General features: G+C 39.4%; 6 protein-coding genes, 1 non-coding gene and 1 pseudogene across 11 annotated transcripts; 2 read left to right on the top strand and 6 right to left on the bottom strand.

Moving 5' to 3' along the window:
- Nucleotides 1-2,336: 2,336 nt before the first annotated feature.
- LOC130953580 (small nucleolar RNA R71) lies at nt 2,337-2,444 on the bottom strand. Its single transcript, XR_009075750.1, has one exon. It is a non-coding gene; the product is annotated as a small nucleolar RNA R71 (small nucleolar RNA).
- A 6,332-nt stretch (nt 2,445-8,776) lies between these two features.
- Nucleotides 8,777-9,727, top strand: LOC130950187 (uncharacterized). Its single transcript, XM_057878720.1, has one exon. The coding sequence runs from the start codon at nt 8,777-8,779 to the stop codon at nt 9,725-9,727; it is 951 nt and encodes a 316-aa protein (XP_057734703.1).
- Nucleotides 9,728-27,939: 18,212 nt separating this feature from the next.
- On the bottom strand, nt 27,940-30,057 carry LOC130950186 (uncharacterized). Its single transcript, XM_057878719.1, has one exon. It carries the CDS (start codon nt 30,055-30,057, stop codon nt 27,940-27,942), a length of 2,118 nt encoding a protein of 705 aa, XP_057734702.1.
- Nucleotides 30,058-32,328: 2,271 nt separating this feature from the next.
- On the bottom strand, nt 32,329-36,331 carry LOC130947568 (cysteine-rich receptor-like protein kinase 10). 3 transcript variants are annotated; one of them, XM_057876269.1, is made up of 9 exons: nt 35,646-36,331; nt 35,190-35,566; nt 34,905-35,057; nt 34,688-34,809; nt 34,380-34,590; nt 34,024-34,261; nt 33,536-33,686; nt 33,174-33,441; nt 32,329-32,735 (listed from the first exon to the last, which is right to left on the bottom strand). In XM_057876269.1, exons 1-9 carry the CDS (start codon nt 36,083-36,085, stop codon nt 32,689-32,691), a joined length of 2,007 nt encoding a protein of 668 aa, XP_057732252.1. In that variant the 5' UTR covers nt 36,086-36,331; the 3' UTR covers nt 32,329-32,688. The 3 variants fall into 3 exon arrangements, with proteins under 3 accessions (XP_057732252.1, XP_057732250.1, XP_057732251.1); XM_057876267.1 differs by having other exon boundaries at nt 33,087-33,441; nt 35,646-36,329; XM_057876268.1 differs by having other exon boundaries at nt 33,087-33,441; nt 34,914-35,057; nt 35,646-36,329.
- Nucleotides 36,332-37,010: 679 nt separating this feature from the next.
- On the bottom strand, nt 37,011-39,233 carry LOC130947574 (cysteine-rich receptor-like protein kinase 10; annotated as a pseudogene).
- A 411-nt stretch (nt 39,234-39,644) lies between these two features.
- Nucleotides 39,645-46,555, bottom strand: LOC130950185 (putative cysteine-rich receptor-like protein kinase 23). The gene is made up of 4 exons (XM_057878718.1): nt 46,300-46,555; nt 41,781-42,507; nt 39,752-40,632; nt 39,645-39,655 (listed from the first exon to the last, which is right to left on the bottom strand). Exons 1-4 carry the CDS (start codon nt 46,553-46,555, stop codon nt 39,645-39,647), a joined length of 1,875 nt encoding a protein of 624 aa, XP_057734701.1.
- A 5,640-nt stretch (nt 46,556-52,195) lies between these two features.
- Nucleotides 52,196-54,157, top strand: LOC130947572 (pentatricopeptide repeat-containing protein At1g62670, mitochondrial-like). 3 transcript variants are annotated; one of them, XM_057876275.1, is made up of 2 exons: nt 52,196-52,915; nt 53,189-54,157. In XM_057876275.1, exons 1-2 carry the CDS (start codon nt 52,256-52,258, stop codon nt 53,873-53,875), a joined length of 1,347 nt encoding a protein of 448 aa, XP_057732258.1. In that variant the 5' UTR covers nt 52,196-52,255; the 3' UTR covers nt 53,876-54,157. The 3 variants fall into 3 exon arrangements, with proteins under 3 accessions (XP_057732258.1, XP_057732257.1, XP_057732256.1); XM_057876274.1 differs by having other exon boundaries at nt 53,075-54,157; XM_057876273.1 differs by having other exon boundaries at nt 52,196-54,157.
- Nucleotides 54,158-54,810: 653 nt separating this feature from the next.
- LOC130947576 (cysteine-rich receptor-like protein kinase 44) lies at nt 54,811-58,835 on the bottom strand. Its single transcript, XM_057876277.1, has 7 exons — nt 57,583-58,835; nt 56,518-56,652; nt 56,285-56,404; nt 55,991-56,203; nt 55,672-55,909; nt 55,424-55,577; nt 54,811-55,289 (listed from the first exon to the last, which is right to left on the bottom strand). Exons 1-7 carry the CDS (start codon nt 58,391-58,393, stop codon nt 54,951-54,953), a joined length of 2,010 nt encoding a protein of 669 aa, XP_057732260.1. The 5' UTR covers nt 58,394-58,835; the 3' UTR covers nt 54,811-54,950.
- Between the last annotated feature and the right edge of the window lie 3,479 nt (nt 58,836-62,314).

Below are 62,314 nucleotides of genomic sequence, written 5' to 3'. Positions count from 1 at the left end.
AACTACAGTTTCGCATTTGTTCCCTGCAATAACAGTGCCATATTTTGCTCCGGCAACAACACCAAGTTTTTGGCGCCGTTGCCGGGGATTGTTCATGTTTTGAGCAAGCTTGTGGTAACATCAGATGCCAAGATCCGGCAACAACATCAAGTTCTTGGTGTTATTGCCCGGGATTGTTTAGGCTGGACAACTGACGGTTCATCTTGTTGCTTAGATTAGGTATTTTTTTCGAAATTCTTGAAGGTGAATTCTAGAGTTTCATGATGATTTGTTGAAATCTGGCTGGCTGAGAAGCCATGTCTAATCTGATTGGACCGAGGTTTCAACTTATCACCACAAGAGCTTGTTGATTTCGTATCAATCTTGCTCTTGGAGCAGTGATTTGCTAAGATTTGGCTGACCTTTGGTCATGTCTAGTGTTTTGGACCGAAGCTTTCCTTGGAAGCTTGGCTGGCTGTGAAGCCATGTCTAATTCCTGGACCGGAGTCTTAGACTAGCATTGCACTGATTCCTGGAATTCTCATTAAGAATTTTGATGCCTTTTTTCCACTTAATTTTCGAAAAACACAAAAAAATTTATAAAACCATAAAAAGACCAAAAAGATTTTATGTTTCTTGTTTGAGTCTAGAGTCTCATCTTAAGTTTAGTGTCAAATGCATGTTTTTGTTATAATTTTCGAATTCATGCATATATTTCTTGTTTTGATCTTTGAATTCTATTGACTTGAAGTATTTTGTGTGTCTCATATGCATTCTCATATTGTTAGTGTCAGTAGTGCACAAACTGCTAAGTTTGGTGTCTTGCATGCATTGTTATTTGATTCTTGTTGCATTTTGATTAATAGAAAAATCCAAAATATTTTTAATTTGAGTCTTTTCAAGTCAATGATACAAGGAATTGAAGATTCAGAACCAACTGCAGAGGAATTATACAGAAAAAGCTGAGCATTCAAAAATGCCCAGTGAAGAAGGCAGACTGGCGTTTAAACGCCAGCCAGGGCACCTGGTTGGGCGTTTAACGCCCAAAAGGGGTGCATTTTGGGCGTTAAACGCCAGAATGTATACCATTCTGGGCGTTTAACGCCAGGATGGTGCCAGGGGGAAGATTTTGTTTTCAAAATCAATTTTTCTTAGTTTTTCAAATCAAATCTTTTTCAAATCAAATCTTTTCAATCAAATGTTTTCAAATTCAATTTCTTTCCTTTTAAAAAGATACTTACCAACAATTAATGATTTGATTGAACATCACAAGATTGTTGCCTTTTCTGTTGAGAGAGGTTTAAATGTTTCAATCATATCTTTTCTTGTTAGGCAAGTCATCAATTTTCAAAATCATATCTTTTCAAATTGTTTTCAAATCATATCTTTTAAAAATGTTTTCAAATCATATCTTCTCAATCACATCTTTTTAAACCCATAACTTTTCAATTAAATCTTTTTAACCACATCTTTTTCAAAATAGTTCTCAATCAAATCTTTTTAATTTCTAATTTCAAAATCTTTTTCAAAAATCACTTTATCTCTTTTCCACTTTGATTTTCGAAAATCAATTAACATTTTTCAAAATGTTTTCAAATTTTTTTAATTGAATTTTCGAAAATTCTCTTCCCTCCTTCCCACATCCTTCTATTTATGGAGTACTACTCCTTCTAAATGCACAATTCGAATTTTATCTATTAAAATTCGAATTCTCCTTCTCCTTCTTCTTACTATTTCTCTTTTCCTCTGACATTTCAAGGAATCTCTATACTGTGACATAGAGGATTCCACATTCTCTTCTTCTTTTTCTATTTCTTATGAGCAGAAGCAGAGACAAAGGCATTCTTGTTGAAGCTGATCCTGAACCTGAAAGGACCTTGAAGAGAAAGCTAAGAGAAGCCAAAGCACAAATCTCTTTAGAGGGCTTGACCGAATTCTTCAAGGGAGAAGACATGGCAGCCGAAAACAACAACAATGCCAACAATGCAAGGAAGGTGCTTGGTGACTTTACTGCACCTACTCCTGATTTCTATGGGAGAAGCATCTCAATCCCTGCCATTGGAGCAAACAACTTTGAGCTTAAGCCTCAATTAGTTTCTCTAATGCAACAGAATTGCAAGTTCCATGGACTTCCAATGGAAGATCCTCATCAGTTTTTAGCTGAGTTCTTGCAAATCTGTGACACAGTCAAGACTAATGGGGTTAACCCTGAGGTCTATAGGCTGATGCTATTCCCTTTTGCTGTAAGAGACAGGGCTAGAATATGGTTGGATTCTCAACCTAAAGAAAGCCTGGACTCTTGGGAAAAGCTAGTCAATGCCTTCTTGGCAAAATTCTTTCCACCACAAAGATGGAGTAAGCTTAGAGTGGAAGTCCAAACCTTTAGACAAAAGGATGGAGAATCCCTCTATGAAGCTTGGGAAAGATACAAACAATTAATCAGGAGATGTCCTTCAGACATGCTTTCTGAATGGAGCATCATAGGTATTTTCTATGATGGTCTCTCTGAACTATCCAAGATGTCTTTGGATAGCTCTGCAGGAGGATCTCTTCACTTGAAGAAGACGCCTGCAGAAGCTCAAGAACTGATTGAAATGGTTGCAAATAACCAATTCATGTACACTTCTGAGAGGAATCCTGTGAACAATGGGACTGGTCAGAAGAAAGGAGTTCTTGAGATTGATGCTCTGAATGCCATATTGGCTCAGAACAAAATATTGACTCAACAAGTCAATTTGATTTCTCAAAGTCTGTCTGGAATGCAAAATGCACCAAACAGTACTAAGGATGCTTCATCTGAGGAAGAAGCCTATGATCCTGAGAACCCTTCCATGGAAGAGGTGAATTACCTAGGAGAACCCTATGGTAATACCTATAATTCTTCATGGAGAAATCACCCAAACCTCTCATGGAAGAATCAAGAGAGACCTCAACAAGGTTTCAATAATAATGGTGGAAGAAACAGGCTTAGCAATAGCAAGCCTTTTCCATCATCTTCTCAGCAACAGACAGAGAGTCCTAAGCAGAATAATTCTGACTTAGCAACCATGGTCTCTGATCTAATAAAGACCACTCAAAGTTTCATGAATGAAACAAGATCCTCCATTAGAAACTTGGAAGGACAAGTGGGTCAGCTGAGCAAGAAAATTACCGAACTTCCTCCAAGCACTCTCCCAAGTAACACTGAAGAAAATCCAAAAGGAGAGTGCAAAGCCATCAATATGGCCGAATTCTGGGAGGAAGAAGAGGCAGTGAACGCCACTAAGGAAGACCTCAATGGGCGTGCACTGGCCTCCAGTGAGTTCCCCAATGAGGAACCTTGGGAATCTGAGGCTCAAACTGAGACCATAGAGATTCCCTTGGACTTACTACTGCCTTTCATGAGCTCTGATGAGTATTCTTCCTCTGAAGAGGATGAGTATGTCACTGAAGAGCAAGTTGCTAAATACCTTGGAGCAATCATGGAGCTAAATGACAAGTTATTTGGAAATGAGACTTGGGAAGATGAACCTCCCTTGCTCACCAAAGAACTGGATAACTTGTCTAGGCAGAAACTGCCTCAAAAGAGGCAGGATCCTGGGAAGTTTTCTATACCTTGTACCATAGGCACCATGACCTTCAAGAAGGCCTTGTGTGACTTAGGGTCAAGTGTGAACCTCATGCCCCTCTCTGTAATGGAGAAATTAGGGATCTTTGAGGTGCAAGCTGCAAAAATCTCACTAGAGATGGCAGACAACTCAAGAAAACAAGCCTATGGACTTGTAGAGGATGTTCTGGTTAAGGTTGAAGACCATTACATCCCTACTGATTTCATAGTCCTAGAGACTGGGAAGTGCATGGATGAATCCATCATCCTTGGCAGACCATTCCTAGCCACAGCAAAGGCTGTGATTGATGTTGATGGAGGAGAGTTGATCATTCAAGTGAATGAAGAATCCATGGTGTTTAAGGCCCAAGGATATCCCTCTATCATCATGGAGAAGAAGCATGAAGAGCTTCTCTCAAAACAGAGCCAAGCAGAGCCCCCACAGTCAAACTCTAAGTTTGGTGTTGGGAGGCCACAATCAAACTCTAAGTTTGGTGTTGAAACCCACATTCAAACTCTAAGTTTGGTGTTGGGAGGTTTCAACAAGGTTCTGAGCATTTCTGAGGCTCCATGAGAGACCTCTGTCAAGCTAGTGACAGTAAAGAAGCGCTTGTTGGGAGGCAACCCAATGTTTTATAATTAATTATTTTCTTTTGTTATTTTATCTTTTTTGTAGGTTGATGATCATAAGAAGTCATAAAAATAATGAAAAAAGCAAAAACAGAATGAAAAACAGGAAGAAAAACAGCACACCCTGGAGGAAGAAGCTGCTGGCGTTCAAACGCCAGTCAGCCTAGCAGATGGGCGTTTAACGCCCAGTCTGGCACCTTTCTGGGCGTTTAACGCCAGAAAGGGGCACCAAACTGGCGTTAAACGCCAGTAAAGGTATAAAACCTGGCGTTAAACGCCAGGAATGGGCATCAGCCCGGCGTTTAACGCCAGAATTGGCCCAAAACGTGGATTTTGGTGCCAATTGGTGCAGGGATGCCTTTTCCTTGACACTACAGGATCTGTGGACCCCACAGGACCCTACTACAGGATCTGTGGACCCCACAGGACCCTACAATCACTCTCTCTTCTTCCCCCATTCACCAATCACCTCAACACCTCTTCCCCAAAAACCCCTCACCTATCAAATCCCATCTTTCTCTTCACCACTCACATCCATCCTTCATAAAACCCCACCAACCTCACACTTCAAATTCAAACCACTTTCCCTCCCAAACCCACCCTCAAATGACCGAACTTTCATCCCCCTCTCTCCTATATAAACCCCTCTTTACACCCTTCATTTCCACACAACCTAAACACCACTTTTTCCCCCTTTGGCCGAATACACCTCCATCTCCCTCTTACTCATTTCTTCTTCTTCTACCCCCTTCTTTCTTCTTTTGCTCGAGGACGAGCAAACATTTTAAGTTTGGTGTGGTAAAAGCGTTGCTTTTTCGTTTTTCCATAACCATTATGGCACCAAAGGCCGGAGAAACCTCTAAAAAGAGGAAAGGGAAGGCAAAGGCTTCCACCTCCGAGTCATGGGAGATGGATAGATTCCTCTCAAAGGTGCATCAAGACCACTTCTATGAAGTTGTGGCCTTGAAGAAGGTGATCCCCGAAGTCCCTTTTTCACTCAAAAAGGGTGAATATCCGGAGATCCGCCATGAGATCCGAAGAAGAGGTTGGGAAGTACTTACCAACCCCATTCAACAAGTCGGAATCTTGATGGTTCAAGAGTTCTATGCCAATGCATGGATCACCAAGAACCATGACCAAAGTGTGAACCCGAATCCAAAAGAATTATCTTACTATGGTTCGGGGGAAATACTTGGATTTTAGTCCGGAGAGTGTGAGGATGGCGTTCAACTTGCCCATGATGCAAGGAGATGAGCATCCTTACACTAGAAGGGTCAACTTTGATCAAAGGTTGGACCAAGTCCTCACAGTCATATGTGAAGAGGGCGCACAATGGAGGCAAGACTCAAGAGGAAAGCCGGTTCAATTAAGAAGGCATGACCTCAAGCCCGTAGCTAGAGGATGGTTAGAGTTCATACAACGCTCAATCATTCCCACTGGCAACCGGTCCGAAGTGACCATAGACCGGGCCATCATGATCCATAGTATCATGATTAGAGAAGAAATAGAAGTTCATGAGGTTATAGCTCAAGAACTCTATAAAGTGGCGGACAAGACCTCCACTTTGGCAAGATTAGCCTTTTCTCACCTCATTTGTCACCTCTGTTATTCAGTTGGAGTTGACATAGAGGGAGACACCCCCATTGATGAGGACAAGCCCATCACTAAACAAAGGATGGAGTACACAAGAGAGCCTTCTCACCATGAGATCCCTGAGATACCTCAAGGGATGCACTTTCCTCCACACCACTATTGGGAGCAACTAAACACCTCCCTAGGAGAGTTGAGTTCCAACATGGGACAACTAAGGGTGGAGCATCAAGAACACTCCATCATCCTTCATGAGATTAGAGAAGATCAAAGAATCATGAGGGAGGAGCAACAAAGACAAGGAAGAGACATTGAGGAGCTCAAACACTCCATAGGACCTTCAAAAGCAAGGAAGAGCCGCCATCACTAAGGTGGACCCACTCCTTGATTTCCTTGTTCTTTATTCCCTTGTTTTTCGATTTTTATTGCTTTATGCTATCCATGCTTGTGTCTTATGATCATTAGTGTCTTAGTGTCTATGCCTTAAAGTTATGAATGTCCTATGAATCCATCACCTTTCTTGAATAAAAATGTGCTTAATTGAAAAAGGAAGAATTGCATGAATTTTGAATTTTATAATAGTTTAATTATGATGATGTGGTGGCAATATTTTTGTTCTTTGAGTGTATGCTTAAACAGTGCATATGTATCTTGAATTTGTGGTTCATGAATGTTGGCTCTTGAAAGAATGATGAAAAAGGAGACATGTTACTGAGGATCTGAAAAATCAATAAAATGATTCTTGAAGCAAGAAAAAGCTATTCAAAAAAAAAAAAAAAAAAAATCGAAAAAAAAAAAAAAAAAGAAAAAGAAAGAATAAGAGTTGTGATCCAAGGTAAATAAGAGTGTGCTTAAGAACCCTGGACACCTCTAATTGGGGACTTTAGCAAAGCTGAGTCACAATCTGAAAAGGTTCACCCAATTATGTGTCTGTGGCATGTATGTATCCGGTGGTAATACTGGAAGACAGAGTGCTTTGGGCCACAGCCAAGACTCAATAAATAGCTATGTTCAAGAATCATCATACTTCACTAGGAGAATCATTAACACTATCTGGACTCTGAGTTCCTAAAGAAGCCAACCATTCTGGATTTCAAAGGAGAGATTGAGATGCCAAAACTGTTCAGAAGCAAAAAGTTAAAAGCCCCGCTCATCTAATTAATACTGATCTTCACAGATGTTTTTGGAATTCATTGCATATTCTCTTCTTTTTATCTTATTTGATTTTCAGTTGCTTGAGGACAAGCAACAATTTAAGTTTGGTGTTGTGATGAGCGGATAATTTGTATACTTTTTGGCATTGTTTTTAGTATGTTTTTGATATCTTTTAGTTAGATTTTAGTATATTTTTATTAGTTTTTATTTAAAATTCACTTTTCTGGACTTTACTATGAGTTTGTGTGTTTTTCTGTGATTTCAGGTATTTTCTGGCTGAAATTGAGGGACTTGAGCAAAAATCTGATTCAGAGACCAAAAAGGACTGCAGATGCTGTTGGATTCTGACCTCCCTGCACTCGAAGTGGATTTTCTGGAGCTACAGAAGCCCAATTGGCGCGCTCTCAACGGCGTTGGAAAGTAGACATCCAGGGCTTTCCAGCAATATATAATAGTCCATACTTTATCCAAGATTTGATGGCCCAAACCCGCGAAGCAATCCGGCCTCAGAAATTCCAGCGTTAAACGCCGGAACAGGATTAAAAGTTGGAGTTAAACGCCCAAACTGGCATGGGAGCTGGCGTTTAACTCCAGAAAACGTCTCTACACGAATTTCCTTGATTGCTCAGCCCAAGCACACACCAAGTGGGCCCGGAAGTGGATTTTTATGTCATTTACTCATCTATGTAATAGTTTTCTATAAATAGGACCTTTTACTATTGTATGAGAGAGTCTAGGGACGACATCTGAGTAGCTATCTTTGTTTTATGCTATCTTAGACCTTTGGGAGGCTGGCCATTCGGCCATGCCTAACCTTTGTTCTTATGTATTTTCAACGGTGGAGTTTCTACACACCATAGATTAAGGGTGTGGAGCTCTGCTGTACCTCGAGTATTAATGCAATTACTATTGTTCTTCCATTCAACTCCGCTTGTTCTTTATCTAAGATATCACTTGTTCTTCAACCTATGAACAAGATGACTGACAACCATTCTTGTTCTACAAGCATTCAAGGCTTTAGTGAATATCTCTTGGATTTCTGATTGCATGATGCATGGTTGATCGCCTGACAACCGAGTGCTCGTCTGACAAACGAGCCAGCCATTCCATGAGATCAGAGTCTTCGTGGTATAGGCAAGAACTGATGGCGGCATTCAAGAGAATCCGGAAGGTCTAACCTTGTCTGTGGTGTTCTGAGTAGGATTCAATGACTGAATGACTGTGACGTGCTTCAAACCTGTAACCTACTGGGCGTTAGTGACAGACGCAAAAGAGTGATTCTATTCCGGTAGGGGAGGGAACCAAACCGGTGATTGGCGGCACTGTGACAGAGTGCTCTGCATTAGCTTTCACTGCGCGGATGGGAGGTAGCTGCTGACAACAGTGAGACCCTACACAAGTTTGCCATGGAAAGGAGTAAGATGGATTGGATGAAGACTGTAGGAAAGCAGAGAGACGGAAGGGAAGGCATCTTCATACACTTGTCTGAAGCTCATACACCAATGATATACATAAGTATCTCTATCTTTACCTTTTCTGTTATTTTCGTTTATCATCATCATATACATTTGAGTCTGCCTGACTAAGATTTACAAGATGACCATAGCTTGCTTCAATACTAACAATCTCCGTGGGATCGACCCTTACTCACGTAAGGTTTTATTACTTGGACGACCCAGTACACTTGCTGGTTAGTTGTGCGAAGTTGTGTAATGCCATGGTATTAGGCGCACCAAGTTCTTGGAGCCATTACCGGGGATTATTTGAGTTGTGAAAAAGTATTGTTCACAATTTCGCGCACCAAGGAGCTCATGGAAAAGCACGGGTTGTACACTGATGGCAGATGGGTGGACTGATCAAAGGCAACGAACTTTAATTAACTTTCTAGTTTATTGTCCTGCTGGTATGTCATTTGTTAAGACTGTTGATGCTTCTGATGTGATAAAAACTACCAATGCATTTTTTAATTTGTTTGCTGATGTTATTGAGTGGGTTGGGCCTAGTAACATTGTGCATGTGGTCACTGATAATGCTGCTAATTATGTATCTGCTGAAAAACTTATTCATGAAAAATACCCAAATATATTTTGGTCTCCCTGTGCTGCCCATTGTATCAATCTTATATTGAAAGATATTGCAAGTATTCCTCGGATATCTGACCTTGCTTCCCGTGCTTCAAAAGTGACTGTGTTTGTCTACAATCATATGATCTTATTGTCTTGGCTTAGAAAAAGAAAAAGTTGGACAGAAATTGTTCGACCAGGAGTCACACGTTTTGCCACTGTTTTCATTACTTTGAAAAGTATATATGATCACAAGGTAGATTTGCAGACATTGATGGTAGACCAATATTTTACTTCTCATAAGTTATCCAAAAGTGCTAATGGAAAGATGGTTAGCTCAATTGTCTTGGAGAGTAAGTTTTGGCAAGACTGTCTTACCACTGTGAAAATTGTTGGTCCTCTTATTAAGTTGTTGAGGCTTGTTGATGCTGATGAAAAACCCTCTTTGGGAATCGTGTATGAAGGCATGCAAAGAGCAAAAAAGGCTATCAAGACCATGTTCAGAAATCGAAAAGCTGCTTATACGCCATACACAAGTATCTTGAAAATGAGGTGGGATAAACATTTGAAGCGTGATCTCCATGCGGCAGCGTACTTTTTAAATCCGGGCATTTTCTACAGTGAGGGTTTTGTTGAGAAGGCAAATGTTTTGAGATCTTTACTTGATTTGCTTGATGTTGAAACACTTTGTGATGACTCAGTTACTGCAACGCAAGAGATATAGCTGTATCGAGATTGTAAAGAAAGTTTTGGGAGGGAAAGTGCTAAGAGAGCGGCATCAAGACTCGAACCTGGTAAGTTATTTGACTTATTTTATTTCATATCCAAGTTCAGTTTAGTTTCAAAGTTTATTATGTTGGGTGATAATTGGTAAACATTAAAAAGTATTTGATTTTTATATCTACGTAGGTGAATGGTGGAGGCTACATGGTGGGAGTGCTCCTAATTTGCCAAAAATGGCAGTTCGTCTTCTTCATCAAACCTCTTCTTCATCTGGATGTGAGAGGAACTGGAGCCTTTTTGAACAAATCCATTCAAAGAGGAGGAACCGATTAGAGCATCAAAGGTTAAGTGACATTGTTTATGTCACTTATAACCTACGCCTTCAATCTAGGTTGCATCAAAAGAAGAGGAATTATGACCCAATTGACATTCAAAGCATTGACACAGTAGATTTTTGGGTAATGGCAGATGAGGATGATCCTGAATTTACTAATGGAGATGTTGAAGGCATTGAAAATTTAATATACACTGATAATGCTATGCCTTCATATCCTAATGGTGAGTGACATAGCAAACTTTGTTTCCTTCCATAAAGATAAATGTCGTTAACATTGATTTCTTATTGAGTTTTCTTTCTATTTTATTAGATGGTGGAGACATGGAAGTTGAAGTGGATATGCCTGATGTTGTAATTGAATCCTCAAATACTTCTTTTGATGGTATTTCTGAAGATGCTGGCTTTGGATTACCTGTTTATGATGGAGACATCGGAACACTTAATGATGATTATGACTTCTGATGAGTAGTGTCTTTGTTTAGTTGAAGTATTGTTTGTTGAGCATTGCTTCTTTTGGTTGCAAAACATTGTATTTGTCATTTGTCATTTATGTGCGTTTTGAATATTGTCATTTGAAGTTGTTTATGGCCTTTTAATGATAAATTATGTATTGTTCATTTTGTGAAATTGTTAAATTTTGAATCTTATTAGTTTAAAATTATTGAATTTAACTTTTTTAAATTATGTATTCAATTTTTTATAATTTCACGCTATATTTAATTAAACCGGTTTAACCACGGTTCAACCACAGTTGAACCATTAAACCATTGAACCAGTTACTTAACCGATTCGATGACCGGTTTGGTTCTTGCAACCTTGCTATTTAGTACTCTGCCCATTTGCAAATTAGACTTGGCAATTATCTAATCTCAACGCGGCATCAACAGCTAACAACAATCAAGAACCATGACGATGGTGGCTGAAATTGAGCGAGCTTGCACGACGACAATCGTAAGGAAGGAAGAAATTGACATTGGCGGCTATGCTAACTTGGGTAATCTAGAAAGGAAGAAACGCTAAAGTCTTTGAAGGAAAAGACATTCCTCCTCAATAAATGTATGCTCAACAGTTCAAGCTAATGAATTCCACTCTGAATATCAAACACACAAACTCCACTAATTTCTTTCACCAGCTTTCTTTAATTCGACATGCAATCTAATTCCTACCTTTTTATTTTTTTCATTAGCTTTCTTTACATAATGTAATTTTATATTGACTTTTCCTTTTCCCTGTTAGGTTATTATAGCATTTTAAAAAATTCTTCTCTTATTAATTGTTGTCCAAATAACCATAACAATATACTCATCATTTTAAATGATGAAATGAATATTGTCTATTTGAGGGGAAAAAAAACCTCCTATTAAAAGAAAAAAAATCCAACTCGCAATAATTGATCACTGAAAAGAGAAAAGAAATTCGAAATTCTATTATATTTTCCTTTTAAAACTTTTACAAAGTTTCAAAAAAAATTACTAATCTTGCATCAAAATATAAAATGTATGCTTTCTCTTTTTCCTTCCACCTCCAGTCCTCCACGGCTCCACCGACCATCATCATTGTCACTTGGCCCTTCTTTCCGGTTCTGCTCTCCCAGCATGCAAGGTGTTCGTGATGAGGGCTTCCGGATGGTTCGGGTGGTTCGTTGGAGGAGATGAGGACGCTTCGATCGGGATCACGCTGGGTATGGGAGTGCCGGGAAGCCGTGCTCTCGTCGTGTGAGGGGAGAGGGGGTGCCACCTGCAAAGACACTCCGACGCTCTAGTCAGCTAGTGTGCAGGCGGGAAAATGGTTAGGTGGGAAAGTGTGACGTACCTTGGGGGAAGGGCTGTCCTTCCCCTTATATATTGTGTCAGACGTGGGCCCTGTGAGGACAGGCCCACTTTCTCCAAGGCGTTTCCTCACAGCTGCGGATGAGCTGTGCATGACGCGTGTCAGAGTCGGTTTGAGAGCGCTTCGCCCAACCGTCTGGGTCGGGTAGCGCTCGAGTCGGGTCGACCCGCAGGAGTTTGGGCCAGGCCGTTACAGTGCCCCTACGCGCCGACAATCGACCGTACAGGCCGTTGGTGGCGAGTTCTTCCTATCTCTGCTGTCGTGAGGTCGATCGTTCGTGTGGGAGACGCGCTACCCGTATGCGTACTCGTTCGCGATTCGGGGCGTTCTCTTGTCGCCTTGTTTCTCGCGATGGGCATTAAATGCCCATTAAGGATTGAAAAAACCCATGTGCGTAAAGACTGTTCTGCCCCCAGGCCTTTCGCGCTTCCACTAAATCAGTTTTAAACAGTTTCACGTTTTGTTCTTCTTCTACTTGCTTTTCTGATCATATTGCTTCTTCCTTCTTCCTGCGCTCCCATCATCTAGAAGTTCTTCTCATCGCTCCAGCGCGCTTCGTTCTTGTCTGAATTTTCTCGATCATCCAGGTAACCACTTTTTTCCTTCTGCTTCAATGGTTGTTTGCATGTTTGTTATAAGCATTTTTCCTGTGCTTGCTCTTTCTTGTTGTTCATGGACGCATTTTCATAGACGCATTTTCTTTTTATCGACTATGGTGTGCCATGGGGGGTTTGTGTTATTGTTCCGGTCTCGGTTTTATTTGGTCCCCCTTGTGATTATGGCACGTGGGGTTTCTTTGGGTTTTTCCTGGCTTCCGACCTCACGGACTAACCGCGCGGTTCCCCCACTGTAGGTATGCCTCGTGTCGTTAGCCGAGCTTCTAGCTCCGCCGCGGGTTATGACCCGTATGCGTGGGTGGTTTCCGACCTCAGGAACTCTCCCAATCAGATGGGTGAGGAGGAGCTCACGGAATTTCGCCAGGCTGAGTATCTTTGTGGGGGTACCGACGAGGAGGCTAACTATGACGTTTATGTCCCCGCCCCTCACGAGCGGCTATATGAGATTAATTTTAATGCCCCCCGGGTTGCCGATTGGATCTGGTTTTACAAGGCCATGTTCACCCAGGTTGGGGTTCGCATCCCCTTTTCCCCCTTTCAGATGAGCCTCCTAAATCGAATTTCGGTGGCACCCTCTCAATTACATCCGAACAGCTGGGCTTCCATCCGCTGCTTCGAGATGGTATGCGAGTACTTGGAGCTGTCGGTCTCTGTCGACGTCTTCCTCTTTTTCTTTAATCTAACGAACCCTTCGAAGGAGGGGAAACACAAGAAAGGGTTCATGTCCTTTCGGTCTGCCCAAGGCCGGAGGATCTTCGGTTTGTTCGAGGACTCCTACCATGGGTTCAAGGACAAGTATTTTAAGGTCCGCCCGGTTAAGGGTCGTCACCCTTTTTGGTTGTCTTTGGAAAAGAAGCGCCTCATCCCGACGTATTGGAGCTTCGGGGCGGGGTCTAATCCTTTTATCAAGGTTACTTATAAAGGGATGTCGGCCGTGGATCGGCGGATAGCCGACATATTGTGGGCGGTTCTTGGGAAAAACAATGTGAATCCTCATCTCCTTATGGGTAATCGGGAGGCCGCCCGAGATTATATCCGTGAGTTTCTCTTGTCGTGTAGTCGCTTGCTTAAATGTTTCACTGTTGCTTCCACTAACTTGTTCATTTTTCAATTTGTTGTTTGTAGTGGGACTTTCTGCCGAAGTGACCGGCATGGATAACCTGTATCAAACCTTCCTTCAGGATGACGAGGGTGAGGAGACTGGAGGACAGCAGGCGACGGTCCCTCCAGAAATGCCTCCTGCCGATGTCGACGTGTCCACGAAAGCCGACACCCCGACTTCCGCACCCCCAATTCCTCCAGAAGTTGCTATTCCTGGGCACTCGTCCTCCTCACGTCGGGAGGAGGAGGAAGAGTTGTCCGTCATCCCTACTCCCAAGAGACAGAGGTCACAGTCTAGTCCCGAGGGGGTTCTGACTGTCATGGAAAGGAATTTTGACGCTGGGACGTTCATAGATGCCCAGCTGCTTCCGGGCACAGAGGATCATTTCCATGGCACTGACCTCTCAGAGCAGGCTCGGTGGATGTACCGCACCCTCCTTCGCGGCGCGACCATAGCCCGAAAGGCCGAGTTTGAGCTTTCTGGTATGGCCTCGCTTCGTCGGAAGCTTGAATCTGCGGTTGATGCCAATAACAAGTACAAAACCCAAGTTAAAACGCTTCAAGATCAGTTGGTTGAAGCGGGGAATAAGCTTGACGCTGCCGAGAAAAAGACTGCTTCGGCAGAGGAGAAATTGAAAACTGCCGACGCCTCTGTATCTCATTTAACGGAGCAGGAGATGACCTTGAGGAGCCAACTGAGTGCCGCGAAAGGTCGGGTGTCCGCCCTGGAGAAAGAGCGGGACGAAGCGATGGCGGCCGCCAAGGCTGCTCGGGAGGAGGCCGAGTTGTTCAAGCGGAAGCATAAGGAGGTTAAGGAGCAGGGTAAGAATGCAATTTTCATGACTGAAGATGCCCTCAAAGCTCAAGTGAAGATTGTTTCTCCGGACTTCGACGTGTCGGCAATTGGTGTTTTCAAGACCATCAAGGATGGGAAGATTGTTGATATGCCGAAGAAATAATGTTTGTGCTATCGAATTCTTCTTTTTGTTGAACCGTTGTACTGTGACTTTTGGTGCCCGTTAATGGGTTTATGGGATCGTTTGCCCGCACGTTTAATTTCTTGTTTTACTTGCTGTTGGTTTACTCGCGTTTTCCGTTTACTCGCGTTTGCCGTTTATGGCGTTCTTTCTTGTTATGGTCGTTTATTGTGTTTTTGACCTGAGGGGCTCCCGGGGTGATCAGTCCCGGGGCCGCGTATCCTTGTTCGCATAGTGGTTGCTCAAAGGTTAGAAATAATGAGATAACATAGGCAAATATAGCATGTGGCAATTGGACAGGTTTAATCATTGTAACAAAGACATTGAAGTGCTATTACAAAGTAAATGGCTTAGGAATAAAACCTTCTTAAGTTATCTGCGTTCCATGTCCTCGGGACCTCTTTGTCGTTGAGTCTTTCTAGCTTGTATGCTCCCCTACCGATTACCTCTTTGATTCGGTATGGTCCTTCCCAGTTCGCTGCTAGTTTGCCTTCTCCCGGGGTAGATGGGCCGATGTCGTTACGCCTCAGGACGAGGTCATTTTCTTCGAATCTTCTTTTGAGCACTTTGGTATTGTAACGTAAGGCCATTCTTTGTTTTAGCGCCGCTTCAGCCAGATGGGCCATTTCCCTGGTTTCGTCTATCAGGTCCTTCTCGACAGTTTCCTCTACTCCCTTTAGGAGTAATCGTGGGCTCGGCTCCCCGATCTCTACGGGTATCACTGCATCTGACCCGTACGTTAGTCGAACGGGGGGTCTCTTTAGTGGAAGATTGCTCGGTTGTTCGGTAGGACCAGAGAACCGAGGCGAGCTCGTCGGCCCAAGCGCCCTTCTTATTATCCAGCCGCTTCTTGAGACCTAGCAGGATGATCTTATTTGCGGACTCGACCTGCCCGTTTGTTTGTGGATGTTCCACCGAGGAGAATCTCTGCTTTATGCCCAGGCCGGCGAGGAATTCTGTGAATTTCTTGTCGGTGAACTGTGTCACATTGTCCGAGATGACGACTTCCGGGATACCAAATCGTGTTATGACTTGTCTCCACATGAATTTCCTGCAATTGGTCGAGGATATGCTGGCCAGTGGTTCGGCCTCTATCCATTTTGTGTAGTAGTCAATAGCGACTATAAGGTATTTGACTTGCCCCGGGCCGACGGGAAAAGGTCCTAAGAGGTCGACTCCCCATTGCGAGAACGGCCGAGAGGACGTTAGCAAGCTGAGCTCAGAGGCTGGCGCGCGATGGAAGTTGGCGTTTTCTTGGCACTTGACACACTTCCTAACAAATTCCTTGGAGTCAGCCATCATCGATGGCCAGTAATATCCAGCTCGGATTAACTTCCTCGCTAAGGCTTTGCCTCCTATATGGTGGCCGCAACATCCTTCGTGGACTTCCCTGAGGACGTAATCCGTCTGGTCGGGGTGCAAACACTTCAGTAGGGGATGATTGAATCCTTTCCTAAACAGCTGACCCTGGATGATGGCATATCTGGCGGCTTCCCTTCTTAGCTTTTTGGCATCTTTTTCGTTGTTAGGGAGCTTGCCGTTTTCTAAGAGGTCGATAATGGGATCCATCCAGGAGGGGTTTAGCTTCGAGAGGTGTAGTGTGACTGCCGGCTCCTTCATCTTTCCTTGGATTAGAGATCGGTTGCCCTCTCCCGGTTTGGTACTAGCTAATTTTGACAAGAGGTCTGATGAGCGGATAATTTGTACACTTTTTGGCATTGTTTTTAGTATGTTTTTGGTAGTTTTAGTTGAGTTTTTATTATATTTTTATTAGTTTTTAATTAAAATTCACTTTTCTGGACTTTACTATGAGTTTGTGTGTTTTTCTGTGATTTCAGGTATTTTCTGGCTGAAATTGAGGGATCTGAGCAAAAATCTGATTCAGAGACTCAAAAGGACTGCAGATGCTGTTGGATTCTAACCTCCCTACACTCGAAGTGGATTTTCTGGAGCTACAGAAGCCCAATTGGCGCGCTCTCAACGGCGTTGGAAAGTAGACATCCTGGGCTTTCCAGCAATATATGATAGTCCATACTTTGCCCAAGATTTGATGGCCCAAACCGGCGTTCAAAGTCACCTACAGAATTCCAGCGTTAAACGCCGGAACTGGCACCTAATTGGGAGTTAAACGCCCAAACTGGCACTAAAGCTGGCGTTTAACTCCAAGGAGAGTCTCTACACGAAAATGCTTCATTGCTCAGCCCAAGCACACACCAAGTGGGCCCGGAAGTAGATTTTTATGTCATTTACTCATCTCTGTACACCCTAGGCTACTAGTTTCCTATAAATAGGACCTTTTACTATTGTATTTTCATCTTTTAAATCTTTTGATCATGTTTTGATGATTGAACCCTCTTTGGGAGGCTGGCCATTCGGCCATGCCTAGACCTTGTTCTTATGTATTTTCAACGGTGGAGTTTCTACACACCATAGATTAAGGTGTGGAGCTCTGCTGTACCTCGAGTATTAATGCAATTACTATTGTTCTTCTATTCAATTCCGCTTGTTCTTTGTCCAAGATATCACTTGTTCTTCAACTTGATGAATGTGATGATCCGTGACACTCATCATCATTCTCACCTATGAATAAGGTGACTGACAACCATTCTTGTTCTACAAGCATTCGAGGCTTAGTGAATATCTCTTGGATTTCTGATTGCATGATGCATGGTTGATCGCCTGATAACCGAGTGCTCGCCTGACAAACGAGCCAGCCATTCCGTGAGATCAGAGTCTTCGTGGTATAGGCAAGAACTGATGGCGGCATTCAAGAGAATCCGGAAGGTCTAAACCTTGTCTGTGGTATTCTGAGTAGGATTCAATGATTGAATGACTGTGACGTGCTTCAAACTCCTAGCAGGCTAGGGCGTTAGTGACAGACGCAAAAGAATCAATGGATTCTATTCCGGCCTGAACGAGAACCGACAGATGATTAGCCTATGCTGTGACAGAGCATCAGGGACGTATTTTCACTGAGAGGATGGGAGGTAGCCATTGACAACGGTGAAACCCTACACGAGCTTGCCATGGAAAGGAGTAAGAAGGATTGGATGAAGGCAGTAGGAAAGCAGAGAGACGGAAGGGAAGGCATCTTCATACGCTTGTCTGAAGCTCTTACACCAATGATATACATAAGTATCTCTATCTTCATCTTTATGCTTTATTCATTTATCACTATACCCATTTGAGTCTGCCTGACTGAGATTTACAAGGTGACCATAGCTTGCTTCATACCACCAATCTCCGTGGGATCGACCCTTACTCGCGTAAGGTTTATTACTTGGACGACCCAGTGCACTTGCTGGTTAGTTGTGCGAAGTTGTGTAATGCCATGGAATTGAACCACCAAGTTCTTGGAGTTCATGACCGGGGATTATGAGAGTTGTGAAAAGTATTGTTCACAATTTCGCGCACCAAGTTTTTGGCGCCGTTGCCGGGGATTGTTTGTGTATGGACAACTGACGGTTCATCTTGTTGCTTAGATTAGGTATTTTTTCTTCAGAGTTCTTAAGAATGAATTCTAGTGTTTCAGGGTGATGATCTTATCATCACCAAAGCTGATTGATTCTCATCAATTTAGCTCTTGAATGCAATGTCCTGCTGAAGCTTAGCCGGCCATGTCTAATTCCTTTAGACTAAAGCTTTAGACTAACATTGCATGATTCCTGGAATTCTCATTAAGAATTTTGATATCTTTATTTTCCTTTTCACTTAATTTTCGAAAAAACCCAAAAAAATTACAAAATCATAAAATCCAAAAATATTTTTTGTTTGAGTCTAGATTCTCATCTTAAGTTTGGTGTCAATTGCATGTTTCTGTTTTTCTTGCATTTTTCAAATTTATGCATGTGTCTTCACTAATCTTCAAGTTGTTCTTGATGATTTCCTTGTTTTGATCTTTGAATTCTATTGACTTGAGTGTTTTGTTATATGCATTCTCATTTTACTAGTGTCAATGGTATACAAACTGCTAAGTTTGGTGTCTTGCATGCATTATTATTTGATTTTAGTTGCATTTTGATTATTCCTTATTATTAAAAATCCAAAAATATTTTTAATTTGTGTCTTTTCAAGTCAATAATACAGAGAATTGAAGATTCAGAACATACTGCAGAGGAATCACACAGAAAAAGCTGGGCATTCAAAAATGCCCAGTGAAGAAGACAGACTGGCGTTTAAACGCCAGCCAGGGTGCCTGGCTGGGCGTTTAACGCCCAAAAGGGTAGTAGTTTGGGCGTTAAACGCCATAATGTGCACCATTCTGGGCGTTTAACGCCAGGATGGCACAAGGGGGAAGATTTTGTTTTTCAAATCAATTTTTTTCAAGTTTTCAAAGTTTTTCAAAATCAAATCTTTTTCAAATCATATCTTTTCAATCAAATGTTTTCAAAATCAATTTCTTTCCTTTTTCAAAGATACTTACTAACAATTAATGATTTGATTGAACATTTTTTGCCTTTTCTGTTGAGAAAGGTTTTATGTTTGAATCATATCTTTTCTTGTTAGGCAAGTCATTAATTTTTAAAATCATATCTTTTCAAATTGTTTTCAAATCATATCTTTTAAAATTGTTTTCAAATCATATCTTTTTAATCACATCTTTTTCAAAATAAGTTTTCAATCAAATCTTTTTAATTTCTAATTTCAAAATCTTTTTCAAAAATCACTTGATTTATTTTTCACTCTTATTTTCGAAAATCAATTAAGTGTTTTTCAAAATGTTTTCAAAATCTTTTACTTAAATTTTCGAAAATTACTTCCCTTCTTCTCACATCCTTCTATTTGTGGACTAACACTATTCCTTAATGCAAAATTCGAACTCCATCTTCTTTGATAAGTTCGAGTTTTCTACTTCTGTCTTCTACTTTTCTTTTCCTTTGACACTTAAAGGAATCTCTATACTGTGACATAGAGGATTCCACATTTTCTTGTTCTCTTCTCTTTCTTATGAGCAGAAGCAAAGACAAAGGCATTCTTGTTGAGGCTGATCCTGAACCTGAAAGGACCTTGAAGAGAAAGCTAAGAGAAGCTAAAGCACAACCCTCTGTAGAGAACCTGACCGAATTCTTCAAAGAAGAAGAACACATGGCAGCCGAAAACAACAACAATGCCAACAATGCAAGGAAGGTGCTGGGTGACTTTACTGCACCTACTCCCGACTTCTATGGGAGAAGCATCTCTATCCCTGCCATTGGAGCAAACAACTTTGAGCTTAAGCCTCAATTAGTTTCTCTAATGCAACAGAATTGCAAGTTCCATGGACTTCCATTGGAAGATCCTCATCAATTTTTAGCTGAATTCTTGCAAATCTGTGACACAGTCAAGACTAATGGGGTTGACCCTGAGGTCTACAGACTGATGCTATTCCCTTTTGCTGTAAGAGACAGAGCTAGAATATGGTTGGACTCTCAACCTAAAGAAAGCCTGGACTCTTGGGAAAAGCTAGTCAATGCCTTCTTGGCAAAGTTCTTTCCACCTCAAAAATGGAGTAAGCTTAGAGTGGAAGTCCAAACCTTCAGACAGAAGGATGGAGAATCCCTCTATGAAGCTTGGAAAAGATACAAACAATTAATCAGAAAATGTCCATCTGACATGCTTTCTGAATGGAGCATCATAGGTATTTTCTATGATGGTCTCTCTGAACTATCCAAGATGTCTTTGGATAGCTCTGCTGGAGGATCTCTTCATCTGAAGAAGACGCCTACAGAGGCTCAAGAGCTAATTGAAATGGTTGCAAATAACCAATTCATGTACACTTCTGAAAGAAATCCTGTGAACAATGGGACTAGTCAGAAGAAAGGAGTTCTTGAGGTTGACACTCTGAATGCCATATTGGCTCAGAACAAGATATTGACTCAACAAGTCAATTTGATTTCTCAAAGTCTGTCTGGAATGCAAAATGCACCAAGCAGTACTAAGAATGCTTCATCTGAAGAAGAAGCTTATGATCCTGAGAACCCTTCAATGGAAGAGGTGAATTACCTAGGAGAACCCTATGGTAACACCTATAATTCTTCATGGAGAAATCACCCAAATCTCTCATGGAAGAATCAAGAGAGACCTCAACAAGGTTTCAATAATAATGGTGGAAGAAACAGGTTTAACAATGGTAAACCTTTTCCATCATCTTCTCAGCAACAGACAGAGAATTCTAAGCAGAACCCCTCTGACTTAGCAACCATGGTCTCTGATCTAATCAAAACCACTCAAAGTTTCATGAATGAAACAAGGTCCTCCATTAGAAATTTGGAGGCACAAGTGGGACAGCTGAGCAAGAAAGTTACTGAACTCCCTCCAAGTACTCTCCCAAGCAATACAGAAGAAAATCCAAAAGGAGAATGCAAAGCCATAAACATGGCCGAATTTGGAGAGGAAAGAGAGGAAGTGGACGCCACTGAGGAAGGCCTCAATGGGCGTGCACTAACCTCCACTGAGTTCCCCAATGAGGAACCATGGGAATCTGAGGCTCAAAATGAGACCATAGAGATTCCATTAGACTTACTTCTGCCTTTCATGAGCTTTGATGAGTATTCTTCCTCTGAAGAGGATGAGTATGTCACTGAAGAGCAAGTTGCTAAATACCTTGGAGCAATCATGAAGTTAAATGACAAGTTATTTGGAAATGAGACTTGGGAAGATGAACCTCCCTTGCTCACCAAAGAACTGGATGACTTGTCTAAGCAGAAATTACCTCAAAAGAGACAAGATCCTGGGAAGTTTTCCATACCTTGTACCATAGGCACCATGACCTTCAAGAAGGCCCTGTGTGACTTAGGGTCAAGTGTGAACCTCATGCCTCTCTCTGTAATGGAGAAGCTAGGGATCTTTAAGGTACAAGCTGCAAGAATCTCATTGGAGATGGCAGACAACTCAAGAAACAAGCTTATGGACTTGTAGAGAATGTTTTGGTTAAGATTGAAGACCATTACATCCCTACTGATTTCATAGTCCTAGAGACTGGGAAATGCATGGATGAAACCATCATCCTTGGCAGACCTTTCCTAGCCACAGCAAAGGCTGTGATTGATGTTGATAGAAGTGAACTGATCATTCAAGTGAATGAAGAATCCTTTGTATTTAAGACTCAAGGATATCCCTCTGTCACCATGGAGAGGAAGCATGAAGAGCTTCTCTCAAATCAGAGACAAACAGAGCCCCCACAATCAAACTCTAAGTTTGATGTTGGGAGGCCACAACCAAACTCTAAGTTTGGTGTTGAACCCCCACATTCAAACTCTAAGTTTGGTGTTGGGAGGTTCCAACATTGCTCTGAGTATCTGTGAGGCTCCATGAGAGTCCTCTGTCAAGCTACTGACATTAAAGAAGCGCTTGTTGGGAGGCAACCCAATGTTATATTTTATATATTTTCCTTTGTTATTTTTTGTTATTTTGTAGGTTGATGATCATGAGAAGTCACAAAATTAATTGAAAAAGCAAAAACAGAATGAAAAACAGGAAGAAAAACAGCACACCCTGGAGGAAGATGCTGCTGGCGTTCAAACGCCAGTAAGCCTAGCAGTTGGGCGTTTAACGCCCAGTCTGGCACCATTCTGGGCGTTTAACGCCAGAAAGGGGCACCAGACTGGCGTTAAACGCCAGAAAAGGGCTAGAACCTGGCGTTAAACGCCAGGAATGGGCACCAGCCCGGCGTTTAACGCCAGAAATGGCTCAAAACGTGATTTTGAGCAACATCTGGTGCAGGGATGACTTTTCCTTGACACCACAGGATCTGTGGACCCCACAGGACCCCCACCTACCCCACCACCACCCTCTCTCTTCTTCCCCCATTCACCAATCACCTCAATACCTCTTCCCCAAAAACCCTTCACCTATCAAATCCCATATTTCTCTTCACCACTCACATCCATCCTTCATAAAACCCCACCAACCTCACCCTTCAAATTCAAACCACTTTCCCTCCCAAACCCACCCTCAAATGACCGAACCCCATCTCCCCTCTCTCCTATATAAACCCTTCTTCATCCCTTCATTTTCACACAACCTAAACACCACTTCTCCCCCTCTTTGGCCGAATACACCACCATCTCCCTCTTCCTCATTTCTTCTTCTTCTACTCTCTTCTTTCTTCTTTTGCTCGAGGACGAGCAACCATTTTAAGTTTGGTGTGGTAAAAGCGTTGCTTTTTCGTTTTTCCATAACCATTATGGCATCCAAGGCCGGAGAAACCTCTAGAAAGAGGAAAGGGAAGGCAAAAGCTTCCACATCCGAGTCATGGGAGATGGATAGATTCATCTCAAAGGTGCATCAAGACCACTTCTATGAAGTTGTGGCCTTGAAGAAGGTGATCCCCGAGGTCCCCTTTTCACTCAAAAAGGGTGAATATCCGGAGATCCGCCATGAGATCCGAAGAAGAGGTTGGGAAGTGCTTACCAACCCCATTCCACAAGTCGGAATCTTGATGGTTCAAGAGTTCTATGCCAATGCATGGATCACCAAGAACCATGATCAAAGTGTAAACCCGGATCCAAAGAATTATCTTACTATGGTTCGGGGGAAATACTTGGATTTTAGTCCGGAAAGTGTGAGGGTAGCGTTCAACTTGCCTATGATGCAAGGAGATGAACATCCTCACACAAGAAGGGTCAACTTTGATCAAAGGTTGGACCAAGTCCTCACAATCATATGTGAAGAGGGCGCACAATGGAAGAGAGATTCAAGAGGCAAGCCGGTTCAATTGAGAAGGCATGACCTCAAGCCCATGGCTAGAGGATGGTTAGAGTTTATCCAACGCTCAATCATTCCCACTAGCAACCGGTCCGAAGTTACTTTAGACCGAGCCATCATGATCCATAGCATCATGAGTGGAGAAGAAGTGGAAGTTCATGAGGTCATAGCCCAAGAACTCTACAAGGTGGCGGATAAGTCCTCTACCTTAGCAAGGTTAGCCTTTCCTCACCTCATTTGTCACCTCTGTTATTTAGTTGGAGTTGACATAGAGGGAGACATCACCATTGATGAGGATAAGCCCATTACCAAGAAAAGGATGGAGCACACAAGAGACCCCTCTCATCATGAGATCCCTGAGATACCTCAAGGGATGCACTTTCCTCCACAAGACTATTGGGAGCAACTAAACACCTCCCTAGGAGAATTGAGTTCCAACATGGGACAACTAAGGGTGGAGCACCAAGAACACTCCATTCTCCTCCATAAAATTAGAGAAGATCAAAGAATCATGAGAGAGGAGCAACAAAGACAAGGAAGAGACATTGAGGAGCTCAAGCACTCCATAGGACCTTCAAGAGGAAGGAAGAGCCGCCATCACTAAGGTGGACCCGTTCCTTGATTTCCTTGTTCTTTATTCTTCTGTTTTTCGAATTTTAGTGCTTATGTTTATCCATGTTTGTGTCTTATGATCATTAGTGTCTTAGTGTCTATGCCTTAAAGTTATGAATGTCCTATGAATCCATCACCTTTCTTAAATAAATCGTTCTTAATTGAAAAAGGAAAAGAATTGCATGAATTTTAAATTTTATAACAGTTTAATTATTTTGATGTGGTGGCAACACTTTTGTTCTCTGAATGTATGCTTGAACAGTGCATATGTCTTTTGAATTTGTGGTTCATGAATGTTGGCTCTTGAAAGAATGATGAAAAAGGAGACATGTTACTGAGGATCTGAAAAATCATAAAAATGATTCTTGAAGCAAGAAAAAGCAGTGAATACAAAAAAAAAAGAGAGAGAGAAGCAAGCGAAAAAAAAAACCGAAAAAAAAAGGAAGAAAAAAAAAGAATAAGAGTTGTGATCCAAGGCAAATAAGAGTGTGCTTAAGAACCCTGGACACCTCTAATTGGGGACTTTAGCAAAGCTGAGTCACAATCTGAAAAGGTTCACCCAATTATGTGTCTGTGGCATGTATGTATCCGGTGGTAATACTGGAAGACAGAGTGCTTTGGGCCACAGCCAAGACTCAATAAGTAGCTGTGTTCAAGAATCATCATACTTAACTAGGAGAATCATTAACACTATCTGGACTCTGAATTCCTAAAGAAGCCAATCATTCTGAATTTCAAAGGATAGAGTGAGATGCCAAAACTATTCAGAGGCAAAAAGCTAAAAGCCCCGCTCATCTAATTAATACTGATCTTCATAGATGTTTTTGGAGTTCATTGCATATTCTCTTCTTTTTATCTTATTTGATCTTCAGTTGCTTGGGGACAAGCAACAATTTAAGTTTGGTGTTGTGATGAGCGGATAATTTGTACACTTTTTGGCATTGTTTTTAGTATGTTTTTGGTAGTTTTAGTTGAGTTTTTATTATATTTTTATTAGTTTTTAATTAAAATTCACTTTTCTGGACTTTACTATGAGTTTGTGTGTTTTTCTGTGATTTCAGGTATTTTCTGGCTGAAATTGAGGGATCTGAGCAAAAATCTGATTCAGAGACTCAAAAGGACTGCAGATGCTGTTGGATTCTGACCTCCCTGCACTCGAAGTAGATTTTCTGGAGCTACAGAAGCCCAATTGGCGCGCTCTCAACGGCGTTGGAAAGTAGACATCCTGGGCTTTCCAGCAATATATGATAGTCCATACTTTGCCCAAGATTTGATGGCCCAAACCGGCGTTCAAAGTCACCTACAGAAATTCCAGCGTTAAACGCCGGAACTGGCACCTAATTGGGAGTTAAACGCCCAAACTGGCACTAAAGCTGGCGTTTAACTCCAAGGAGAGTCTCTACACGAAAATGCTTCATTGCTCAGCCCAAGCACACACCAAGTGGGCCCGGAAGTGGATTTTTATGTCATTTACTCATCTCTGTACACCCTAGGCTACTAGTTTCCTATAAATAGGACCTTTTACTATTGTATTTTCATCTTTTAAATCTTTTGATCATGTTTTGATGATTGAACCCTCTTTGGGAGGCTGGCCATTCGGCCATGCCTAGACCTTGTTCTTATGTATTTTCAACGGTGGAGTTTCTACACACCATAGATTAAGGTGTGGAGCTCTGCTGTACCTCGAGTATTAATGCAATTACTATTGTTCTTCTATTCAATTCCGCTTGTTCTTTGTCCAAGATATCACTTGTTCTTCAACTTGATGAATGTGATGATCCGTGACACTCATCATCATTCTCACCTATGAATAAGGTGACTGACAACCATTCTTGTTCTACAAGCATTCGAGGCTTAGTGAATATCTCTTGGATTTCTGATTGCATGATGCATGGTTGATCGCCTGACAACCGAGTGCTCGCCTGACAAACGAGCCAGCCATTCCGTGAGATCAGAGTCTTCGTGGTATAGGCAAGAACTGATGGCGGCATTCAAGAGAATCCGGAAGGTCTAAACCTTGTCTGTGGTATTCTGAGTAGGATTCAATGATTGAATGACTGTGACGTGCTTCAAACTCCTAGCAGGCTAGGGCATTAGTGACAGACGCAAAAGAATCAATGGATTCTATTCCGGCCTGAACGAGAACCGACAGATGATTAGCCTATGCTGTGACAGAGCATCAGGGACGTATTTTCACTGAGAGGATGGGAGGTAGCCATTGACAACGGTGAAACCCTACACGAGCTTGCCATGGAAAGGAGTAAGAAGGATTGGATGAAGGCAGTAGGAAAGCAGAGAGACGGAAGGGAAGGCATCTTCATACGCTTGTCTGAAGCTCTTACACCAATGATATACATAAGTATCTCTATCTTCATCTTTATGCTTTATTCGTTTATCACTATACCCATTTGAGTCTGCCTGACTGAGATTTACAAGGTGACCATAGCTTGCTTCATACCACCAATCTCCGTGGGATCGACCCTTACTCGCGTAAGGTTTATTACTTGGACGACCCAGTGCACTTGCTGGTTAGTTGTGCGAAGTTGTGTAATGCCATGGAATTGAACCACCAAGTTCTTGGAGTTCATGACCGGGGATTATGAGAGTTGTGAAAAGTATTGTTCACAATTTCGCGCACCAAGGTCTGCCCGTGTGTTCCTTTCTCTCGGAACGTGCTGGATCGTGACTTCTTCAAACTTTCGGCTCAAGTCCTTGACTTTTTCCAAGTATTTCTGTAACAGTGAGTCCCTGGCTTGGTAGCTCCCGTTCACTTGGGAGGTGACGATTTGCGAATCGCTGCATATCTCCAACCTCGTTGCCCCGACTTCTGCTGCTAAGGTTAAGCCTCCTATAAGGGTTTCATACTCTGCTTGGTTATTTGAAACGGGGAATTCGAACTTAATTGACTGTTCATACACGACTCTAGCCGGGCTTTCCAGGATGATCCCGGCTCCTCCGAACGTCTGGTTGGAGGCTCCGTCTACGTGGAGCTTTCACCGTGTGTTCGTGTCTTCGACTGGGTCCCCCGCTACTTCTACTAGAAAATCTGCCATCGCCTGTGCTTTGATGGCTTGCCGGGGTTCGTATCGTATGTCGTATTGGGAAAGTTCAATGGACCAGGTCATCATTCTTCCCGCCAAGTCGGGTTTTTGGAGCACTTTCCGGATCCCCTGGTCCGTTCTTACGACAATCTGGTGACTTTGGAAGTATTGCTTTAACCTCCGCGAGGAGGTCAGGAGTGCCAGAGCTAGCTTTTCCAATTTGTTATATCTCAACTCTGCCCCTTGTAGGGCTCTACTTACAAAATAGACTGGTTGTTGTACTCTCCCTTCTTCTCGTACCAAAACTGCGGCCAGGGCTTCTCCTGTTATGGCGAGGTACAGGTATAATGGCTCCCCGTCCTTTGGCTTCCCGAGGACCGGGGGTGCTGCCAGGATTTCCTTAAAGTGCCGAAAGGCTTCCTCGCATGCGGGCGTCCACTCGAACGCTATTCCTTTCTTCATGAGGTTAAAGAACGGTAAGGCCTTTGTTGCCGATGCTCCGAGAAACCACGATAATGAGGCCAGCCGCCCTGCCAACCTTTGGACGTCCTTGATACTGCCTGGGCTCTTCATTTGGAGTATCGCCTGGCACTTCTCCGGGTTGGCTTCTACCCCTCTTTGGGTTATCATGAATCCAAGGAACTTTCCAGCTTCCATGGCGAAGGCACACTTGAGGGGGTTCAGCCTCATGCCATGTTGTCGAAGGGACGCGAATACACTCGCCAGATCGTTCAGGAGGTCGTCGGGTCGCGTTGTTTTCGCGAGGATGTCGTCCACGTAGACTTCAACTGTCTTCCCTATGAGGTCGTGGAATATCCTATTCATTAGCCTTTGGTATGTTGCCCCTGCATTTTTTAGGCCGAATAGCATCACCTTGTAGCAGAAAGTTTCCCCCGGCGTTATGAACGCCGTCTTGTCCTCGTCTGGACGGTGCATCGGTATCTGGTTGTAACCGGAGTAGGCGTCCATGAAGCTTAGATACCGGTATCCCGCCGCAGCATCGACGAGTGCGTCTATGTTAGGGAGGGGAAACAATCCTTGGGACATGCTTTGTTGAGGTCAGAGTAGTCTACGCACATTCTCCACTTGCCGTTGTGCTTTTTTACTAGAACTACATTCGAGAGCCATGTCGAATAGTCTACTTCTCGTATAAAACCTGCTTCTAGGAGGCTGGCCGTCTGCTTGGCCACCTCCTCTGCCCTCTCCGCCGACATCTTTCTCCTCCGTTGGGCTACTGGACGCGCTTCCGCCTTCACGGCTAAATGATGCGACATAATTTTTGGGTCTATGCCCGGCATGTCGGCCGGTGTCCAGGCGAACAAGTCCCTATTGGCTCTTATCATTTCGACCAAGGGCTCCTTCAACTCATGCAGGAGGTTCTTGTTGACAAACGTGAATCTTTCCTCCGCGTCGCCGATCATGAACTTCTCTAGATCCCCTTCTGGTTCCGGTCTGGGTTTGTCGTCTACTCTGGCATCTAGGTCGGCTAGGAACACGCCGGACGCCTCCTTGGACTTCTTTCTTAGGGAGAGGCTGGCATTGTCACAAGCGACTGCCGTCTCAAGGTCTCCTCTTACGGACCCTATAGATCTGTCATCGGTAACGAACTTCATGACTAGTAGCTTTGTGTTGATTATGGCCTCAAAATCGTTGATCGTCTTCCTTCCCAGGATGATATTATAGGCGGTGGAGTCTCGGAGGATCACGAACTCGGCCATCGCCGATCTTCGGCCCTGGGATTGTCCCACAGAGATCGGCAGGGATATTACTCCGTCTGGTTTGATGAAATGGTCGCCCAAACCAATGACCCCGTGTTGGTGAGTTGTCAAATCGGCATCCCTTAGTCCCAGTGCGTCGAATACGTTGCGGAACATGATGTTCGAGTCCGCCCCCGTGTCAACAAGGATGCGTTTGACGAGACCGGTTCCCACTCTGGCCGTGATGACCATGGGTGGATTTTCCGGGGCGTCGTCGAACCATCGGTCTTCCAGGCCAAAAGAAATGAATGGAGGCTTCTTAAAGTTTCGCGTCGACGAGGAGGAGATCGACAATATCTTTGCGTCTTTCTTGTGCGCCGATCTGGATCTTGGTGCGGCATTTTTGGCCGTCACCACGTTTATCACAGTGAGGCCGTGATCTCTGTCTTCTGGCTCTTGTCGCCGCTTTGCCGAGCGGGTTTTGCCTTCTTCATCTTGGTCGCGATAACGTCTCCTTGGCTCCCTGATTAAGTGGGAGAATGCTGCTAGTTTACCTTCCCTTATCGCTTGTTCTAGTGCATCTTTTAGGTCAAAACAGTCCTGCGTTAGGTGACCGTAGCCTTTGTGGTAATCGCAATAGAGGTTTTTGTTCCCTCCAGTGCGGTCCTTGAGTGGTCGGGGTTTCGACAGGATTCCTTTCTCAGGTATTTGTTGGAAAACTTCCACGATGGGAAGAGTGAGCGGAGTGTAGTTGGTGAATTTTCCGACTCGGGGGAATGTCCTTGGTGCCTTGTTTGGCGCCTCTTCCCTGGTTTGTTCCTTTAGCCTTTCCCCGTTGCCCTGTTGCCGGGGTTGATTGTAGCTGGACTGCCGTTTATTGGCAGCCACAACTCGGCTGACTTCCTCGTCATTTATGTACTCCTTGGCTACCGTCTGGATCTCGTGCATCGTCAAAACTGGTCTCGTGGTAAGATGTTTTCGAAAGTTCTCGTTGAGGAGGCCGTTCGTCAGGCAAAGACTGGCCACCGAATCGGTTAGGCCGTCGATTTTCAAGCATTCATCATTGAACCGATCCAGGTACCTCCTGGTCGGCTCTCCTTGTCTTTGGGTTACCCCCAAAAGGTTGATCGGGTGCTTTGCCTTTGCTATTCGTGTTGTAAATTGGGCCAGGAATGCACGGTTGATGTCCGAGAAACTGTAGATGGATCCCTGCGGGAGGCCGTTAAACCACCTGATCGCGGGTCCCGCTAAGATTACCGGGAAGGCACGGCATCTTACCTCGTCCCCTACTCCCTCCAGATTCATCCTGGCCTCGAAGGCCGTGAGGTGTTCTAGAGGGTCTTGAGTTTCGTCGTACCTCATGTCCGTTGGTTTGTCGAAGTGTTTCGGCAACCGGACTTCGAGGATAGATCGGTGGAATGGGGTGGCGCCCATTATCACAGGTTGTCGTGTCCTCGCGGATCTCCTTTCCCCGTCTTCACGATCTCATGCCGCGCGACGGGTTACCCTGCCCCGGGAGTAGATGATCGTGTCGTTTCGTCTTCTCGAAATCGGGGACTCCTCGCGCGTGCTCTCCGCTTCCGTTCGGGATGCGGAGGTACGTCGCTGGCGGCTTCGGTGGGAGTCTCCCTCTTCGCTTTCGGGGGATGGGGTGTAGCTGGGATCGGTGGTTCGTCCGTCACGCTCCTGGTCGGCCAACTGTCGCTCTAGGTTCTGGACTCTATGGCGTAGCTCCTGCATTATAATGGCGCTGTCGCCGTCCGTTCCCCCGAAGGGTCGTGTCCTCGTGTGCTGTTCTGTGTGTTGTCGGGGGGACCTCCGCCGCCCCCTTAGTAAGGCGACGGAGGCTGCCCCCTCCGCTCCGGCTCCTCGGGTTTGGTCTCCGGGACCCAGCGCGACTTCCATTTAAGCGTTGTTCCCACAGACGGCGCCAATGTTCGTGATGAGGGCTTCCGGATGGTTCGGGTGGTTCGTTGGAGGAGATGAGGACGCTTCGATCGGGATCACACTGGGTATGGGAGTGCCGGGAAGCCGTGCTCTCGTCGTGTGAGGGGAGAGGGGGTGCCACCTGCAAAGACACTCCGACGCTCTAGTCAGCTAGTGTGCAGGAGGGAAAATGGTTAGGTGGAAAAGTGTGACGTACCTTGGGGGAAGGGCTGTCCTTCCCCTTATATATTGTGTCAGACGTGGGCCCTGTGAGGACAGGCCCACTTTCTCCAAGGCGTTTCCTCACAGCTGCGGATGAGCTGTGCATGACGCGTGTCAGAGTCGGTTTGGGAGCTGTTCGCCCAACCGTCTGGGTCGGGTAGCGCTCGAGTCGGGTCGACCTGCAGGAGTTTGGGCCAGGCCGTTACACAAGGTTTGACTGTACTGCTCTGACTTTAGCCTGAAACATGTTTTGGTCCGTTGCTTATGTCTCCACGGCTTTACCATATTTAACGGTTTGACCAACATCAGAATTTATTATTTTTATTCATCACTTTTAATTATTAATCTGATTATTTTAGTATAATAATTTTATAATATATCTTAATCTATAATTTTAAACATTAATAATTAATTACTGATAAAAAATAATAAATTTTCATAACTCTCTACTATTACTCTTATCTTTTTGTTTGATATTTTGATGGTAAGTCTGATTTCTAGATTGTTTGAATTCAAAATGAGTGCTTTTTCGCAAGATGCAAGAAAAGTAATGGAAACTCATTACCATGCCCCTACAATACTAATATTGTTGAATTATATTGGTAACTTGATATTATTTCCATGAGTTTGATCAACTCCTTTTATTCTTGCCTTACCCAAAAAAATCTGAGACTTTTGATAATGATGCATAATTTTTAGCCTAAAACTATATAGAATTATCTTTATGGAGATATTGATTTCTCGTTCACGATAATAATGATAGTTGTATAACTATTTTCTTTTTACGATTATTGTAAAACAACTCATTTTGCATGATTGTCTTTTCCATGTTGCAAATATAACTTATCCTAAAATCTTACAAAAGTTAGAAAGACAAAATTAAAAAAATAAAACTACAGGCTTCACAAAGCTGTTTAACCAAATAGAATAGTATGGCTTTCACAGAATAAACCTATCAAGTTTGTACGGAAAGAATTCACTAATAAGTCAAATAGTACCTTGAGAATTTTGTGGCATTTTTGGTTAGCCACTTTGTCTATCAGAGGTTCTTAATTGTCAGCAATATCTATCATTTATTATAAAATACAAAAATATTATTCGTACACTAAAATCAGTGATTAATATATTTGTATATACTATAAATACATATATAATTTAATTTATTTTTAATATATATTTATATTTTAATATATATTTTATACTGATAACTGATTTTAATAACTAATTTTAGTATATATATAACATAGTCCTATAAAATAATGTTTTTATTTTTTTAGGATAGCACATGACAATAAGCTAATAAATATAATTATTATATCAGTATATATAAAAATTAGTTATTTTATGTATTATAATATTTTTGAAAAAAAATTATCAAATATTATTTTTAAATTGGTCAGATTTTATTCAAAATTAACAAACATATCACACTCTTATTAACCAAAACATAATACTTTAATTACTATGAAAAATATTACTCCTGCTCAAAAAAAAAAAAAAAACACCTCAGAATAAATTGATCATTGACAAGAGGAAATAAATCAGAAAATTGTATTATATTATTTTCCTTTTTAAACATTTACAAGATTTCAAAATAAATTACAAACTATATCTTGCATCAAAATATAAAATGTATGCTTTTTCCATCCACCACCAGTCTTTCACCATCATTGTCACTTGTCCCTTCTTTCCGGATCAGCTTTCCCACATGCCTCCTCACCCACTTCTGGAACAGAGTTTACCAACATGGCTCTTTCTTTTTCTGGTCTTTGACACCGGTTGTGGCGGTTTAGTTTGATGCAATCATGCAAATTGGAATTAATTTACACTTCCAATTTTTTTTTTTTTTTACTAGTTCATCTCTTTTCTTCATGTTATGTTAGATTAACCCACTCTGCCGCAACCACATCTCACCATTTATGTCCTTCCTACCAATTCTTTCCAATATCTCTTTAGTATCGATTCTGGAATTATCAGCAATATTTCACCATTATTTTCAGTTTAATATGTAAAATCTAGGGGCTAACATTAGTATAAACGATTTTTTTAAGTTATATTGATAAAGTTTTATTTAAAAATAGCTGTTTATACTTTAAGCTTTTGTTTTAAACGTATTAATTAACACATATCCCTTAAAAAATATTCGATACGTTACACATAAAATTAAACAATTCTTCAAGTCAAAATTAGGGAAGGAATAACAAAGGAAGAAAAAACAGAGAAAACTATGCAATTGTCGCAACACCCACAAAAGTAAAGTGATAAGTTATGTATAAGATAATTAAAATCTTGTTATATATTATATTATATTATACCTAAAAAAAAGGAGGACTATCGAGGGAAGAAAGCAGTTGTAGGCATCTCATTTACAGAGGATGAGAAAGAATATTTGGTGGTGTGACCTGATGAATATGATTCATGTCCAGATGCATGCCGCCTTGTCCTTCCTTTCATGAAAAATGCTGGTTCCTGAGGATATGGCATTTCAACTGAATCATTTGTAAGATATGAAGCTATGGTCCCCATTGTAGGTCTCTCATCTGGATTTTCTTGTACACACAATAATCCAATCTGGATACACCTTTCAACTTCATTTGGATTATAAGTTTCTTGCAGAACTGGATCCAGCAATTGAAATACTGATTCATCACTATTCCACAGTTTCCATGCCTGAAACCACAAATTAAATAAATGATATGTTTTGATTTGATTTGAATATTCCAACAGAGTTCATCACATGAAATTTTGGGGACTTGATACTCACATAACTCAAGAGGTCGTCAATACGACATGAATCAAAAGAAGACGAATTCTTCTTTCCACTTATAATCTCAAGAACCATGACTCCAAAACTAAAAACATCTGATTTTACTGAAAATTGTCCATGCATTGCATATTCCGGAGACATATAACCACTACATAATAAAGGGTTAAAAAAGTATTAGTACAATATAATAAACTAGCCAAGCAAGAAAGATTAGTTGATACCATCTAACCCAAATAAAAATGGTAAAAGTCTAGAAATATTTTCATGTAGTATTGCATTACATTGCACATATTATTTTTCTTTGATCACAAATATTGAACCGGCAAATTAGGCAATATATTTTCAACTTTTAACTTGATCCAATGTGACAGGAAGGATAGTACTCGTTTTCTATATTCTTTTCAATATAATAAATGAAGAAAAAAAAGGTGAATTTATCATGTGTAGAGGGATTTAGCAGGTAAAGTTAAGGATATATGACTCACTATGTGCCCACAACTCTGTTAGTACATCCTTGGATGTGATCTGTATCTACTATCCTCGCCATTCCAAAGTCAGAAATTTTGGGATTCATTTGATTATCAAGTAGAACATTGCTTGGTTTGAGGTCTCGATGTATTATCATGAGACGAGAATCTTCATGAAGATAAAGAATTCCTCGAACAATTCCTTTTATGATTTTATAACGTTGCGACCAAGTTAATTCTCTTCGCTTGGAGGGATCTAAGATTGTCATCAACCAACCAGGTGAGAAAAAACAGAAGGGATCTTTCCTATGAACAACTAAATAATTTAATTAAATTATGATGTAAAAAGATAACAAATAATTGAACTAGCATACCAAATAGGAAGTGATCAAGGCTCTTGTTAGGTACATATTCATAGATAAGTATACTCTCTTGATCTTCGAGGCAGAATCCCATTAACCTCACCAAATTCCTGTGCTGAAGTTTAGCTATCAACAATACTTCATTCTTGAACTCCTCCACCCCCTGTCCAGAATTTCTTGAGAGCCTCTTCACTGCTATTTCTTCTCCGCTAGGAAGAATTCCCTAGAACTTCAAGCCATTAGTACGAAAGTGCAAGAAAATAGAACAAGAACCATAATGTTACATTATTCTCATCACATAGTTTTACATAATGTAGCACCTTGTAGACTTCTCCATACCCTCCTTTGCCTATCCTGCTCCCTTGAGAAAAATTGTTTGTTGCGAATTGAATTGTATCCAAATCAAATTCCAAAGACTCTGAGGCACTCATATCAGGCCTAACTACAACAAAACAAAGTTCACAAGAACAGAGTTTCAAACTACTCTAGGCTTTTCTATCAAGGTTGAGAGTTGAGAGTAAGAGGAAACTAGTTAACTGGAATTACAGTTTTTTCTGATTCTGAGACCAGTCTTGCGTCTCTTCCTCAGTTTTCTTCGAAGGTAAAAGTAGCCAAAGCATAAAACCATCACCAAAATCACAACCACAACTGCAACCATAGCAATCACTTGTGTTCTGCTATTTCCTCCTCCTGTCAAAACATAGAACTATTTAACCTTTTCTTACTCAAATTTGAATGGATGCAAAAACTTTGATAATCCTATTCCTAACATTCATTTCTAATTGATTTTTAATATTAATTAAAGAAAGAATATGAACTGACCCTTATTAGTTGTTGTTAATGTCCCGGAGGTACCTGAATGCTGATAAAACGGATACGTTTCATACCTAACAATGCAACTTGGAAACAAAACACTTCCCCCTATGCTCCCGCCGCAGCAAGTCCTTGGAAATTCAGCCGCCGCGTCCACGATACACCGCTTGCAGTCAGCGGCTGAGAGGTCCGGCGTGCACTGAGCAAGACCGTACACTGTGGTGGTTGCAGTGGCGGCGGCTTGCTTCACTGCATACTTGTTATCAGAACCGCCAAGAGCCAACGCTGCTTCATTTCCAATCCCATTGAATATGGACCCTAAAGCACTGTAGAAACCTTTGCTGTGCAAAACCACAGGGTCCCCCAACGGGATCTTGATCTGGTACCTAAACACAAGCAGATTATACAAGATCCAAAACTTTACAACTCAAACTAATTGAAATTCTTAAACTGTAGTGTAGGTACCTTGGCCATTCGTCCATGGTGGAGAAGAAGAATCTGTTGGAGTAGCGTAACAAGCACTCGTTGTACCAGATGACAGCCTCGTTAGCAGAGGGACACGACGAGGCTATGTTCTGCGCTGCGAAACCGACGCACTCTCGGCACAGTGCAAGTGGCACGTCACCACGGCACATGAAGAGGCCGTAGACGGCGGCGTCTGAACCGTGAGAGCCTGCAGTTGCGTTGAAGAACCTGAGATTGTTGCCGTTGGTGACGTTGGAAGTAAGATATGAGAAGAGTGTGCTGAGGTTGACGTCGAAGGTGCTGTTTGGAGCGAAGGTGGAGTTGGTTGTGCAGTTGACTGAATCGAAAACAGAAGCTGAGGCATGTTCTGAAGTCAAAAGTACTGTTAGTGTTAGGGTTCTAAGTAAGAATGGTAGTGTGATATTTTTGGTGTCGAACATGATGATGAAGGTGGTGAAGTTGTGAATAAAGGTTTCTGCATTAAGAAAGGGAAAATAAAGAAATGATAATAATGATAACTCTTAGTGTTGTAAATGTTCAATGAAAAGGAGCACTGTAGAGGTGGCCATATATGAAAAGAAAATGTATGATATAATTGGAACCGTGAGCATGAGTCAACAAAGCAGGATTTGACCTCTTTGGACAACTACGCTAGCGACTTTGCCAATAATGGAAACGTGAATGACACACCTTCTTCCGTTCTCTGTGGATTATTATTTGCAAACTTATATTTATTTCAATGTGAGAAAATAAAATGTAAGTGTCGAATTGTATTTATCTTGAGATTCTTATCCAATCGTTTTGTCAAATCTTGTAGGTGGAGAAGCCAACACTTTTGCATGGGTCCTAGATGGCAACTTGGCTACCCCCATTACTCATTGATGGGGACGTAAGCATCGGATTTTTTAGCCCGTTGTATTAATTAAAAGCATTTGATCACTGTTAATGAGTTGGAAAGTTCGTTAAAAAAAAATCTAGTTGTCTGTTTCACATTATGTAATTATTAAGGAACTTAGGCAAAGGACAACAGAAAAGATTCCAAGGAAAATACCTAATGAAAATTTATTACAGAAGAAACATTTTTAACAGACTAATTTTATTCCAAGGAATTACCTTTGAACAATAGAGGGTCTCCATCAAGTGCAGTAGCATTCAACGTAGAAATGTAGGAATAAAGCTGGAAGAATTCGAACCTGATTTTGCAGCTAGGGAGCACAACTAACTCTTCTCCCAATTTTTATATGCGTATTTTACTTAGATGATTTTATTTCTTGGTTTAACGAATCATTTACTCCTACCTCCTCCATTTTAATTCCAAAACCAAATATTCTCTTGGAAGATTTGTATTATGAGAAAAATGCTCAGAACCAGAAAAGAACTTAGAAGTAGAACACATAATAACTCAGGACTTACTCTTTTCAGGAATAGCAGACACATTCATTAATGAACTAGAACACGTTCCTCTATAAACAAGAAGCAACACAAAACTTTTCTACAACAAATAAACAAATTCCCTTGTGGGCACAAACACAGAAATAAATATAAAGAACCAAATGTGCTCTCACAGTTGATACAGAACAAGTATTTGCACATCAATTCAAAGTAACTGATATTTATTATATCCATTATTTGAATAAAAGAATTTGAATTTCATATATGTACACACTAACACACACGTGTAATGGCTTCAATTGACCTCGTACTATCGTGGAACAGAGATACTAATAGACATTTCGTTGAGTGAATGTTGAGTGGAACTATTGCTTAGGTGTCCTGAATCAACTTCTAGTGCGACCATATTTGGATTCATTCTACCATGTACAAAAAAAGCAGGCTCGTGAGGAAATGGCAACTCAATGGAGAGGTTACTTAGATATGAAACTACTTCTGCCATTTGTGGCCTATCATTAGGATTTTCTTGAACACATAGTAAACCAACTTGGATGCATCTAATCACTTCCATTTGAGAACATGATTCATGTAGATTTGGGTCCAGTATTTCAAATGGTGTCCCATCTCTCCATTGCTTCCAAGCCTACAACCATCTCATCATATTAAACACTGAAATCATATGTGTGTGTATATATACACTTTATTAAATTGATTGAGAAAAGCTAGTTGTTTGGTACTCACATGACTCAAGAGACCATCGTTGTAGTAAGAGTCATAAGAACTTGAATTTTTTTTGCCACTAACAATTTCCAAAATCATAACTCCAAAACTGAAGATATCAGATTTTTCCGAATATTTTCCTAACATAGCATATTCTGGAGACATATAACCACTGCAAAAGGAAATCAATAATATTAAAACAACAAGCAATAGTTAAATACATAAAGAATAACAATAACTTCTTTGTGGATAATCTAACCAAAATAAATATTATGCTTATCTATGTATAAGATGCACATTAAATAGTTTCATGGCTATCATTGTAACATTTCTAAGTATCCGATCTTTATAAATCCAATTTAACACATGCCAAGTGTATTTAGATGGTAAGCAATTAACAAGTTTAGAACTTACTATGTTCCGACAATTCTACGTGTTCGTCCTTGATCTTGGTCAATAGCAACCATTCTTGCCATGCCAAAATCTGAAATTTTAGGATTCATGTTGGCATCTAATAAAATATTACTAGGTTTGATATCACGGTGTATAATTTTGAGGCGAGAATACTCATGTAAATAAAGAATTGCACTAGCAATTCCGCCTATAATTTTAAATCTCTCACACCAACTTAATAGCCTATGCAGTTCAGAACCTGCAAAATTTATCAAGGAAGGTACAGGTGAGAGATAACAAAGTAGAATTCCATGAATACAAAGAAAACAACAAGGAACTTTATAAAAATTAAGCTCAAGGGATTAACAAACTAACCGAATAAAAAGTAGTCTAGGCTCTTGTTAGGAACAAATTCATAAATAAGTATTTTCTCTCCTTCTTGTAAGCAAAATCCCAATAATGCAACAAGATTTCTGTGTTGAAGTTTAGCTATCAGCAAAACTTCATTCTTAAATTCTGCAATGCCTTGCTCGGAAGTTACTGATAATCTTTTTACCGCTATTTCTCGTCCATCAGAAAGAATGCCCTATATAAATAACTTAGGAATTAATACAAGGAGAAAACAAAATAAAGTAACATGTATATATTGTACTAATTTCATCTCTCACCTTGTAAACTTCTCCAAATCCACCTCTACCTATCAAGTTTGCACAAGAAAAATTGTTTGTTGCTTCTTCAATCGTAACTAAGTCAAATTGCAATGACTCCAAAGTAGTACTTTCGTTTCCAACTACACAAAGATACGCGAAATATGAATAGCATGCAGCATAAGAATAAAATATATAATTGCTAAGCTTAATTAGAAAACGAAAGTTCATAAGGACTGATTTTCCTTTTTACACACATTACATACAATTTTCTTTAAGGATAGCCTTATAACGCCGCAGAGCATTTATCGCCGGAAATGATAGCCAAAGAAATAAAGCATCAAGAAAGCAACAATAGGAACAGTAGACGCTATGATAATCTTTAATCTTCTGCCACTTGGTTTTCCTGCATAACAATCAATATTGCCCGTGAATTCAATAATGCAAGTGTTTCTTCAATGGTTTTCATAAATATCCCTTAATAAGTTGAAGTATTATTTCCATTTGCGAGTCTTAGCATTTTATATACTAATTAAATTAAAAGATAATATCTGTTTAAATATTATGAATTTAATTTTGAGAAAATATTAGAAATCAAAGTTTTACACAAAGTCACAAATAACTTTAGTTTTAAGTCACAAAGTCACTTTCATCCATTTTTTTTACTATTAGTTTAAGTTTTTGAGACAAATAATGTTATGGCATGCTATCAAACAGTCTAATCACTCTTAAAAATAAGGGAGAAATTTAGATGCACCTAACTTTATTTGGAGTTGATAGCTAAAAATAGTTAAATGATAATTTAGTTAAATCTATCAAATTATTTATCCATTTTTAACTATTAACTTCACATGTAGACTGTAAGTCAATTTTTACCCAAATGTAAACAAAAATTTAGCATAAAATAAATAAGAAATAGAAAATTACAAAATTAAGCCAAGAGGAAAGTTTTACCTGAAAGCTTAGTTTGATATTTACCAAGTCTAGAATTAGGTAGTGAATTCCAGGTGGTACGAATAGTAACATTGGAGTAAAATTGGCGTAATCCGAACATCAAATTGCAGCATGGAGAAAGAACCATCCCACCATCGGTTCCCAAACAGCACATAGGAATATCCTTCATTAAATCATTCAAACACTTACTGCAATCTTCTCTCCGCAGATCCTGAGTGCATTGAACAAGTGTATATACGTTCTTAGAACCATTTAAGCTCGCGTGTTTTGTTGCAAATTTCTTCATCTTGCTCTTCGCCTCTTCAATTGCCTCGTTCAACGTGCTCGCCAACAACCACCCGTAGCTTCCTTCATTGCCCGCATTGCTGCCATTGTTGTGAACGATGTACTCAAGGCGAGGCCACTCATCCAAGGTAGAGAAGAACGAACGATTCGAGTAGCGAAGGAAGCACTGGTGGTACCAAATTATGGCTTCTTTCGAGTTATTCCCACACCTTGACCCTATTTCCTGCTTTGCTGTTTCTACGCACTCTTGGCATGTCTGGTTGCTGACGTCACCGCGGCACATGTACATCCCATAGATTGTTTCGTTCGGGTGGCCGCCGGCGGCGGTGGCGTTGTTGAAGCCGGCGGTGGCCGCGTGGGAAGAGAGGGAGGTGAGAAGGGTTTGGAGGTTGGATTTGTAGATGGTAGTGGGGATAATGGGAGAGATGGTTTTGTTGTTTAAACAATCGCACTTCAAGTAATCAAGGTCATTACTATGATTATTATTATTACTGGCTTCGGTTATGAACAAATTGAAGGTGGTGATGAGAGTGAGAAAGAAGCAAAGGTAGTTGAATAATATGAGTTTAAGAAACGACATTATATTATCAACAATGCTAGGGAACCAACTCTATATAAGCCAAGAATCAGCCAACTGGTAAACTAGAGGTACTGGTGACTTTAACTGGATGTTGTTACTGATAGGCACATGGATGTTTCTTTTTCTTGTAAATTGGATGGTTTTGGATATTATTTCTATGTTTCATGTATTACGCATTAATAAAACATAATTAATTATATGGAACCAGCTAATTAATGATCAAAGGATCTGTTACGTGATTATCTTCTATCACTAGCGTATCTTCCCTCATATTTTGAATGTGGTCAACAATAATTTAAAAAATAAATTAAATTATAAATTAATAAAACTAATTAATAATTAATTATGTTGTTCCATTCTTGGCTGGTTATTAGTTGGTTCCATATACTTTTCCTTATATTATTTACATCATTCCTAACTAACTCTAATCTTTCGTGTTTAATTAAAGTGGAGAGTAATTAGAGGGAGGATATAATGAATGGTCGATTATTGATATGGGTGGGTTGATTGGTTGGTGGTGGCTAGAACATGATCATTTCAACAACTATCACTATAGCCAGCTGGCCAGAATGGAATCATATTCTACATTAGATGTAATTGATTAAAAACAAGGGAAAAATTATTATTTATATATGTAGATGACCACTAGTTATCTTGCAGTCTTTTGGAAATATGAAAGCTATGAAACACATGGAAAATAGTCTTTGTTTTATTTTATTTATTCATATGTTTATTATTATTTTATGCCAAATTGCCAAGTAGGTTCATCCATTTGCGCATAAACTCGAGAATACTTTTTACCACACGGGACTTTGGTCCACTCCCCCTTCCCTAATCAATTTATCTCTTACACGGGTATATCTTTTTCTACAATAGTATTATTTGTGCAACTATGATATTTTTTAATTAAGTTATAAATTATTTATGAAAATCATTAGCTATACTTTAACTGACAAATAACTACCACTAACTAAAGAACAAAATAACTATATTAGGATATATTGGCGTGGCGGTGGATATGTAACAACTAGCAAGTGTGTGTGTATACGCCAAATGAAACATTTTTCTTTGCAAACCGACAAGAATTAATGTAAGATATTTAATAGCATAGTAAGAGGTTTACCTGAAAGTGGTTTACCAACAAAAGGTTTAGGTAATTGGTACCAATTAATAGGAAGATTAGCGTCGGAGTAGAATCGATGTAAGCCAAACATCAAATTGCAGCTTGGATACAAAACCATTCCACCATCTGTTCCCAAACAGCAGATAGGAATATCTTTCATCACATCATTCAAACACTTGCTGCAATCTTGGCTGGACAAATCAGGTGTGCACTGAACAAGTGTATACACATTCTGAGACCCTCCCAAGCTCACATGTTTTGTTGCAAATTTCTTATTGGCATTGGCAGATTTCGCAGCCTCAGCAATGGCATCGTTCAACGTGGTTGCTAACAACCATCCATAGCTCCCTTCCGTGGTTATATTCGAGGTTTCGTGATGACTGATGTACTTAGGCCGTGGCCATTCGTCCACGGTTGAGAAGAAAGAGCGGTTGGAGTAACGAACCATGCACTCATGGTACCAAATTATGGCTTCTTTGGAGTTTGGACAACTTAAGGCTATTTTCTGCGTTGCCATTTCAATGCATTTTTGGCATTTCTGGCTCTTGATGTCGCCCCTGCACATGAACATGCCATAGATTGTTTCGCCGGCGGCATCTCCGCCGGAGGAATTGGTGTTGTAGAACTCGGCAGTGGCGGCAACGGAAGAGAAAGAGGTGAGGAGGGTGTGTAGGTTGGATTTGTAGGTGGTGTTGGGAGGGAAGGTTTTGTTGGTTGAGCAACTCTGACTGAGGTACTCAAGTTGGTTGTTATTGTCATTTGCTTCGCCTATGGAAAATTTGAATAAGAAGAAAAGGCAAATTTGGAATAATATGGGTTTGAGGAAAGACATAAAAATAGTTTGATCGTTTGGTGTCTGGATATGCATATGAATATGCAAAAGAATGATGCATTGATTGGTTAGTATAGAACATTAGAGGCAAATAATCAACAAGTTTAGTCAGTAGTCTTGGCAAAAGTAGTTTTGATGACTTGTTACATACGGTGGTGTTTTTGGAGAAAGAAAAAAATAAAGGCTGACAATAAGAAGATTCAAATGAGATTATAGAAATTTGAATGGTCAAATTAACTATATATGTACTACGTGTCAGGTATATGTCCATGGAAAATGAAACATATATTCATTCTCCAAAGTTTCGCACCTTGGTAGTAGCTAGCTACAAGATTGATGAGATAAACGAAACTACGAAGCAGGCAGCGCTGAAAGAATATCAGAAGTCATATTATTTTTTCTGTTGTTTTGGACATGAAGTCAACTCCGCCTATATTACACTTGTGGTACATAGTCGGTCCCAAGCCCGGATAAAGGAGGAGGGTTGTGTTAGGTCTTCGGCAACCAACATAAAATTATAGCCGAACCCCCATGACATGAATTAAAGACATTATTGCGCTAAAGCTAGGTCGTTGCCCGGAAGCAACGTGCCGTATGGCTCGAGTACGGTGTCGAAGCAAGAGCCGCTGCATCGGTGCCCGGATGTAGTGTTAAATGAGTAAGGGTTCTCGCGTTTTCGTGAATGGACGAGGGTAAATAAGCTAGTTCACAAAGGAAAAGGTAAAGGTCGAAGCGACAGAAGGTTGAGATTTGGGACATGGAACATAGGCACTCTAACAGGAAAGTCCATGGAGGTGGTGGACACCATGACAAGGAGGAAGATTAACATTATGTGCCTACAAGAAACGAAATGGGTTGGTGCAAAGGCTAGGGAGTTGGATACTTCTGGTTTCAAACTTTGGTATACAGGAAAGGTGAAGAATAGGAATGGGGTTGGAATAATTGTGGATAAGCAGTGGAAGAAAGATGTAGTGGATGTCAAGAGGGTGGGAGATCAGATCATCTCTATCAAACTTGTGGTGGAGGGAGGTGCTTTCCATGTGATTAGCGCCTATGCACCGCAAGTGGGTTCGGATGAACAACATAAGATAAGGTTTTGGGAGGATCTAGAGAGTTTGGTTCAAGGCATACCTTTGGGAGATAAGATTTTCTTAGGAGGAGATTTAAATGGCCATGTTGGGAGAGAAGTGACTGGATATGGGAGTATTCATGGAGGCCATGGTTTCGGGGTGATCAATGCCGAGGGTAAAACTATTTTGGACTTTTCCTCAACTTTTGATCTTCTCATCGCAAATACATGTAAAATTATCCCGGGAGAGAGTTTGACAACACAACATAGGGTGCTCGTCATGAATTTTCGCGTTGAGCAAAAGTTGAGGAAAAGACATCATACGAAGAACCCAAGGACGAGGTGGTGGCGGATGAAAGGTGAGGAACAAAGAAGCTTCCTAAGACGGGTAGGAGAAGAGGCAAAGTGGGATGGGAATGGAAGCGCAGAAGAGATGTGGAGGGAGATGGCAGAAGTTATTAGAAGAACAGCAAAAGAAAGTTTTGGTGAATCTAAAGGAATAGGACCAAGAGACAAGGAGTCCTGGTGGTGGAATGCGAGTATACAAGAAAAGATAAAGATAAAAAGGGAATGCTTTAAAGAGTGATCTTTATGTCGCAATGCAGATAACTGGGAAAAATATAAGGCGGCTAAGAAAGAGACAAAAGTGGCTGTAAGTGAAGTAAGGACAAGAGCATATGAGGGTTTCTACCAGTCTTTGGGCACGAAAGAAGGAGAAAAATGTATATATAGAATCGCAAAGAGTCAGGAAAGAAGAACGAGAGATTTGGATCAGGTTAAGTGCATAAAGGATAAGGATGGAGAGGTGTTGGCTCAAGAGGAGAAGATTAATGAAAGGTGGAAGAGCTACTTCTACGAGTTATTTAATGAGGGACAGAAGACTCTTCCGAGCCTTGGTCGATTATGCACAAGGGAAGAAGATCAAAATTTTGACTACTATCGAAGGATTCGAGACTTCGAGGCAAAAGAGGCTCTAAAGCAGATGAAAAATGGTAGGGCAGTAGGACCTGATAATATCCCGATTGAGGTTTGGAAGGGTCTTGGAGGAAAAGGCATCAACTGGTTAACCAAGCTTTTTAATGAGATTTTAAGGTCAAAGAAGATGCCTGATGAGTGGAGAAAGAGCACCTTGGTACCTATCTACAAGAATAAGGGGGATATACAAAGTTGCGGAAACTATAGAGGGATTAAGCTTATGAGTCATACTATGAAGTTATGGGAAAGGGTGATAGAACGGAGGTTGAAAAAAGAGACACAAGTAACAGAGAACCAATTTGGATTTATGCCAGGCAGATCTACCACTGAAGCGATATACCTATTAAGAAGGATGATGGAGAGGTATCGTAGTAATAAAAGGGATCTGCACATGGTGTTTATTGATTTGGAAAAAGCGTATGATACGGTACCAAGGGAGGTCTTATGGAAGGTTTTAGAAAAGAGGAGAGTAAGGATCGCATATATTCGGGCAATTAAAGACATGTATGATGGGGCCACAACTAGTGTGAAGACTCAAGGTGGTGTGACAGAGGAATTTCCTATTGGTATAGGATTACACCAGGGATCATCCTTAAGTCCATACCTTTTCACATTAGTCTTGGAAGTACTCACAGAGCACATCCAAGAGCCTGTGCCATGGTGCATGCTTTTTGCCGATGATATCGTCCTTATGGGAGAGTCAAGGGAAGACCTAAATAAGAAGTTGGAGTTATGGAGAGAAGCTCTAGAAGTGTATGGTCTGCGCATAAGCCGTAACAAGACGGAATATATGGAATGTAAGTTCAGTCTGAGAAGGGAAAACTCCAATATAGAGGTAAAGATTGGAGAAAACATCCAACGAAAAGTTAAAAGTTTTAAGTATCTTGGGTGCATCATACAGGATAATGGAGAGATTGAACAGGATGTAAATCATAGGATCCAAGCAGGTTGGTCAAAATGGCGGAGTGCATCTGGTTTTATATGCGACAAAAAAGTGCCTTTAAAACTTAAAGGTAAATTCTATCGCACCGCTATAAGACCGGCTATGCTGTATGGTACGGAGTGTTAGGCGGCTAAAGGGGAGCACGAACATAAGCTGAGTGTGGCAGAGATGAAGATGTTGAGATGGATGAGTGGTCATACGCGATTGGATAAAATAAGGAATGAAGATATAAGGGAGAGAGTTGGAGTAGCACCCATTGTGGAAAAGATGGTTGAATCGCGTCTCAGGTGGTTTGGACATGTGGGAAGAAGACCGATAGAACATCCAGTCAGGAGGGTGGATGAGATGGAAGATGGACAAAGAGCGAAAGGCAGAGGAAGACCTAAGAAGACCATCCGTGAGGTGGTCAAACGAGATCTACATGTAAACGGTCTCTCTGTAGACATGATACATGACAGAGCACAATGGCGTCGTTTGATTCATGTAGCCGACCCCACTTAGTGGGACAAGGCTTTGTTGTTGTTGTTGTTGTTGTTGTTGTTTTGGACATGAAGTCAGATTTTTTTTTGGGTCAAGATCCGAACCGCCAATTCGACCCAGATCCAAATACAAACGAAGCTCCAATTCCAATTCGATCCGGATTTTAAAACACATATGCAATTCAAATTGCAATCTTCATCTTCTCTGTGATGCGCTACTACCAGGTCTCCACCCATCACGCGCAGTCGTCCATTTTATTGCCTTTGTCTGCTACGTTGCCGTCGCCTACATCATTCTCGTCGACCGCAAAGTCGCCCGTACATGTGTCATGATACTTTCCATCCTTGTCTCTGTCGCCTGCGCTTTCATTTCCGCCCGCCACGCTGCCGTAGCCCGTATCACCGGGACCGCTTGAAGCCCGAACATGCCGACATTGAAGAAGTCTTCGCCGGTTGGTGTCTGTCGCCACCAGTTCTTCTGAAACGGTTGCTGCGATACCCACTGCATTTTCTTCCATTATCGTTCCTGTTGAAGACGTTTCGACGTCGAGTTTCAATGAGGCTTCTTCCATTTTTTTCCAGCCTGAAAGAAGTGGTTTGCTCCCTCTCTTCCTGCGCCGCCGGACATTGCATCACTTGTGGGCTTCTTTCGTTTTCGAAATTCACCTGCCCTCCTAAATCCGGTGCGGTCCGCTGTCTTCCTCTTCCATCTTCGACGGGTAGATTTTCTGTCTTGCTGTATTTCTTGGCCCTCGATTCGACCCCAGCGGATACAATTACTCAAGCCCCGAGCCTCTAAAAATGCAATTTGTTTTAGATCTCCCTTCAAATTCCATGTCCAATCTGCCGATAATTCATCCGCCAAGCACTTCTTCGCCACTTGATGCGCCAAAAAGTTCCCTTCCCTTGGAATCCATGTGAAACCACTTTTTGGGATTTCTGAAGCAAGCCATTGAATATCTTTAAGAATTGGTTCTATCTCCCCAATCCTGGCCTTCGACTTCACAGCTTGGACTAAGGTGAGACTATTGGATTCTATTATTATTTGCTTTATTTGAAGATTTTTTTTACCAAAATTAGTGCTCCTCTAACTGCATGTGCCTCTGCTGCTAGACTAGACGAGACCTTGATATTCTCTGTTGTTCCGGTAATGATTCTTCCTATCCGATCTCTGACTACTACCGCTAAGGCACCCTCCCCTGTTTGTTTTTGGTATGCTACATCAACATTTGCTTTTATCTACTCTCCTTGAGGCGGTCTCCAGGTAGCTTTTCTGTTCTTTCTTCTTGACTGAACTGTTGTTGTGGCTTGAGTTGTTTCTTCCGTTTGTTGGCTGCTCTGAATTCTGATTCCATCATATTTGTTTTTATAATTATTACTTGTGGATTGATTTCTGCCTGTTGAAAATTTATATTATTTCTTGCTTTTCATATTTCCCAGCACATGAATCCAATCCTGGCCAACCTGATTTTATTGTCCTCTTTGCTTTGTGTCTTTATTTTTCTAAACATTTTCATTAGCCATGCACTAAAACTTGTCACTGATTCTTTGGTTGGAAAACAATGAGATTGTCCTCCGAACCATACTGTTCTTGTCCATGGACAGAGCAATAGAGCATGCTCTGTCGTTTCCACTTCTTCCATGCAAATTTGACATTTAGGATCCTTAGCAATTCTTTTTTTATATAAGTTGTAATTGATAGGAATAATATTATGTACTGCTCTCCATAGGAAGAATTTAATTTTTTGTGGGATCTGAAGAAACCATATATTTTTCCATAAGTCTCTAAAATCTGTGCTGGTTGACGGAACATCCCCCTCTTGCTCTGTTAGCTCTTTTTTCACTGCATAGTAACCCGTCTTGATTGTGTACATTTCATCCCATCTGTAAGGCCATACAAGTGTATCTCCACTATTAGTTAGGCTGATTGGAGTTTGCAAAATCTTTTCCTTTATCTTTAATGGGAATATCTCACTAATCTTTCGTTCATTCCACCCTACACCCTCTATTAACAGATCTCTCACTAAGTGAAAGTTAGGATTCCTTCTATATTGAATTCTGTCTAGCCCTAATATCCACTTGTCTTCCCAAATTTTGACCTTGGAACCCCTCCCAATGCTCTATCTGCCTTGTCTTTTTAAGAAACCCCTTCCAATTAAAATGCTCTTCCAAGCCCAAAAAGCGTCTCTTATATTTTTAGTCTCCTAAAAATTCTTATTCTCACAATATTTAGCTTTTAAAATCTGCAGCCATAATGCTTCTGAATTCTCTATAATCCTCCATGCTTATTTGGCAAGATGCGCAATATTTTGGCATTGAAAATTTCGGAAGCCGAGCCCCCATCAGCCTTACTTTTACTAATTCTACTCCAACTTTTCCAATGTATGCCCCTTTCCTTGTCTCCTGATGTCTACCAAAACTTTGCAATTCTATCACTTAATCTTCTACAAAAATTCTTTGGGAACAACACCACATTCATTGCATAAGTTGGGATAGCTTGAATGACCAACTTGATTAAAACTTCCTTTCCTACTTGATTTAACAGTTTCTCCTTCCATCCATCTATTTTAGCTCTAACTTTTTCTTCAATCCAAGCTAAAGCTTTATTCTTTGACCTTTTCCATTGGGCTGGAAGCCCCAGATATTTTTTTGGATCATCCCAAGCCATTATCCCATGATGTCCTCTATGTCCACTTTGGTTTGAACAGGCATTTGTCGTCTAAAGGTGATTCCTGATTTGTCTAAATTGATCATCTACCCTAAAACCTTAGTGTATTTATTCAAAATAAGAATAGTTTGATAAAGTTCCTCCTCCTTTACTTCATTAAATATAATACAGTCGTCTGCAAAAAAAAAGGTGGGTGATGACAGGGGCAGTTGGGGCTATTTTGAACCCCGAGATTCTTCTTTCACTCTGTGCCTCCTCCATAAGAATAGAGAAAACCTCTGATGCTAGAATGAAAAGATACGGAGAGAGCGGATCACCTTATCTTAATCCTCTTTGTGGATTAATCTCCTTTGATAAGAAACCATTAATTTTGAATCTATATGTTGCACTCATGACACACTCCATGCACATCTTGACCCACTTGCCATGAAACCCAAAAGCTACCAAAGTTTTTTCAATAAAATCTCATTCAAGCCTATCATATGCTTTATTCATATCAAGTTTTCTCAATGAAATCCCATTCAATAGAGCATATCACAAATTTTTTTTTTACTTGTATCACATGTTTAGAGTTTAGTGGGTCAACTGAATTACTAACGAGTAGAATGAAAATTTAGAATTGGGTTGGCTTGGCCTTCTTATTTGTTGGGCTAAGTCCATATGATAAAAGAAAATAAAATTAAAATTCAGACAAAAATATACAATTTAAAAAAAAATTACAAATCAATTTGAGTTAATATAATTATCAGCTTACTAATTTATTTAACTAAGTGTTGGGGATTCAAATTCTATATTATGTATGCAACAATTTATTAACCAACAATAAACATTTGAATAAAGTTACATCTATTATAAATTAGTCATAACATACCGAATTGAAAGATATTATAAATAAAAAAGTATATATTTGGAATAAGTAGTGCTGCTTATCTAGTACTATACAGCATATACATTGAAAATATTGTTAGATAATTACATCAAATGAGAGATTAAAGCAAGACCAAAAAAGAAAAAAAAAGAGATTAAAGTTATCGAGGATGAAATTTACTTATTGACATTTCATTTATAGAGAAGGTTGTTGAACTTTTGCCAGATTGATGACTAAAACTTGATTCTTGTGCAACTGATTTTGGATCCATGATACCACCATGCAAGAAAAATGCTGATTCTTGTGGAGATGGCAAATCAAGAGAATGATTATTAAGATATGAAACTATTGTCCTCATTGTTGGTCTAGAATTTGGGTTTTCTTGAACGCGTAATAAACCAATTTGAATGCATTTTATAACTTCCACCTGGTTATAATCTTCCTTTATTTTTGGATCCAATATGCTTAGTGGTGTTCCATCCCTCCATTGTTTCCAAAGTTGAGTGGTGTTCCATCCCTCCATTGCTTAATGGTGTTCCATCCAATATAAAAACATTTTTGTGGATGATAAAATAATTCAGATGTATTTTTTGTGGTTTATCCTGTGTTAAAAGTTGAATGAACTATCATCAATACAAAGCACTTCTTCAAACAAAATAACGACAAAAGAATAAATCGTTAAGACGGTGAATGTAAGAATGTTATCATTGTCAACCTCAAGGATTACTTTAACTTTTAAGTACTCTTCTCTAAATTCCTAATTTTGTTCCACACTTCACTCTCCTTTCTTTCCTTCCTCTTCATCTTCCATCTCATCCCTTCACTTCTTTCTAAATCCCCATCTAATCGCCAAGTTAATAAAAGTAGAGTTAACTATCAACTTAGTACATGTTGACAAAAAAGTCTCTCAAAGATTTCTTGACAAAATATTTTTTGAATGATTTAAAATTGTGACAAAAATAATCAATAAATAATATATTTTTTTATAAATAACAAAAACTTTTATATTTAACAAATGACAAATTCATTTTATTTTAATTTTGTGATAACATTTGAATAAATATTTATAAAATTTTGGAGCAAAATTTGATCTCTATTTTTTTTCAAAATAATGTGGTCATTCTCGATGAAAACTTTTATAAAAAAATTTATTTGACATAAAGTTACCAAAATTTAAAAATGGAAAGATTTTATTTTTCTAATAATGTGTTCAAAAAGTTATATTCCCCTAAAATTATATTTTAGAATATATATTTAATATTTAATTTTTTTTGTGTGTTTTTAAATCTTTAAGGAGCTTATTTGTCATTAGCATCTTTTGAAGTTATTTTTATTAGCGATGTGAATTTTCGAGTACCATTTCTTTTGCTGACCAATAAGTTGCTGCATGCATAAGATGGAATTCAAACATCGACACTTGTTTAAACAGACAAGTGAATTGACTACTTGACCCGTCCAAATTGGTTATTTGGTAAAAGTAACTAATTCTTAAGAATGGATCATCTTAATTTTTTTTAATTGATGGAGTAAAATGTTATTTTTAACCTTTCAATATTTTTTCTTAGTCTCATCTATAAAATATAAGGTGAGAGATCACATCTTATCTCCTCAAATAAAAATTTGAGAAGATATAATCTCTTAATTCTTTAGTTTTGGCAAATTTTAAAAGTAGAAACAATTAAACAAAAAATAAATATTAATCTTCATCCCAGATAATTTCTTATAAGGACCAGGAGGCCCAACAAAAAATATCCATTTCGCCCTTGTTCTTTAACATTATTTTGGCCATTGTTCTTTAATATTGTGAGACTAGTTAGTCTTCACATTAATGATATATCTTTAGAATATATTTATCTGACACTTTAATTATGAATATATTCTCAATTTAATTTTTATAAGTAAAAATAAATTAAAAATTACTAATATTTCTTAATTTTACACAATAAATTTAGTTAATATATTTAAAAAAGATAACAAAAATATAAAAAAATCTAAACGATTCTAACAACTACTCAAAACACAACGAGACTCTCAACAAAAAAATTTATCAATTTTAATTAGTTTTTAACTGATAAATTAATAGTTTAATATGTCACACAGGTTTATTTCATTAATATAGAAAAAAATTAACAAAAAGACTAATAAAATTCACAAAAATAAAGATTAAAGATCGTAGATGTAATTTTTTTATTAAACCTCATTGGGAGGGCCGTTTAATATTTTCTCTTAAAAGAATAATCTCCTATAATTTCGATACTATTCTCATTCTCTAATATGTTTGGTTAAAAAAAAATTAAAAAAATTGAGTATATTTTTATTTTCTTTAAATATATTAAAATAAAAAATATTATAAAAAAATTTATAAGAAAATAATTTCATTCTCATATTATAAAATATATTAAAAAAATAATATTAAAAATAAAAAACATAACAAGTTTTTTACTCCTTTTTCTTTTAATATTAAAAAAATTATTATATCCCATCAACTTTTTAACCTTATTCAACTTTTTTTTCCTAATTTTTCTCCTTGATCGAAAAAAAAAAAAAAATCATTTTTCGTTCCATTACCTATTTACCTTTCCTCCCTTTCTCGTTGCTTCTATTTTCCTCTGAAACAAATATAGCAAGGTGGAAAGCAGTCTTCGAATTTTACCATACTCATCTTAAGTTTTGATTGCAAGAATGTTGTCATTGTTCTCATCCTCACCAATCAAATTAAGGTCTGCTTTTCAATTCTCAAATTCTGTTCCCCACTCCGCTCTCCGTCTTTGCTTCCCTTCAACTTCATCCCTACACTCTCACTCTCAGCCCCAATCACTTGATGAAGCTGTTGATTCCTTCACTCGCATGCTCTCTATGCGTCCTCCTCCATCCATCATCCAATTCACCAAGATTTTGGGATCTCTTGCCAAGACCAACCATTTCCCCACCGCCATCTCCCTTTTTCAGCAATTGCAAGCCAGGGGAATCGCTCCCAACTTGTTTACTTTGAACATCTTAATCAATTGTTGTTGCGGCATGAGTCGTATGACGCTTGCTTTCTCTGCTTTCGCCAAGATTTTCAGGATGGGTTTTCAGCCTGATGCTGTAACGTTGACAACAATCCTGAAAGGCCTCTGTCTCTGTGGGAATGTTGAAAAAGCACTGCACTTTCATGCCACAGTGCTGGCTTATGGATTTCACTTCGACCAAGTCACTTATGGGACCTTGATCAATGGGCTGTGTAAGATTGGACACACATCAGCTGCTATTCAAGTGTTGAGAAAGATCCCACAGCATGGAATTGTTCCTAATGTCGTAATGTACAACCCAATTATTGATAGCCTATGCAAAGTTACGCTTGTAAGTGATGCTTTTCATTTATATTCTGAAATGCTTGCTAAGGAAATTTCTCCCAATGTTATCACGTACAACACTCTAATTTTGCTAAATGATATGATTCTCATAAACATTACTCCTGATGTTTATACCTATAATACTTTGATTGATGGGCTATGCAAGGAAGGAAAGATCAAAGATGCTAAGAGTGTATTGGCTGTAATGGCAAGACGTGGTGTGAAACCAGATGTAGTTACTTATAACAGCCTAATGGATGGATATTGTTTGGTTAATCAGGTAAATAAGGCAAAATATGTATTCAACACAATGGCCCAAAGTAGAGAGTCACTTGATGTTCAAAGTTACAATATCATGGTTAATGGCTTCTGCAAAATTAAAATGGTTGATGAAGCCTTGAATCTCTTTGAAGAAATGCGTCGTAAGTACTTAGTTCCAAACACGGTAACTTACAACACTCTTATTGATGGCTTGAGCAAATCAAAGAGAATCTCTTGTGCTTTGGACCTTCTTTTCGAGATGCATGAAAGAGGTCAACCTACTAATGTAGTCACTTACAATTCCTTGTTGGATGGGATGTTCAATATCAAACGAGTTGACAAGGCACTTATGTTATTCAAGGAAATGAAAGAGAGTGGCATTGATCCTGATATATATACATACAACATACTTATAGATGGGCTGTGCAAAAGTGGAAGACTTATAGATGCAATAGAGATTTTTCAAGATCTTTCCGAGAAAGGCTATGGTCCAAATGTGAGGACATACAATATTATTATCAATGGGTTCTGCAAAGAGGGCTTGTTTGAAGAAGCATTGGCACTCTTGTCAAAAATGGAAGGCAATGGTTGCTTACCAAATGCTGTGACTTTTGAAACTGTTATTCGTGCTTTGTTTGAAAAAGATGAGAATGACATGGCCGAGAAACTTCTTTGGGAAATGGTTGCTAGAGGCTTATTGAATTGATAAAAGAAGGTAAGATACATCAACTCAAATTGAAATTACATCTCATTGTTGCTGAATACGTATCATAGTTTTGTAAATTTTGTGTTTGTTGGGTCAGAGGACTTTGGCATGCCATAACATTAATTAATTTTGCACTTTCGATTTTTGCAATTGCTATCATCTTTTTGAATTCCACTATATTGATTCTTTAGTTGATATTCCTAGTTATAGCTTACAGATTTAGTGTTTAAGATCTCTTTATAGCAATAGTGTTCTTTACTGTTATTCTATGAGATCATGTATTTATCATGCTACAAACTAAGCGAAACTAAAAAGATTGAAAATTTTGTTTTGTTGTTTATTGTTTATTCTCTGCTATTCTGTTGTGCAACTTATTTTTCCGTATCTTTGTAGGTACCATATATATATATATATATATATATATATATATATATATATATATATATACTAATTCCTATGACTTTTTATCATGAGCAACCATGAGCTATTGTTTATTTGATTGAATCCTCTAGGAATTGTTGTAAAAGGAAATTTAAATAGGTACTAAGGATTTATTCTTAGGCTATATAGTTTTCACTTCTATCTTAAAAATAAACCCACCTTCTAAAATGCATGTCCCCTCTTTTCATCAACCTAAGCAACATCGAGTCAAGGTTAATATGGTTCAGTTATTTCAAGATTTTTGGCCATTTTCTTAATTAATGCTACTCAGTTGTATTGCTGGGAAATTGCTTCTGCTGAAAATATGTACATTATGAAATACTTTTTCGGAGAATGTTTTTCTGTTAATTCTTAGATGAATTACTTCATTATTTCTTGTGTAGACATTATTCCATTGTCTCTAAGTCTCTTTTTATTAGCATTTTAAATCAATTTGAGTTGATATGTGATTAGCTTACTAATCTGTAATTCACATCTACAACAAAAAGATATTGTAAAAAAAAGGAGTATATATTTGGAATAAGTAGTGCTGCTTATCTAGTACTATACCGTATAAACATCGAAAATATTGTTACATAACTACATCAAAGGAGAGATTAAAGCAAGACCAGAAAAGGAAAAAGAGAGATTAAAGTTATCGAGGATGAAATTTACTTATTGACATTTCATTTATAGAGAAGGTTGTTGAACTTTTGCCAGATTGATGACTAGAACTTGATTCTTGTGCAACTGTTTTTGGATCCATGAAACCACCATGCAAGAAAAATGCTGGTTCTTGTGGAGATGGCAAATCAAGAGAATGATTATTAAGATATGAAACTATTGTCCCCATTGTAGGTCTAGAATTTGGGTTTTCTTGAATACATAATAAACCAATTTGAATGCATTTGATAACTTCCACCTGGTTATAATCTTCCTTTATTTTTGGATCCAATATGCTTAATGGTGTTCCATCCCTCCATTGTTTCCAAACCTGTAGCGAACAATTCAAATTCTTACATTACTTTACAAATAAATGAATTTTTACCTGCACCCATCTGTTAAAGTTAGTAGAAGATTAACAAAACAGATATTTACATTAAAAAAAATGAAGATATTAGCACTCACATAATTTAAAAGACTTTCTGCAACACGATTTGAAGTATAAGAATTTGCATTCTTTTGTCCGGTAACAATTTCTAGAATTATGACTCCAAAACTAAAAACATCTGATTTTTCTGAAAATTGTCCAAGCATTGCATATTCTGGAGACATATAACCACTACAAAGTATATGACAAATTAGTTAAAATTGTACTTTATTATAGATTAAAATTTGAAATAGATCATATATATGTGTGAGAATTTGAAACTTACTATGTACCAACAATTCTATTTGTTTCTCCTCTGTCTTGATCAATGTCGACTATTCTAGCCAAACCAAAATCTGAAATTTTTGCATTCATATTTTTATCCAGTAAAATATTACTCGGTTTTAAATCACGATGTATAACTTTAAGTCGTGAATATTCATGTAAATAAAGAATTCCAAGAGCAGTTCCTCCGATAATTTTATAACGTTGATCCCAGCTTAACTTTTGTTGTTGACCACCATCTACAAAATATTTCAGAGTTTAGAGTGCATATAGATAGCTGAACCAATATGAGAGTTTAGTTTAGAGTCAAAGTGTCAAACCAAATAAAAAGCAATCAAGACTTCCATTTGGCACGTATTCGTAAAGTAGTATTTTCTCTTGTTCTTCTATACAAAAGCCCATAAAAGATACTAGATTCCTGTGTTGAAGCTTGGCTATCAGCAAAATTTCATTCTTGAACTCAACCACACCTTGTTTAGAACTTGTAGAGAGTCTTTTTATAGCTACATGTCGGCCATCAGGAAGAGTACCCTAAAATATATATAATTATTGAAGTTATAAAGCATGATATTTGAAAAAAAAAAAAAAGAAAGAAAAGAACTACATTCTCATCTTGTAAACTTCTCCAAATCCTCCTTTGCCAATCATGTTCTGGTGAGAAAAGTTGTTCGTGGATGCTTCAATTATAGAGAAATCGAATTGCAGCCCTTCTAAAATGGCACCTTCACCACCAACTAGACCAATATGTTTGAATTGTTAAACAAGTTTATAAGCTTCTTGAATGCTACAAATTAAACTAATCAGGATAGTTTTTTTTTTTTTTTTTGAAAAAAAAATGTATTCTTACAGTTTTCTCTAAGAATAGTCTTGGAATTCTTTTTTTGTCTTCTTCGTAGCATATAGCAGCACAAAGTGAAAAGCAATGCCACAATAGCAATGGGTACAACGATTAGGATAATTGTTCGTGATCGACTTCTTTTGTCTGTATATATAAAAAGCCAACGTATATCATTTCGATGCCAATACTAAGAAATAACTCGGTAATAATAATAGACCAAAAAAAATTTTGTGAAGTGCTAAAAAAATATACAATATCTAGTGTACGCTGTTGAATTGTAAATGAATAAAAAGTAAAAAATGAAAACTCATGTGTAATTACTTTAATATAAAAGTGATCATTTTAAAAAAGTGACTTCTAGCAGAGTATAGGTGGCTTCCTATCTCCTATGGCAAAGTTTTAATAATTTTTCCTTATCAAATCTCATATGAAAAAAACGTGAGGTATAGAAAAAAAACACGTTCAAACAAATAATTATATTTAGTCGTATGTTGAAAAATTATATGTGGCTTGCAAAGGATTGCTATTTCTTGTCAAAAATTAGGCACATAGCTATCGATGAAAAATAATCCCCATAATTATATATTAAGAAAGTTTAGGGCCATCACCTTTATTAAAATTTTCGTAGCATTTAACTAGTAAAAAAGTGAATAATTTTATTTTATTAGATAAAATTGCACATTATTAAAAATATTAATAATAATTAATTAATAATTATAAATCACAAAACTTATTAAGTGAAAAAGATATAGGATAAAGTCAAAGAGCAAATAATAACCTAGCTAAGACGGCAATTAGTAAAAGCCAAGTGCATAGCCAAGCTAGAAAACTAATTCCAGTTCAGTTCACCTTAACACAAAAATTAATAATCAAAGTTAATCATCCATGTTACGTACCTTAGCAGATGAATCTTGATCTCATCGCGAAAAACAAAACACATACAAATTAAAATGTTCACTCACATGAAGACCAGATGTTGATGACAGCTAAGATCAGTAATTAAATTATTTAACATAATATATTTCATCATTTTTAATTATTATAAGAAGTTAGATTTGAGTTAAACATACATACCCCTGGAATTTGATGATGGTGCTGGGGACGGTGCAGGTTGAAGTGATCGATAGAAAGGGTAAATCTCAAACCGAATATTGCAATTAGGGTACAGAATCCTCCCTCCTTGCTTTCCGGCACAGCACTCAGGAAGGTTGGAATTGATCAAACCATCCAAACAGCTTCTACAATCTTCCGGCGACAGATCCGGCGTGCACTGAGCAAGACAATAAAGATTTTGGAATATGGATATGGCAGCTTCCTTTGTAGCGAACTTCTTTGCACCGATAGGCGCGTTGGCCGCTTCGTCCGCAGTTTGATTCAAGGTTCGATACAATAAACGGTTGAAGCTTTGTTGGTCTGTCATGTTGGTGGGGCTGGACAACGCGTAGCCAGGGTAGCCAGGCGCCACCGTCACGCGCGAGAAGAACGACGTGTTCGAGTACCTTACCATGCACTCGTCGTACCACATAACTGCCGCTACGGAGAGTGAACACTCTGTGTTTGTTGAAAGTCTTTGACTTGCGTTTCCCACGCACTCGCCGCATAGATCAGAGGGTATGTCTCCTCTGCACATGTATAGTCCATAGACTGTGTCGGCGGGGGTTTTTCCGGTGACGGTGTTGTTGTAGAACACGGTGTTGTGGGTGGCCTTGGAGGATAAGGAAGAGAGAAGGGTCCTGAGGTTGTTTTGGTAGGTGGTGTTGATCGCAGTGAATCTGTATTTTGAGCAAACCTGGTAGAGAAAATGAGTGTCCTCTGCTTTTGTAGTAATTGATGAAAAGTTGAGGATGCTAATAAGGACGAAGAATAATACATTGAAGGAAGCCATGGCTAGTACATTGAAGAATAATACGTATGTGGCGGCCGTTTGAGTTGAGTGAATATGGTGGATAAGATATGACAATTAACTGGAGTTCGAAACGTGGCTGTATAAATTTGCAGGAAGAACACTTTGACCTGGATAAACACGCAGTAATAATCCAGGGTATAATTTTTAAGATGAGTGAACAAGCGTAATTAAGAATTTGAAGACATTAGCTAATCAAGTAGACAAATTTAATTTCGTAAGTTTCTAACTTTCAAATTAGAAACATGTCGTGGGATAGAATAAAAATTAATGGAAAATAACAAAATTTTTCAAAGCCATAAGCTAAAACAGGGTTCCATCTGAATTTGGGGATCTCAAGCACGCCAGGTGGGTGGCAGCGATCTTTGCCAGCCATTTCTCGAGAAGAATCGTTCAGGAGAGTTGCAAATGAGGGCAACGTCTTTCTTAGAGCTAGTGTTAGGAGTGAGTCAGCTCATGAGTCACTTCGAATGAGTTAGTGAGTCAAATTTAAATCTGAAATTAAGTTCATAAATTAAATGAGTTGGATTTGAGTTTTATTAGTTTATGAGCTATATATATATATAAAATATGCATTTAATCTATACTTTTAATATTATATATATTAAAAATCTTAATTATTTAAAATTTTATATTTATTTTTTATATATAATTTTAATATAAGACATAAATAAAAAATTTATAATTTATTGATAAATAAAAATATATAAAATTAATTTTTTTAAATATTTTTTAAAATATATAAATTATAATTTATTGATATAGAATTATAAATTATATTCCTATTATTTAAGTTAGTTCGTGAGTTAAAGTCAACTCGTGAGTTTTCGGTGAGTCGAGTTTAAGCTTAACAAATAGACTCGATTATTAATGAGTCGAATCGTGAGCCAATGTCAATTTTGGTATGAACCGAGCTTGAGCTTAGTCTAACTCGGCTCACTTCCAACCTAGTTGGAGGCGTAGGTTTCTGAACTCGTCGACGTTGGTTCAGCCATAGACACAGATCAACGTCGAGAAGAAAAAAAAAACAAGAAGATCAAGAGAAGGTGGAGGAAGATCCAAATCTCCAGTTCGTCGACTAAGGTTTATATAAGCACAAGGGTTATATAAACTCTACACGCTATCATCATCTTCTTCTTCTTCTTCTTCTTCTTCTTCTTCTTCTTCTTAATCCAAGGAATTATTTGTAGCATTAGATTATCCCTTCTCCTATTCGGTCTTTTTTATCAGTTTTAGAATCAGATTCAAAATCTGCATCCACTATATGATTCTATATGTTAAGTAATTATGTTCATTCAGAACATGATGCAGTCACTCTTTCAAGCTAGCAGTAGAAGATAAGGATAAACATAGTGAAAGAAAATTTTTTTATTGGGCTAAGGATTGTGTAATAAAAAAAATGAATGAAGAAGCACAATAGGAATTGAAGAAGTCAGTTAAGTTAGTAGAAATTTAGAGAGAGAGAGAGAGTGTGTGTGTGTGTCCCTAGAAAGAGAGAGAATGATTTTTTATTATTGTGATTCCTCCAATTCAGTTTTATTCGCACTTTTATTTTCTTCAATTATTCTTGAATCGTTGATTATTGTAAATTTCAATTGTGAACTAACATTTTTGGTGTTTTCATTGAGGTGATCTGCCATAAATTCAGGAACTCGCATTTCCCACTTGGAGGAGGTGTGCCAACAAAATCAATATGAGATTACAGCACTGCAACATAGTCAGATCGAGATAATGGCTCATCTTGCTGGTACCCAAGAGTAGATCAGCTCTGTCGAAATCTCTCTGAAAAACATAGAAAATATTGCGTGATTTGTTGAAGCAAAAACCGATCACGTTCGAGCATGGAAACCCCCACAATGATTCCAAGTTTTCGGGTGACTCACAGACGACTCGTTGGCCAAAGGGGATGAAAACCGAGCTACCCATGTTTGACGGTGAGGGGGTTGAAGAGTGGACATTCCGAGAGCTCGCGAGTATTTTGAGCTTTACTCGGTTTTGGTGGCATGGAGATTACACATGCTTTCTTTTTACATGACGGGTGCAACCTACACTTAGTACCGTTAGTGCATCAACAACTCCATCAACTACACCTAGGAGAGTTTCCTGGAGGCTCTCTATGTTTCTTTTGGCTACAATATTTTCCACAATTCAAAGGCAATCTTGAAGGAACGTAAACAAGTCTCTACGGTTGCAGTCTATCAACACCAATTCGAAGAGTTTTCTAATCAGGTGACCAGACTAAATGAAGAATGGATTTTTTTGTTGTTTGTGGTGGGATTAATAGACGCAATAAAATGTGAGCTTATGCTAGCTAAACCACAGTCGTATGTTGAAGCGGTAGCCCTTTGCCAAGCTCCATGAGCAAAAGAATTAGGACGCATTGAATCTAAGACCACATGGGAGTCAGTTGGGGGGGGGGGGGGAGGGGGTGACACTCCACCTCAATTCAGCTCCACGAAGGGTGCACTCTCTTGTACATTTAGCTTCTCTTCAAACGCCATAAAAGGGGCCTCGGTCACAGAACGTTTATTCCAATGCAGTTGGGAATTGGATGCTAAATAAGATGGTTTCAGCTGATGTTATTGCTTCATTCCTACACTTAAGGGTGATTGATTCTACACCTACATTAGAGGAAACACAATAGGATGAATATGTGCAATTATTGTTGACTGAATATCATGATGTGTTCAAGGAGCCAGAAAACTTACATCCACCTAGAGACATTGAGCACTATATTCATTTACAATCGGGGACTGAACCAGTCAATGTACGTCCCTATCGATATCCGCACTATTAAAAAGAAGAGATTGAGAAGTTAGTGAAGAAAATATTGTAATCAAGGTTGATCCGTGAGAGCCACAGTGCGTTTTCCAATCCCGTCCTATTAGTGCGTAAGAAGGATGAAAGCTACCATTTTTGCATTGATTACCGCACCCTCAACACTACCACCATCAAAGATAAGTGTTTCGTACCCACAATTGATGAGATATTAGATGAATTATATGGTGCTGCCTATTTTTTAAAAATTGACTTATGTTCGGATTATCATTAGATTTGGGTCAGGGATGAAGATATTCCCAAGATAGTATTTCGTACTCATTTGGGTCACTACGAATTTGTAGTGATGCCTTTCAGCCTCACCAATGCCCCGTCCACCTTCCAAGCCACCATAAATAAAGTATTTCGACCACATCTTAGAAAATTTGTTGCTACTTCGATGATATCCTTATTTACAGTAAGTCCAAAGAGGAGCACATGGTGCATTTAAAAACAGCGTTGGCTGTGTTACAGCAGCATTAGTTTGTTGCGAAGCTTTCTAAATGCACTTTTTGACAAACCTAAGTGGAGTACCTTGGTCATGTGGTTAGCAGGAACATAGTTCATGTTGATAATTCTAAAATATAAGCAATTGTTGAATGGCCTAAGCTCACTAGTCTGAAATAGCTGCAAGGTTTTCTTGGCCTTATGGGATGGGCAATTTGTGGCCCAATATGCACAGTTGGCTATCCCCTTCACCAAGTTACTTAACAGTATTTGTCACTGGGATCAAGTTGCTAAGATTGCATTTGAGAAGCTCAAAAGTCAAAACTGCCCTTACTCATACATCGGTATTGGCACTGCTAGACTTTACTCTTCCATTTATTGTTGAAACTGATCCATCAGCACAAGAAATTGGTGCGGTTTTGTCGCAGCAAGGTCATCCTATAGCATATTTTACTAAGAAGTTAAATTAGTAGACTAATGGTAGTATTAGCATATGTACGAGAGCTTTATACCATCATCCAAAACGTGGGGAAATGGCGACATTATTTGTTAGGTGCCATTTTTGTATCAAGGTGGATTCGTAGGTGGTGTTGGGAGGGAAGTTTTTGTTGGTTGAGCAACTGTGACTGAGGTACTCAA

This window comes from Arachis stenosperma, chromosome 9 (genome assembly GCF_014773155.1).
Source record: "Arachis stenosperma cultivar V10309 chromosome 9, arast.V10309.gnm1.PFL2, whole genome shotgun sequence".
NCBI classification, from domain to species: Eukaryota; Viridiplantae; Streptophyta; class Magnoliopsida; order Fabales; family Fabaceae; genus Arachis; species Arachis stenosperma.
The sequence above is the reverse complement of the archived record's forward strand: the minus strand, read 5'-3'. Positions and strand labels throughout refer to the sequence as shown.

What these genes read in the sequence shown, in the direction of transcription:
- LOC130950187 (XM_057878720.1), top strand. Translation starts at nt 8,777, where the DNA reads ATGGCAGATGGGTGGACTGATCAAAGGCAACGAACTTTAATTAACTTT.
- LOC130950186 (XM_057878719.1), bottom strand. Translation starts at nt 30,057, where the DNA reads ATGGGCGCCACCCCATTCCACCGATCTATCCTCGAAGTCCGGTTGCCG.
- LOC130947568 (XM_057876267.1), bottom strand. Translation starts at nt 36,085, where the DNA reads ATGTTCGACACCAAAAATATCACACTACCATTCTTACTTAGAACCCTA. An exon ending in ACCATGGACGAATGGCCAAG is followed by an intron (nt 35,567 to 35,645) that starts GTACCTACACTA and finishes GCTTGTGTTTAG; the next exon opens with GTACCAGATCAAGATCCCGT. An exon ending in CCTTGATCACTTCCTATTTG is followed by an intron (nt 34,262 to 34,379) that starts GTATGCTAGTTC and finishes TGACAATCTTAG; the next exon opens with ATCCCTCCAAGCGAAGAGAA.
- LOC130950185 (XM_057878718.1), bottom strand. Translation starts at nt 46,555, where the DNA reads ATGGAAGAAAATGCAGTGGGTATCGCAGCAACCGTTTCAGAAGAACTG. An exon ending in CGGCAACGTAGCAGACAAAG is followed by an intron (nt 42,508 to 46,299) that starts GCAATAAAATGG and finishes AATTTTCCATAG; the next exon opens with GCGAAGCAAATGACAATAAC. An exon ending in GCTAATCTTCCTATTAATTG is followed by an intron (nt 40,633 to 41,780) that starts GTACCAATTACC and finishes TTGGTTCCCTAG; the next exon opens with CATTGTTGATAATATAATGT.
- LOC130947572 (XM_057876273.1), top strand. Translation starts at nt 52,256, where the DNA reads ATGTTGTCATTGTTCTCATCCTCACCAATCAAATTAAGGTCTGCTTTT.
- LOC130947576 (XM_057876277.1), bottom strand. Translation starts at nt 58,393, where the DNA reads ATGGCTTCCTTCAATGTATTATTCTTCGTCCTTATTAGCATCCTCAAC. An exon ending in GACTATTCTTAGAGAAAACT is followed by an intron (nt 56,405 to 56,517) that starts GTAAGAATACAT and finishes ATATTGGTCTAG; the next exon opens with TTGGTGGTGAAGGTGCCATT. An exon ending in TCTTGATTGCTTTTTATTTG is followed by an intron (nt 55,910 to 55,990) that starts GTTTGACACTTT and finishes AATATTTTGTAG; the next exon opens with ATGGTGGTCAACAACAAAAG.